Raw genomic sequence first — 72089 nt, 5'->3', positions numbered from 1 at the left:
ACAAATGCAAAGAGGATCTTCTCAAGCTGCGGGTGGTCGGAGAAGCCCACCAGTATGAAATCTCCTGCCAAACTCTCATTAATTGCCGTCATCACCCTGCTCTTGAAAAGGAGAGAGGCACATGTGAAAATATAGAAGTCCAATAGAAACAGTTAAGATCAGAAATACAGTTGGGAGAAACTGATCCTGAAGGTGAGATAAGAGGGGTGTGCCATTTGCGGTAAGAGAGAACCATTTGGCTCTAGGAGGAAATTAAAAGTGTGCAAGAGCTTACAGAAAACTATTAAACATATGATGACATAAAGTGGACCATATAAGAAATGACTACTCATTAATTATTGCTCTGTTCTCCAAAGTGTTTTATTTTTTCTTATAAATCCACCCTCTTATTCCCAATAACATCCTGTCAGCTTGTAAGTTAAAGAAAATGAGATGTTATCCAATCAAAAAACATCTTTGTTGACATTCTATCAGTTGTCAATAGTAAAAAGAGCAATAAGAATATTTTTGAAAGAAATTATTTAATTATTTCCATATCTACAGTAACACATGCAATTCTCAAAGTCAAGCTAAGGGTAATGTGAAAAACCTAACCATCATAGAGCTTTAATTAGTTATTAGATACCATCTATGTAAATAGTTTTCTCTCAATATTTTTTTCATAATGAAAAAAATGGGTAGTCTAGCTTTAATGGTTTACAGAGTCTTCAGAGAGAAGCATTGTTGTAAGTTGCAAGTAAATGTTTAGCTCCTCATTAAAAACATTTTGTTTTTAATCAGATATTTTATTTTTATATTGATTAAAGGACCCAATGCTACTCAAAAATTTCATTTATTTCATAAAACTTTTTGGAATATTGTGAATTTTTCTTTCTATAACTTTGTATTATATAGTAGCAGAATATCAAGTCTGTTTGATTCCTTGGTGATATGTCACTAACTTCATAACACTTTCATTTCATAGTAACTGCTGACTCGCTGCTGAAGAATTTGATGATAAGAGACAAAAACCACCATTTTTGGAAAGGAGATAAAGATGCAGTACATTTTTTAAATGACAGCCTCTTTTGGCAAGTGAAGTAGAGAGCGAATAAGAGCTAACTAGTGGATAAGGAAGGACTATTTTCAGCAGAGGAAGTAGCTTGGTAAGGCTTTAAACTGAAAAAGCATTGAGGAGCTGAGAAATATCTGAGAAATATCGCTGAATAAGGAAAATTATGGGCAAAGTGTCTTATGGTTAGACTGCAAAATAAGCAAACAAAATAATCAAGAGAAATGTTTGAGATTTGTATTTATCGAAAGCACCTTAAAGGTTAGCCTTTGAGGGATTTATAAACAAGTCAAGGGGTAATGAATGTCAGGAGGGAGTCAATAACCGACATGTTGTTTTTGATCATTTGCTAAGTCATGTCCGATTCTTTATGACCTCATGAACTGCAGGATGCCAGGCTTTCCTGTTCATCACTATCTCCTGGAGCTTGCTCAAACTCATGTCCATTGAGTTGGTGATGTCATCCAAGTATCTCATCCTCTGACACCCCCTTCTCCTCTCACCTTCAATCTTTCCCAGCATCAGAGTCTTTTCCAATGAGTTGGCTCTTTGCGTCAGGTGGCCAAAGTATTGGAGCTTCAGCATCAGTCCTTCCAGTGACTATTTGAAGTTGATTTCCTTTAGGACTGACGGGTTTGATCTCCTTGCTGTCCAAGGGACTCTCAAGAGTCTTCTGCAGCACTGCAATTCAAAAGCATCAATTCTTTTGTGCTCATATTGTTTGTGTTTAAAAATAAGCTGGCCTCAGATTGCAGAATGGATTGACAAGCAGTGAATGAACAAGGGAACTGGTTAGGAGGCTGTTGCAATACTTCAGGAAACAGAAGGCTTAGTGGTAGCAGGAAAGATTCATATTTTTAGACAGACTCTACAGACTAAGTCTAGACAAACTTGAGACTCTGGATGTGGAAAGGGAGAAGGAAGTGTCAATAATGGGTCACAGGTTTATTTCTTGAAAAATTGCATGTCATCTACAGAGAAGCATGAAAGCTGAAAAATTTTTGTAGAGAAAATACTAGATATACATATCTCTGTTGATGATTTTTAAAAAGCTGAATGGATAAGAATGTCAAACATGATTCAATTCTACTTTTGATTATTTGTCACATATCTTCTTCTTAAGTCATCCAGCTTGGACATACCTCAGTTCTGTTCAGTTGCTCAGTCATGTCCGACTGTTTGCGATCCCATGGACTGCAACATACCAAGTCTCCCTGTCCATCACCAACTCCCAGAGCTTACTCAAACTCATGTCCATTGTGTCAGTGATGCCATCCAACCATCTCATCCTTGTTGTCCCCTTCTCCTTCTACCTTCAGTCTTCCCCAGCGTCAGGGTCTTTTCAAATGAGTTGATTCTTCACATCAAGTGGCCAGAATATTGGAGTTTCAGCTTCAGCATCAGTCCTTCCAATGAATATACAGGGTTGATTTCCCTAGGATGGACTGGTTGGATCTCCTTGCAGTCCAAAGGACTCCCAAGAGTCTTCTCCAACACCACAGTTCAAAAGCATCAATTCTTTGGTGCTCAGCTTTCTTTATAGTCCAACTCTCACATCCATACATGACTACTGGAAAAACTATACCTTTGACTAGATGGGCCTTTGTTGGTAAAGTAATGCCTCTGCTTTGTAATATGCTGTCTAGGTTGGTCATAACTTTTCTTCCAAAGAGCAAGCATCTTTTAATTTCATGGTACAGTCACCATTTGCAGTGATTTTGGAGCCCCCGCCCCAAAAAAGTCTGTCACTGTCTCCATTTTTTCCCCATCTATTTGCCATGAAGTGACGTGACCAGCTGCCATGATCTTAGTATTTTGAATTTTGACTTTTAAGCCAGCTTTTTCACTCTCCTCTTTAACTTTCATCAAGAGGCTCTTTAGTTCTGCTATAATTGGAAACCTTCAGTAATTTCCCTGACAAAAAATTGTTTACTTTGCAGTATTCTATCAATTGTATTCATCATTTGGATAACATAACTACCCAAATACAAGTTTGAATGTGATGATTACATTCATGCATTTTAACCAATATATTCTTATTTCATTTAATTTTCTAAGAAGACTTTTTAATTCATATCATCAGAGATGGCAACACATTTTCAGTTCAGTTCAGTTCAGTCGCTCAGTCGTGTCTGACTCTTTGCGACCCCATGAATCGCAGCACGCCAGGCCTCCCTGTCCATCACCATCTCCTGGAGTTCACTCAGACTCACGTCCATCGAGTCCGTGATGCCATCCAGCCATCTCATCCTCTGTTGTCCCCTTCTCCTCCTGTCCCCAATCCCTCCCAGCAGCAGAGTCTTTTCCAATTAGTCAACTCTTCACATGAGGTGGCCAAAGTACTGGAGTTTCAGCCTTAGCATCATTCCTTCCAAAGAAATTCCAGGGTTGATCTCCTTCATAATGGACTGGTTGGATCTCCTGGCAGTCCAAGGGACTCTCAAGAGTCTTCTCCAACACCACAGTTCAAAAGCATCAGTTCTTCAGCGCTCAGCCTTCTTTACAGTCAAACTCTCACATCCATACATGACCACTGGATAGCCTTGACTAGATGGACCTTAGTCGGCAAAGTAATGTCCCTGCTTTTGAATATGCTATCTAGGTTGGTCATAACTTTTCTTCCAAGGAGTAAGCGTCTTTTAATATCATGGCTGCAGTCACCATCTGCGGTGATTTTGGAGCCCAAAAAAATAAAGTCTGACACTGTTTCCACTGTTTCCCCATCTATTTGCCATGAAGTGATGGGACCGGATGCCATGATCTTCGTTTTCTGAATGTTGAGCTTTAAGCCAACTTTTTCACCTTCCTCTTTCACTTTCATGAAGAGGCTTTTTAGCTCCTCTTCACTTTCTGCTATCCTGTACATGATTGTCAGAATCATACAACAATGGGATATTTATCAAGATACAACCTCTATTCCTTAGAATGTAAAATTGACTTTAAGGCTCTGTACAATTTCAGTTTCCCTTTCTGCTTTCAGAATTATGTCCCATCATTTAGAACTTTTTCTGGCCAAATCAATCTCTCTGTTTTCATAAAGTTATAATGTACTGAAACTGTTTGCTAACTCCAAGTCTCCTGCTTTGAATGTCTTTCAACCCATGTCTCTCACCCTTGACAAACTCTACTTAACCTGTTAATGTTCATCTCTATATCAACATCTAAGATGCACTTGCATCCTTACTGTACAATATACTTGTCTTCTGAAATCCTGAATTACTTCGTAACACTGTGTCAATATGCTAAGGACCTTTTTCATTAAGCATGCCAAGTGTTATAAAATGGAAAGTAACCTCTTAATGGGCTAAGATATCTATCTTAAATATCTTTTGTATTATCCTTAGCATACAGGTCTTTTTTTAACATAGTCAAAACCAAACAAATATGTTTTGAATAAACTAATAACTTTGCTAATTCTACTAAACCTCTCTTCCCCTGAACTAGCAAAAGACATGTCTAAAACATATATTTAAACATAAATCAATTTAGCTACATATAATAATGTTAATTTAAAAACCAAGTATCTATTTCAAAGGACCCACGTTATTCAACTGCTGCACCAGCTCCCCTATTATTTAGTCAGTGAATTTTAATGTCATCAGCAGCAATATCAGAAGACTCATTTTTAAAAATGTAAAGCTCTGCAGTATACTTCCCAGAAATGTTAAGGGGTTTTCTTAAGATAGATAGGTAGATAGATAAAATCTCCAAGTTTTTCTTCTGATACAGTGATGATGCCCATATATATTTAACTCACTCATTAACCCAATGCCATTCATGCAACTTGTCCCTAGGAAAATAGGATACATGAGCATCACAGTTTACTGCATCCCACATTTTAAACTGCATACATTTAAATATGAATGGAGTTTCTTCAATTCTCTGCCACTCTTGAAAAAGTAAAATGATTCCAAGACTAAGGGGAGGAGAAACACATACATACAAACACAACATAAACATACATATATGTATGAATCCAAATGTATGACTTTATCAGAAGAGTTCGTATCTTCAATATCTTAACAAACTGTATAAGTGGAAATAATTTATGAAAGCTAAGAGTGAGAAGGAAATTCTTCCAAATGTAGAGAAAGCACACTTTCTTTGTTTTCTGTTTTGCAGTTACCCATCCTAAATGTACATTCTTCAAAATTAAAGGATCTGTACAAACAGCTTACTTCAAATTGAGCTCCCTTCTAAAATAGTAAGTTTAAAATGATGTTCAGAAATGAAAACACGTTATAGACAATGGACATGGAAGCTGGGAGAACTATTTATTGGCCAGGGTGGCCTGAGGACGACTGACATGAGTGATTGTAGAAAGTAATTATTATTTTGTCTTTATATAGATAACTTGCAGAATATGTAAATAAGCAAGAGAAAATATGTGGTTCTCATTATTTCCTCACCTCTGAAAAGTTTGTCCTTCACTCTTCTAACTAGTTAAATAAGCCAGGAAAGTGATGCTTATCCATGAGCTTTCCAAACCACAAGATTCTAAATATGTATCTCTAAATCCAAGACCAAGCTGAGGTGGTAGTGTTTATTTCTGGAGCCAGAATAAACTAAAGTTTGTTACTATAGCAGGAATTGATATCAAGTCTAGAATGGAACCCTAGAGACTCTATATTCCTAATAGGACAATTAATACCAAGCCCAATAGTGACCAAGAACAAAGGTCTCATAGGAAAACTATATCGAAAGAACTACTTCTGATCACACAGCTCTTCAGTCTTGAAGACTTATAGACTCCAATGTACATGCTAAAATAAAATCTTAGAAAAGTGAAAATGACGTTCTCACTCTCAGCACACTGTATGTGTCTTCCCAACCGAGGGGTCAAACTCATGTCTCCCACATTGCATGTAGACGCTTTACTGTCTGAGTCACCAGGGAAGCCCAGTGTATGTATAGAGGCATGATTTCCATGCAATTATCACCATTACTTTCATGTTTAAATAATCACTATATAATCATCAAGACCTCAGAAGTGGAATACATGTACATGTGTCACAAATTGAGGCATGCCAATAGGACAGGAGACTTCAATAGAAGACTTGGGAGTAACACATTTACTTTGGCCAGCATTTCCAACACTTTTCAAAAGTTTACCTGGTCAAATAAGTTTGAGAAACTCAGCATATACACTCCTTAGAAATCCACAAAGTACACTGGTATGGTAAAGGCATGCCTGTTTTCATTAGATTTCTTCCAGAATATCCCAAATTATTTCTCCACAAAACATTTTATTGAGTAATGCTGTGAATATCTTGTGTAAAGAGGATAGCAGAACAAGTTTTTAGGGACATTTAAACAACATTTTACAACGAACATGGATTTTATGTAGAGTAATTATAAAATGTGAGAGTTGGACTATAAAGAAAGCTGAGCATCAAAGAATTGATACTTTTGAACTGTGGTGTTGGAGAAGACTCTTGAGAGTCCCTTGGACTGCAAGGAGATCCAACCAGTCCATCCTAAAGGAGATCAGTCCTGAGTGTTCATTGGAAGGACTGATGCTAAAGTTGAAACTCCAATACTTTGGCCACCTCACGCGAAGCGCTGACTCATTGGAAAAGATCCTGATGCTGGGAAAGATTGAGGGCAGGAGGAGAAGGGGATGACAGAAGATGAGATGGTTGGATGGCATCACTGACTCAATGGACATAGATTTGGGTGGACTCCAGGAGTTGGTGATGGACAAGGAGGCCTGGCATGCTGTGGTTCATGAGGTCACAAAGAGTCAGACACGACTGAGAGACTGAACTGAATTGAACTGAATTATAAAGTGTCTGAAGTTAGAGAGAGGAGGATAAAGGAAACTTTTACCTACTTATGACTCTGAGAGGATCCTGAAATTGGCCCCAGTTTATTATGTCTTACAAAAACAAGCTAATAGAAGACATTACATACAAATAGGTGAAATTGATATATATATGTATATAAACTATAATAGATTAAAAATAAGGGTGTTATATGCAGATGAAATTAAGTTAATATTCTTTCTTGAACAGATTAACTGGTAGATACAAAATAGCCAAAATTATAAATTATTTAAAAACTTAGAAGAGTATGAGAGCTAAGAAATGATAAATAAAAACATTTAAACTTTCTAATACATTCTCACAGTTTGTAGAAAATATGTTTAAAAGTGATCAGTACAATTTTTTAAATTTAAATTTATGTATTTAAATTGGAGGCTAATTAGTTTACAATATTGTATTGGTTTTGCCATACATCAACATGAATCTGCCACGGGTGTACATGTGTTCCCAATCCTGAACCCCCGTCCCACCTCCCTCCCCATACCATCCCTCTGGGTCATCCTAGTGCACCAGCCCCAAGCATCCTGTATCCTGCATAGAACCTGGACTGGAGATTCATTTCTTATATGATATTATACATGTTTCAATGCCATTCTCCCAAATCATCCCACCTTCTCCCTCTCCCACAAAGTCCAAAAGACTGTTCTATACATCTGTGTCTATTTTGCTGTCTCACATACAGTTTGAGGGTAAAGGAAAACATGCACAAAGAACATGCATATCAGAAAAATAATGTGTAAACAGAATGTGAAGTCATCAAATTGGTGAAGTAGACATTTTTTTACCCTCTTTCCCCCCAATAACGGTATTTTTGAGAATTTCTTTATGGAACTCCAGGAATCCAGAGATTCTGGGGATGGAGGCATTGACAAAGGTCAAAGAACAGTTTGACTTTACTTGTGTCGCCTCTCCCCCATGGTGGCCCAGTTCATGCCAAGAGAGATATTCTTGGCCTGTGACTTCTCCCATGGGGAAAAGTGAGACAAGGGAGTGAGTGCCCAGCTTGCTGGGCAGTATGGGATGCTGCCAAAGAGACCCACTTCTTTTAGAATACTGAGGGCTGTAGCATGACTAGTGGGTAGGAAAAGGCTGGGAGAACAGCAGCCAGGGCTCTTGGAGTGCATCAGAGAGACAAGGATCCTGCTACTAAGTTCTGGAGCCCCTTAGGAAGCCTGGCCTTGAGTCACTGAGGATGCCTTTCTGAAGATCCCTCAAAGGGTCCATGGGTATTCCAGAGGCTCTGCATGCCTCAGCCACACACTTCTTTCGCCAGTGGCCAGCTTCGTGTAGGCACTGGAGGCAAACCTTAGCAGATGGCTGCAGAGTTTGTGCAGAAAGCTGATCCAACTCTGAGACTGGGAGAAAACACACTAATTTGAGCATTCAGCACTGCCTTCAGTTCAGTTCAGTTCAGTCGCTCTTGCGACCCCATGAATAGCAGCACGTCAGGCCTCCCTGTCCATCACCAACTCCCAGAGTTCACTCAGACTCACCTCCATCGAGTCCGTGATGCCATCCAGCCATCTCATCCTCTGTCGTCCCCTTCTCCTCCTGCCCCCAATCCCTCCCAGCATCAGAATCTTTTCCAATGAGTCTACTCTTTGCATGACATGGCCAAAGTACTGGAGTTTCAGCTTCAGCATCATTCCCTCCAAAGAAATCCCAGGGCTGATCTCCTTCAGAATGGACTCGTTGGATCTCCTTTGCAATCAAAGGGACTCTCAAGAGTCTTCTCCAACACCACAGTTCAAAAACATCAATTCTGTGGTGCTCAGCTTTCTTCACAGTCCACTCTCACATCCATACATGACTACTGGAAAAACCATAGCCTTGACTAGATGGACCTTTGTTGGCAAAGTAATGCCTCTGCTTTTGAATATGCTATCAAGGTTGGTCATAACTTTTCTTCCAAGGAGTAAGCATCTTTTAATTTCATGGCTGCAATCAACATCTTCAGTGATTTTGGAGCCCAGAAAAATAAAATCTGTCACTGTTTCCCCATCTATTTCCCATGAAGTGATGGGACCAGATGCCATGACCTTCGTTTTCTGAATGTTGAGTTTTAAGCCAACTTTTTCACTCTCCACTTTCACTTTCATCAAGAGGCTTTTTAGTTCCTCTTCACTTTCTGCCATAAGGGTGGTGTCATCTGCATATCTGAGGTTATTGATATTTCTCCTGGCAATCTTGATTCCAGCTTGTGTTTCTTCCAGTCCAGCGTTTCTCATGATGTACTCTGCATAGAAGTTAAATAAGCAGGGTGACAATATACAGCCTTGACATACTCCTTTTCCTATTTGGAACCAGTCTGTTGTTCCATGTCCAGTTCTAACTGTTGCTTCCTGACCTGCATATAGGTTTCTCAAGAGGCAGGTCAGGTGGTCTGGTATTCACATCTCTTTCAGAATTTTCCACAGTTTGTTGTGCTCCACACAGTCAAAGGCTTTGGTATAGTCAATAAAGCAGAAATAGATGTTTTTTCTGGAACTCTCTTGCTTTTTGATGATCCAGCGGATGTTGGCAATTTGATATCTGGTTCCTCTGCCTTTTCTAAAACCAGCTTGAACATCAGGAAGTTCAGGGTTCACGTATTGCTGAAGCCTGGCTTGGAGAATTTTGAGCATTACTTTACTAGCGTGTGAGATGAATGCAATTTGGAAAACTCAGCTCTGTCTTAGGGAAAGTAAACAGAAGACTATTGATACCAAGTGAGGCTTTGCACTGTAAAGAGAAGGCATGCAAACTTAAAATTTTGCTCCCCAAAGAAGACACTTGTCCTTACTGTGTGAGCTTGTGTGAGTCAGCCATCATATTGAGTTCCAAGGCAGTAGATGGATTGTTGTTTAGTTGCTGAGTCATGTGCGACTCTTTGTGACCCCATGGACTGTAGCCCACCAGGCTCCTCTCTCTATGGGATTTCCAATGTAAAAACACTAAAGTGAGTTGCCATTTCCTCCTCCAGGGGATCTTTCTGAACCAGGAATAGAACCCATGTCTCTTTTATTGGCAGGTGGATTCTTTACCACTGAGCCCCACCAGGGAAGTCCTTGAGCATCTCACTCTCTTTCTGTAGATAGGATTGAAATTAAACTTTCTTTGTATGTACATAAATCTGACTTCTACCATATGGATCTCAGGGTCTCCAGACAAAGGTCAGCATAGAATAAATCCTGAAAATAGTAGAGGTGTAATGAAAAAAAATAATCAGATATTACCTGGTTTGGCATTATTCTAAGCGACAGGGACAGAAAAGAGAATTTGACTGCAGTTTCTTGTATCCTTACCTCCAGTGAGACCTCTGTATTTATTTCTATATGATTTAGCATTTATTTCTAGACAGAGTATCATTATTTGTCAGTTTAAATATTTAAAAACACTCACAGACTTTAACTACTTCTGATATCTTATTTTCTTAACTGACCCTGAATTTTGTGAACATTTAGGTGACATTTTATGTATGTATGTATTTTTGCTTTTCTCTTTTAATCATGGAAAATGAATAGAAAAACATGAACTGAAGATGAAGATAATAAACAGGTGAGGGCTAATTATGTATCTGGGTGGCTTCCTTGGTGGCTCAGAGGTTAAAACGTATGCCTGCAATGCGGCAGACCTTGGTTCAATCCCTGGGTTGGGAAGATCCCCTGGAGAAGGAAATGGCAACCCACTCCATTATTCTTGCCTGGAGAATCCCATGGATGGAGAAGCCTGGTGGGCTATAGTTCATGGGGTCTCAAAGAGTCGGACATGACTGAGTGACTTCACTTTCACTTTCAATTATGGATCGTGACATCAAATTCTATAAGAGAGAGTGTTGTTGTTACTGTTCAGTCGATCAGTCACGTCCAACTTTTTGTGACCCCATGGACTGCAGCAATGCCAGGCTTCCCTGTCCTTCACCATCCCCCTGAGCTTATTCAAACTCATGTCCATTGAATCAGTGATCCCATCCAACCATCTCATCCTCTGTTGTCCCCTTCTCCTCCTGCCTTCAATCTTTCCCAGCATCAGGGTCTTTTCTAATGAGTCAACTCTTTGCATCAGGTGGCCAAAGTATTGGAGCTTTAACATCAGTCCTTCCAAAGAATATTGAGGATTTATTTCTTTAGAATTGACTGGTTGGATCTCCTTGCAGTCCAAGGGACTCTCAAGAGTTTTCTCCAACACCACAGTTCAAAAGCATCAGTTCTTCAGTGTTCGGCCTTCTCTATGCTCTGATGCTCACATCCATACATGACTACTGGAAAAACCATAGCTTTGACTAGATGGATCTTTGTCGGCAAAATAAGGTCTCTGCTTTTGAATACGCTGTCTAGGTTTGTCATAGCTTTTTTCCAAGAAGCAAGTGTCTGTTAATTTCATGGCTCCAGTCACCATCTGCAGAGATTTTGGAGCCCAAGAAAATAAAGTCTGTCACTGTTTCCACTGTTTCCCCATCTATTTGTCATGAGGTGATGGGACCAAATGCCATAATCTTTGTTTTTTGAATATTGACTTTTAAGCCAACTTTTTCATTCTCCTCTTTCACCCTCATCAGTAGGCTCTTTAGTTCCTCTTCAACTTCTGCCATAAGGGTGGTGTCATCTGCATATCTGGGTTATTGATATTTCTCCTGGCAAACTTGATTCTCAGCTTGTGCTTCATCCATACCAGCATTTTGCATAATTTACTCTGCATATAAGTTAATTAAGCAGGATGACAATATACAGCCTTGACGTACTCCTTTCCCAATTTTGAACTAGTCCACTGTTTCATGCCCGGTTCTAACTGTTCTTCTTGACCTGCATACAGAAAGGTAAGAAGTAAATTTATTATGACAGTGTGACTGTATTATATATAGGTACTGCTGTAGCTAATGCTTATTAAGTACTTTGCAATTTTTCTAAGTGCTTTTAAGGGAATTAATCCGCTTACTCTTCATTGCAACCCAAATAGGGAGGTATTACTATCACATCTTTTTACAAATGGGAAAATTGAGAAACAGAAATTTAAGAGAATTTTAATTTTGAACCTAGTTTAGATGGCTGTACTAGGAGCTGAACCCAGATAGAATATATCCAGAATACCCATTTCTATGCTATTCAGTATGGATTTGAATGTGTGTGGTTCTGTGAGTGTACATGGGTTCATGTATATGCAAAAATACACATTTTATACATACTCTTTGATGAATGCCCCCAGTACCTTTGCTGTTCATAATAATTTGGAGCCTCAAAAAGTGTACTATTGTTTTTTATATTCTAGCATCAAATCTTAATGAAGAATAAACAATAATGTGTTATGAACAAATATATAAGCATAAGCTCAGATGATGCTAATGAACGGATAGACTCCAGAAGAATGGAGGTAAAACCTTTTCATTCTTCTGCCATTTTCATGGAAAAAGTTGTTTAGAATTTTGGTTGATGACATTTCAGAAGAACAAGCTAAGCTGTGGTACATCCACAAAAAGAACAAGGAATATTTTGTCAGGAATTGATCATGATGATCAGATTGAGAGAAAAATAGCCATAACATTTGAGATATTTGAGGAAGAGAGATTTATCCATAATTAACTTCAGAAAACAGAATATGTGCCAATGGGCAGAATATATGGACAGCCAGAGTAAAGCTTAGCATTCATAAAACTCTTCACTCTGTGTCTGTGTCTGAGACTATGCTCAGGAAGACGTGAACAATTAACTGTCCTTGGGGTAGTGTAAGTGTTCAAATAGCAGTTATAGAGTGGTGGAAACACATAGTGGAAGGGGCATGTAAGTGACTATTATGGGGCTAAGGGAGAGGAGTTGTTGGGAAGAAGTTCAAGAGAGGAGATGAAGCTATGCTGGACTTGAACATAGGCTATTTAGTAGATGGACAAATGAGGAGGCAAACGTCAAGCCCCTTATCCCCAGGAAAATAAGCACAAAGAAAAGGAAATACATGCAATACTGGGCATAACAGTGTCATTTTTATTATTATTTTTTAAATGTGATGTCTATTTGAAATAATAAGAATTTAAATTATTTGGGTAATCATATTGCTTATTAGACCTTTGGCTTCCCTAAACCATAAATGAAATAATTTATTTGAACATTACTACAATAATAATTATTGGGATTCCCTGGTGGCTCAGATAGTGAAGAATCTGCCTGCAATGCAGGAGACCTGGGTTCAATCCCTGGTTGGGAAGATCCTCTGGAGAAGGGAAAGGCTACCCACTCCAGTATTCTTTCCTGGAGAATTCCATAGACAGAGGAGCCTGACAGGCTACAGATCATAGGGTTGCAAATTAATACTAACCAAAGTTTGTCTTATGAATAGAGAAATACAGTTTACAGAGATAACACTTAAGTTACCTTATCAATGGCTTCTGACTTCATCGTGTTTTGCTTCTCCAATATGGTTGAATATTTTTTGACCATTCCATTTAACTTTGTGTTATATTCAGCTAGAGTTTCTTATCTTTGTTGAATGATTCCTTAGGATTAGCTTCTGTTAAATATGTTCAAAAGCCACACTTATAAAAGAATCACATGTTGCAAGTCTGCCTACCCAGGCTCTAGAATTAAAGCCAGTAAGAATCTAGATGATCCTGATGAAGAGAAGCAAAAGGCAAAGGAGAAAAGGAAACATAAACTCATCTGAATGTAAGGTTCCAGAGAATAGCAAGGAGAGATAAGAAAGCCTTCCTCAGCAATCAGTGCAAAGAAAGAGAGGAAAATAACAGAATGGGAAAGACTAGAGATCTCTTCAAGAAGAATAGAGATACAACAGAAACACTTTATGCAAAGATGGGCTCAATAAAGAACAGAAATGGTAGGGACCTAACAGAAGCAGAAGATATTAAGAAGAGGTGGCAGGAATACACAGGAGAACAGTACAGAAAGGATCTTCATGACTCAGATGATCACGATGGTGTGATCACTCACCGAGAGCCAGACGTCCTGGAATATGAAGTAAAGTGGGCCTTAGGAAGCACCGCTATGAACAAAGGTAGTGGAGGTGATGGAATTCCAGTTGAGCTATTTCAAATCCTGAAAGATGATGCTGTGAAAGTGCTGCACTTAATATGCCAGCAAATTTGGAAAATTCAGCAGTGGACACAGGATTGGAAAAGGTCCGTTTTTATTCCCGTCCCAAAGAAAGGTAATGCCAAAGAATGCTCAAACTACAGCACAGCTGCACTCATCTCACACGCTAGTAAAGCAGTGCTCAAAATTCTCCAAGCCAGGCTTCAGCAGTATGTGAACTGTGAACTTCCAGATGTTCAAGCTGGTTTTAGAAAAGGCAGAGGAACCAGAGATCAAATTGCCAATATCCTCTGGACCACTGAAAAAGCAAGAGAGTTCCAGAACAACATCTATTTCTGCTTTATTGACTATGCCAAAGCTTTTGACTGTGTGGATCACAATAAACTGGAAAATTCTTCAAGAGATGGGAATACCAGACTACCTGACCTGCCTCTTGAGAAACGGGTATGCAGGTCAAGAAGCAACAGTTAAAACTGGACATGGAACAACAGGCTGGTTCCAAATAGGAAAAGGAATTTGGACATGGAACAACAGACTGGTTCCAAATAGGAAAAGGAGTATGTCAAGGACATATATTGTCACCCTGCTTATTTAACTTCTATGCAGAGTACATCAAGAGAAATGCTGGGCTGGAAGAAGCACAGGCTGGAATCAAGATTGCTAGGAGAAATATTAATAACCTCAGATATGCAGATGACACCACCCTTAAGGCAGAAAGTGAAGAAAAACTAAAGAGCTTCTTGATGAAATGAAAGAGGAGAGTGAAAAAGTTGGCTTAAAGCCCAACATTTAGAAAACTAAGATCATGGCATCCGGTCCCATCACTTCATGGCAAATAGATGGGGAAACAGTGGAAACAGTGACAGATTTTATTTTTCTGGTCTCCAAAATCACTGCAGATGGTGACTGCAGCCATGAAATTAACAGACACTTGCTTCTTGGAAGAAAAGCTATGACAAACCTAGAGAGCATATTAAAAAGCAGAGACATTATTTTGCCAACAAAGTTCCATCTAATCAAACTATTGTTTTCCAGTGATCATGTATGGATGTGAGAGTTGGACTATAAAGAAAGCTGAGCGCAGAAGAACTGATGCTTTTGAACTATGGTGTTGGAGAAGACTCCTGAGATTCCCTTGGACTGCAAGGAGATCCTACCAGTCCATCCTAAAGGAAATCAACCCTGAATATTCACTGGAAGGACTGATGTTGAAGCTAAAACTCTAATAATTTGGCCACCTGATGTGAAGAACTGACTCAGTTCTGTGACGACCCTGATGCTGGGAAAGATTGAATGTGGAAAGAGAAGGGGATGACAGAGGATGAGATGGTTGGATAGCATCACCAACTCAATGGACCTGAGTTTGAGTAAACTCTGGGAGTTGGTGATGGACAGGACTGGCATGCTGCAGTCCATGGAGTTGCAAGGAGACAGACATGACTGAGCAACTGAGCTGAACTGAACTGACTGAAGGATTTTGATAATATTTTATAAATAAATAATCACTGTGAATATATGGTGAAAATCAATATTTTAAAGAATGTTATTGGAACAGATAAAAATGTTATATTCAATATGAGGAAAAACAATTTTGCAAATTCTATAAAATTATATTAGCTATAAAAGTGAATAACATATCAGAGACAAAAGACATTTTTTGTAAAGATATCTCTTTACTTTGTCAAATTAAATATTCACATTTAATGACAATACTTAAAGCTCTATTTGCATATTTACTTAGATTCCAGATAGAAAGCTAAATAATTGATCAAAAGAGATTAAGAGGTATTTTGTGCTGACAAGACATGTATGAAAGAAAAATACTCATCTCATGGCTCATAGCCATTGGAAGCTTTCCCTGTGGGTAGAGGAAATCTGAAAAATCCCAGATGTACTTATTCCCAGATTCCTCTAGTGAATGAACTGAACTCAACAGTCCTCCAAATAAGAAAAATTTTAGGTAATTGTGGCTTTTTCAGTGAACCTTTTCATTTTCATATAAACTGTGCACAGAACACATATGGCCTAGGAACTACTGAGTGTGAGACCTGGAGAGCGATAGGAAGGTCTCAGGTAAACCCCCATTTCTGCAGCTATGATGTGAGCTCTACCACAATGAGGCAGAAGATTTCTTCTGTGATGAGAAAACAGATCTGTCATAACAGTATCATTATCATTAATGAGTACCTGTCACCAGTTAATCACTAGAGCAGTAACTCCAGACTTATGAAAGCATAATACAAATATATACGCACATAATATAAATGTTTATTTATTCATAGAATCTTTACAAAATAGCTGAAAAAAGGAGACAAAACATTTTTGAGAAGAGAATAAGAAGAATTTAGAATTGGTAACTTCAAGATGTCATTGAAAAAAAAGTTCACATCATTTTATTCAGGAGATTTAGCTGTGATCCTCATAAGTGAAAGGAAAAACCAGAAGTAGATGATGTTAAAAGTTCCCAGCATTTGAAGGACTGGATGAGGATGGCTCACATTTCTCTTTAGCTTGAATTTCTTCCCACTAACCTTCTTAGCGCCCACTTAGCTTCTTTGTTTCTCAAGGTGTAGATCAAAGGATTAAGTGAGGGTGTCACTACAGTGTAGAAGAGGGTGAGGAATTTACTGTACTTCTGTGTGTACTTGCTTTTGGGTTGGATGTAGACAGAAATTATTGTCCCAAAAAACAAAACCACAACAATTAGGTGGGACCCACAAGTCCCAAATGCTTTCCTCCTGCCTTCAGTGGATTTTATCCTCAGCACACTCCGAACAATGCAGCCATAGGAGGCCAGAATAAGCCCCAGAGGTATCACCACATAGAGGACAGAAGCTATGCAGAGCTCATTTTCCAGGAAGGTTGTGTTCACACAGGCAATCTTAATCAGGGCAGGCTCTTCACACATGAAGTCATCCACCATGTGATGGCTGCAGAGAGGCAACTGGAAAACAAGGATGGTCTGAACCGTGGACCCCACAAAGCCAGTGATCCAGGCCAGAGCTGCTAGTTGCTGGAGAAGCTTTGGGTGCATGATCACTCCATAGTGGAGGGGTCGACAGATAGCATTGAAGCGGTCATAGGCCATAACAGTCAGCAGGACACACTCCGTGGAGCCCAGCCCCAAAGCAACATACAGCTGGATCACACAACCAGTGTAGCTAATGGTCTTGTCAGGCCCCTTGAGATTCCAAAGCATCTGTGGGACAATACTGGTGGTGAAACAGAGGTCCAGGAAGGAGAAATTGGAGAGGAAGAAATACATGGGTGTGTGGAGTTTGGGGTTAAAGTATGAGAGCAGTATGATCGCTGTGTTCCCCATCAGTGTCAGAATGTATATGATAGAGACAACAAGAAGGAGAAGCATCTCCAGGTGGGGCTGGTCAGAAAAGCCCAGTAGGATGAAACCTGCCAGAGTGCTAGCATTTGCTCTTTTCATGGCTTAATTGTGAGTCACCGTTCTTGGTCATTCTTATTTTCTTCCTGTGGGAAAGAAAGTCAGATATCATAACCAAAAAAATATAACAAACTAAGTAAAATGAGCACTTTGACATTGATTTTTTAATATAGAGAAATGACAGAGTAAACTTATGCAAAATAAATAGTATAATAGGTTGCCTTGTTACAAAGAGACACACAGAGTCGGAAAACACCAAATGCATTGCAAGGAAATATATAAACATAGAATAGACTTTAGAGAATAACCCAGAACAGAAGTGAGAAGAATCCCAAATTCTCTGAAGACAAATTACACAGGCCATCAATGTGCATAGTGTGAAAAACCAAAGAAATGGAAAGTAAGATGATTGTTACACATACACATACATGATAGATCATAGATATAAAAGAAAAATATTGACAAATACACTGAGTGAGCAAGAGTCTTAGAAACAAGGCATATAGAATTTGAAACATAGAACAAAATAGGAATTGTTAGAATTTTCAAAAATGAAGGGTTAGAGAGAATTATCATTAATATTCATTGTTTTTCTCTGAAGCAAATAATTACTGATCTAATAAGTGTGGAGGAAAACTTCTGAAATCTCCCCATTTGAGTCACAGCTCTACTATTTTATGAATATGTTCTCCAGGAAATTCTATTTACAATCCCTAATAAGCAAGCTCTACCCTATATGACATGAATAGTTCATATGCTTTAGTGTAATTATATTACAAGAAGGCGTATTACATATTACATATTCACATATTACAAGAGTATGTGAATGCAGCCACTAATGCAATCCAGTGACCTTCCCTAAAGTCAGTTATGTTGAATTTATCAGTGTCTTTACACTATTAACTTGCAAAGACTAAGAAACACAGTTATGAGAATTTGTACCGCTAAACGGTCAGTTTTGAGGTCTTCAAAACAGGTGCAGTCACTTATCTTGGAGATCGAATCTAAATAAGTTGCTTAAAAACAAACAAATAAACAACAAAATCATCCAATGACAATACTGATCTCCCTTAAGTATCCTAGCAAGAAAATTAAACTTACTTCTAAGAATCCTTCACCTTGATAGAACCTCTCAGGCAATTATTGCACAGTCCAGTTTAGAGAGAATAAGTGGCTTATTTTCTTTGGCATCCGTAGTAATAATCAGTTGCATTTTAAATTTTGGCCAAGACAAAACTCTCATGTGTTTTGCATAGAGAATGATAATTATTTCCAGAATTATAGCAAAAGAAAGAAACTGATCTTGCTGGTCACATTGGTTAGCACTTTTGTATCCACCCATGCATTTTGGTGGTAAAATTAAAACCCTGAGTGTTATGATGCACCAAAATTGACATTGACCTTACCTGCCTAAATTTCCTCTATTATTCAGTAAAGTGTAAAACAACTGTGTTTTTGAGAGATCCAACATCTCCTGGGGAAAAGACAGCACATGAACGGCCTCACTTTGCTTGATGTAACTCTACATTGTCACCATTTTTTCTTGTGTATTTATGTTACAAGAAAACCCAACAATCTCCAGGCAGACACCACACTTAAACTGGTCTCACTCCCTTTCATATTTCTGTTCTTAATCAAAAGAAAGATAAAGGGATTTATATCTGCAAAGAAACAAAGCTGGAAGGCATTCCATAATTTAGAATAAATGTCAGTTTATACATGAAAAACTGCTTTTGTTCACTGCTAAAGACAAGTAGCTCTGGATTTCCTCAATTTTTAAATTTAATTTTCTTTTTTCCCCTAAACAGCACAGTACTACTTTCCAGAAAGAATGACAATCCAGCTGTGGACATTCTTGGGGATTTTGATGAGAAGTTCAATCATGATCACAGATCCTGGACAAGCAGTGGAGGAACCCCATGTGTGCAATTTGTTGGCTCCCTTTTTCCTGTAATCTCATGGCTCAAGTCTCTTCAAATAAATAGCTTGCTTACTCTACACATACTTCTGGAGTTCTTCCTAGTCAACTTCCCATCATTATATTAGCGAGGGAGACAGGTCCCTGGAGAGAGAAGAGCCACGGAGACATGTGCTTCTGTTGCTGCTGGAAGACCGTCAATTGCAAAACAGCTTCTAAACACTCATGTGCAAAATTGTCAGTGTTATTTAGATATTATCTTAAAAGATTTATATTTTAAATTAGTTCATTAAAATTTTTATTAGTTAAACTCAGTTTTGAACATAGTATGGAGACATGCATATATCTGGAAATACATGCTTGAAGTTTATACACAATTAATGAAGATCCAAGAATAGATTTATAGACTTCTGGGTAATAGGAAATGCTGGGGAAGAAGTGGAGTCTAGCATAAAAGGGGAGAGGCTATTGCAAATTCATGAACTTTTCTATGAAGTGGTTAAAAATAAAGTTTTCATATCGGAAAAGATTCATTGCTACGCATATAGCATTGTTATTACTTCCTGAAGAACTGGCATTTTTTTGTAGTTGCTTTTAAAACACATGATGTATATTCTGCTTTGTGTGACATGATCCTCTGGGTGCAGTATTTTTGCAATGGATGTAAGTATATGTATAGAATAATACTTGCATGTAGTATACATGCATAATTATAATACAGTTTGATAATAAAGTTCATATAGTGAAGTTGTCTATCCAAAAATCCAACCTAGTAAATTTGAAGATCTAATTAGTTTTATTGAAAGAGTCATGAATTGGGCAGCATTCCAGTACCAGCTATACAAAACAGGAGGAATTTCTAGGCAGAAGGGGAAAGAGTAGAATGTTTCAGGCTTAAGTCACTTGCATGTGAGGGATGGTCTGGGTCTACATGTCAGATTACCTCACTGGCGCTGACTAGAAAATTGCAGCCTGATTAAAACTACATTCCTCAGAGAGGTTGTATTTAAATTAGGGACTTGGTCTAGTTTTGCTGAAGTGGTCTGAGAACAGCTGCCTCTATTTGGGGTCTTTTGTTTCTTTTTTAACGCCGAGTAAGAGTCTCAGTTCAGTTCAGTCGCTCAGTCATGTCTGACTCTGTGACCCCATGAACCGCAGCATACCAGGCCTCCCTGTCCCATCTCCCATTCCCGGAGTCCACCCAAACTCATGTCCACTGAGTCGGTGATGCCATCCAACCATCTCATCCTCTGTCGTCCCCTTCTCCTCCTGCATTCAATCTTTCCCAACATCAGGGTCTTTTCAAATAAGTCAGCTCTTCTCATCAAGTGGCAAAAATATTAAGACTTTCAGCTTCAACATCAGTCCTTCCAATGAACGCCCAGGACTGATTTCCTTTAGGATGGACTGGTTCGTAGCACCAAATATGATTCTCCATATTCTTACTCTTCTCTTTCACAGTATTCATCTTATGTTCAATCAGTACACACCCAGCAGTTTCCGAATATTTTTTCCTGTCATTAAATTCATGGAAATTACATCGCATCTACTTTTCAAAGTCCAACTTAAATCTCATCTTTCACAAATGTGTTTTTCATGTGCTAATTAATAAAAATATGAGAAAAGAGGATCTTTTAGGAAATTCAAGTACTCTGTTATAAGAGAGTATGTTAGGAAATGACAAGAAATATACTTGGAAGATTTAAAAAAGGACCATATCACAAAGGGATTGATGTATATTATGCTAAGGAGGTAGGACTTCCTACGATCCCAAGGAGAGTATTTCATATTCGATAAGGTCACGGGACTCCAGATTCTGACTAACTTAAGTTCTAATTCCCAGGGCAAGTTATTGAACTTCTAGAAGGTAAAGATTTCTAAACTATAGTGAGTGAAATAACAGTTTCAAGTACCTAGGGTGGAAGGCGATAAGCGAGGTACCACACGTGACATACTTGAGTACCTGGCACCTAGCAAAACCCAGTCCATGTTTACCCACTGATATATTAATGGTGAGGTTACTCATGGGATGTGGTTAAAACACAACAATATTTTTATTCCTTTATTCATCTTACTTGTACCATGTAGCATTCTTTCCTTGGCCTGGTTTATAGCTTCAGAGTGTGCTATAATCTTTTTGGTCATTTACAAATGGTGAAAGTGTCCACTTATAGTAATAAAGTATTTTCACAATAGTAATTAAAATGTGCACTGTCAAGTGACACTTAATTTACACGTAAAGATTCTGTGTTTCCTGAGCTTCAGCCTATTCCCGTCTGAGACCTTGCAGTGAGGATTTGGGTGAGCTGAGTTCCTGCCTTCCATCTTGTGCATCTTCCTCTGTGCCTCTGGGTTGATAAGCACAATTTCCGAACTTGCCAGGGCAAACGTGTGCAGAGGGAAAAGGAGAGGTTATGCAGGAAATTTTAGTTGACTAAATAGATGAAACAAAATTGGCATGATATTGATAATTTTAAAGTGCTTGTTAACATACATGGGTTTATTTTAAATTATTCTATATCCATTTTCCATTATTTGAAAGTTTACAAATTAAGAGCACTAATACTTTGTTCACCGTGTTTCTGATTTCTGGCCTCATTTTAATTTTTTTAGCCAAAATGCTCTTATGCTTTTAAACTTCTGAAATGTATTCATTTATAATTCAATATATGGTCAATGTTTTATAAATGTCCTGTGTGTGCCTGAAAAATTTTTGCATGTCTTTACACCTTCAGTGGTTTCACTATATTTATTTTGTAATTTTTGCTGTGCTCTTTATATTTTCTATATCCTTATTCATTTATGTTTGTATATCTTTTCTACCAATTTTCCATCTAATTCTGGCTGTGAATTTGCCTATTTCCTTTCTTACTCTTAGGTTTTGGTTTATACTTTGAAGTTATTTGATAGAAAGCATATTAACTTAAGATTATTATAGCTTTCAAGTTAACTAAACAGTTTACATTATGCAATGTCTCTCCTTATTCCTAATAATAGTTCTTCCCTTAAAGGCTATCCTTTCTGATACTAGTAAGATCATGCCAGCCTTCTTTTTGGCTAGTATTCACATGATATGTCTTTTTGTATGCTTTACAGTAAATCTTCTTATAGACTTATCTTATTTTTTACTCTACTACATATAAAAAGAATATATGGAAAGTATTAATGTTTTATCCTAATGTGGACATAAGAATATAATTTTCAATAGCTTTAAAAAATTTATTGTATACTTAAAATTATGAGACTTTAAAAAATTTGGGTAATCTTATTGCTTAGTAAGCATTGACCTGTCCTAATCAATCAGTGAAGTTATTTGATTTGAATATAACCAGTTATAGAAAGTTTACTTAGACACCACTTGTTAACCTTATCAATGCCTCTGACTAAATCGTATATTTTCTTCTCCAATATAGTTGCTGTTCTTTACTAATTTATTCAACATCTTAATAGCCAGAAAGAATGTATCTTTGTTAAAATTATCTAGGAATTAATCTCTATTAAAAGAATTAAATTTTTTGGCAGCAGCACACAGCATCTAGGAAATTAGTTCCCCAAACAGAGATCAAACCATGCTTCCTGCTTTGGAAGCATGCAGTCTTAACCACTGGACCACCAGGGAAGTCCCTATTTAAGAAAAAAACAGATTATAGTGATAGCATGTTGCAAGTATATCTAAGCAGGTTCTAGAATTAAAACCAATAAGCTACTGATAATATTTTATAAACAAATAACTATGTGGAAATGCATAAAATAAGGTCAGTATTTTTATACTGAACATATTACCAAAATCTTAAACTACGTTATTGCTGCTGCTGTTAAGTCACTTCAATCCTGTCCAACTCTGTGCGACCCCATGGATGACAGCCCACCAGGCTCCCCCATCCCTGGGATTCTCCGGGCAAGAACACTGGAGTGGATTGCCATTTCCTTCTCCAATTCACGAAAGTGAAAACTGAAAGTGAAGTCGCTCAGTCGTGTCTGATTCCTAGTGACCCCATGGAATGCAGCCTACCAGGCTCCTTCATCCATGGGATTTTCTAGGCAAGAGTACTGGAGTGGGGTGCCATTGCCTTCTCTGAAAGTATCTTATTAGAATAGATAAAACTTTATATTCAATATGAAGAGAATTATTTTCTAAAATTATGATATCCATAAAAATGAATAACACATAGGAGGCCAAACACATGTTTTGGTAAAGAAATCTATATATTGTGACAAATATAGATATTCAGATTAAATGACAATACTTAAAATTCTAATGCATATTTGCTTAGATTCCAGATAGAGAGTTATAGAATTGATCAAAAGAGATTGAGAGCCATTACGTGAGGACAGTTCAGTTCAGTTCAGTCGCTCAAACGTGTCCAACTCTTTGCAACCCCATGAATCACAGCACGCCAGGCCTCCCTGTCCATCACTAACTCCCGGAGTTCACTCAGACTCACGTCCATCGAGTCAGTGATGACATCCAGCCATCTCATCCTCTGTCGTCCCCTTCTCCTCCTACCCTCAATCCCTCCCAGCATCAGAGACTTTTCCAATGAGTCAGCTCTTCGCATGAGGACAAGAGACGTATAAATGGGAAATATTCAGTCTCATGGCTCATATCTCTTGGAAGCTTTCTCTGTGGGTGGGAGAGATCAGAAAACTCCCTGGATGTACTTAGTCCCAGATGCCTCTAGTAAATGAACAAGAATCAATAATCACCTGAAGGAAAAACTGTTAGGTAATTGTTGATTTTCCAGTGGACCTTTATGCTTGTATGTAAACAATGGACACAACAGTTACAGCCTGTGGAAATACTGAATGAGAGATCTGGAGAACAATAGAAAGTTCTCAAGAAAGTTCTATCTCTATGAGGCAGGTGATTTCATCTGTGATGAGAAAATAGATCTGTCATGAACATATCCGCCCTGCCATTAGTTAATCTCTAGAGCAATAACTCCAGGATTTGGAAAATTATAATACCTATATATATGCACTACTATAAATATTTGTTTATTTCTTAATAGGCTCCTTAGAAAACAGCCAAAAGAAAAAGAGACATAACATTTCTGGAAAGCAATATGAGGATTTACAGTAGGCAGCTTCAGGATGTCACTGAAGGAAAACTTCATACCATTTTATTCAGGAGATTTAGCTGCGATCTTTACAAACAAAAGGAAAAACCAAAATTAGATGATGCTAAAAGTCCTTAATATCTGAGGGATTGTATGAGGATATTTCACATTTCTCCCTAACTTGGGTCTCATCCCAGCAACCTTCTTAGCGCCCACTTAGTTTCTTTGTTTCTCAAGGTGTAGATCAAAGGATTAAGTGAGGGTGTCACTACAGTGTAGAAGAGGGTGAGGAATTTACTGTACTTCTGTATGTATTTGCTCTTGGGTTGAATGTAAATGGAAGCTAGAGTCCCGAAAAACAAAACCACAACAATTAGGTGGGACCCGCAAGTCCCAAATGCTTTCCTCCTGCCTCCAGTGGATTTTATCCTCAGCACACTCCGAACAATGCAGCCATAGGAGGCCAGAATAAGCCCCAGAGGTATCACCACATAGAGGACAGAAGCTATGCAGAGCTCATTTTCCAGGAAGGTTGTGTTCACACAGGCAATCTTAATCAGGGCAGGCTCCTCACACATGAAGTCATCCACCATGTGATGGCTGCAGAGAGGCAACTGGAAAACAAGGATGGTCTGAACCATGGACCCCACAAAGCCAGTGATCCAGGCCAGAGCTGCTAGTTGCTGGAGAAGCTTTGGGTGCATGATCACTCCATAGTGGAGGGGTCGACAGATAGCATTGAAGCGGTCATAGGCCATAACAGTCAGCAGGACACACTCCGTGGAGCCCAGCCCCAGAGCAACATACAGCTGGATCACACAACCAGTGTAGCTAATGGTCTTGTCAGGCCCCTTGAGATTCCAAAGCATCTGTGGGACAACACTGGTGGTGAAACAGAGGTCCAGGAAGGAGAGATTGGAGAGGAAGAAATACATGGGTGTGTGGAGTTTGGGGTTAAAGTATGAGAGCAGTATGATCGCTGTGTTCCCCATCAGTGTCAGAATGTATATGATAGAGATGACAAGAAGGAGAAGCATCTCCAGGTGGGGCTGGTCAGAAAAGCCCAGTAGGATAAAACCTGCCGGAGTGCTAGCATTTGCTCCTCTCATTGCTTAATTGTGAGTCACCATTCTTGGTCATTCTTATTTTCTTCCTGTGGGAAAGAAAGTCAGATATCATAACCAAAAAAATACAACAAACTAAGTAAAATGAGCACTTTGACACTGATTTTTTAATATAGAGAAATGACAGAGTAAAATTACACAAAATAAATTGTATAGCAAGTTTTCTTTCTGCGTAAAGAAACACACAGAGTCTGAAAGCACCAAATTCATTGCAAGGATATATAAACATAGAATTGAGTTAGATATACAAGCTGGATTTAGAAAAGGCAGAGAAACCAGAGATCAAATGACCAACGTCTGCTGGATCACTGAAAAAGCAAGAAAACATCTACTTTTCCTCTCTTGACTATGCCAAAGCGTTTGGCTGTGTGGATCACAACAAAGTGTGGAAAATTCTTAAAGAGATGGGAATACCAGCACACATGACCTGCCTCCTGAGAAATCTGTATGCAGGTCAAGAAGCAGGTTAGAAGTGGACATGGAACAACAGACTGGTTCCAAATCGGGAAAGGAGTACATCAAGGCTGTATATTGTCATCCTGCTTATTTAACTTATATGAAGAGTACATCATGCGGAATGCTGGGCTGCATGAAGCACAAGCTGGAATCAAGATTGCTGGCAGCAAATCAATAACCTCAGATATGCAGATGACACCACCCTTAGGGGAGAAAGTGAAGAAGAACAAAAGAGCCCCTGGATGAAGGTGAAAGAGGAGAATGAAAATGTTGGCCAAATTTAACATTCGTAAACTAAGATCGTGGCATCCGGTCCCATCACTTTATGGCAAACAGATGTGGAAACAATGGAAACTGAGAGACTATTTTTCTGGGCTCCAAAATCACTGCAGATGGTGACTGTATCCATGAAATTAAAAGACGCTTGTTCCTTGAAAGAAAAGCTATGACCAACTTAGACAGCATATTAAAAAGCAGAGATATTACTTTACCAACAAAGGCCTGTTTAGTCAAAGCTATGGTTTTTCCAGTAGTCATGTATGGGTGTGAGAGTTGGACTATAAAGACAGTTGAGCCCTAAAGAATTAATGCTTTTGAACTGTGGTGTTGGAGAAGACTCTTGAGAGTCCCTTGGACTGCAAGGAGATCAAACCAGTTAATCCTAAAGGAAATCAGTCCTGAATATTCATTGGAAGGAGTGATGCTGAAGCTGAAACTCCAATACTTTGGCCACTTGATCTGAAGAACTGACTCATTGGAAAAGACCCTGATGCTGGGAAAGATTGAAGGCGTAAGGAAAGGGGATGACAGAAGATGAGATGGTTGGATGGACATGAGTTTGAGCAAGCTCTGGGAGTTGGTAATGGACAGGGAAGCCTGGCATGCTGCAGTTCATGGTGTCACAAAAAATCTGACATGACTGATTGACTGAACTGAATTGAACTGAGAATAGACGTTAAAGCATAACCCAGAACAGATGTGAGAACTTTCTCAAATTCTCTGAAAACGAAATACACGGGCCATCAACTTGCATAGTGTGAAAAACCAAAGAAATGGAATTTATGATGATTGTTACATGTATTCGTACAGGATAGATGATAGATATAAAAGAAAAATATTGACAAATATACTGAGTGAGCAAGAGTGTGAGAAACAAGGCATATAGAATTCAAAACATGGAACAAATAGAAATTGTTAGAACTTTCAAAAATGAAGGGTTAGAGATAATTACATTAATATTCATTGTTTTTCTCTGAAGCAAATAATTACTGATTTAATAAGTGTGGAGGAAAACTTCTGAAATCTCCACATTTGAATCACAGGTCTGCTATTTTATGAATATGCTCTCCAGGAAATTCTATTTACAATCCCCAATAAGCAAGCTCTACCCTATATGACATGAATAGTTCACATGCACTATTAACTTGCAAAGACGAAGAAACACAGTTATGAGAATTTGTACCTCTAAATGGTCAGTTTTGAGGTCTTCAAAACAGGTGCAGTCACTTATCTTGGAGATCGAATCTAAACAAGTTGCTTAAAAACAAATGAATAAACAACAAAACCATCCAAGGACAATTATTGATTTCCCATTAAGTATCCTAGCAAGAAAATTAAACTTGCTTCTAAGAATCTTTCACCTTTATAGCACCTCTCCGGCAATTATTGCACAGTCCAGTTTAGAGAGAATAAGTGGCTTATTTTCTTTGGCATCCGTAGTAATAATCAGTTGCAGTTTAAATTTTGGCCAAGACAAAACTCTCATATGTTTTGCATAGAGGATGATAATTATTTCCAGAATTATAGCAAAAGAAAGAAACTGATCATGGTGGTCACATTGGTTAGTATTTTCCTATCTGTCCACGCATTTTGGTGGTAAAATTAAAACCCTGAGTGTTAGGATGCACCAAAATTGACATGGACCTTACCTGGCTAAATTTCCTGTATTATTCAGTAAAGTGTAAAACAACTGTGCTTTTGAAAGATCCAACATCTCCTGGGGAAAAGACAGCATGTGAGTGGCCTCACTTTGCTTACTGTAACTCTACAGTGTAATAATATTTCCTTGTGTATTTATGTTACAAGAAAAACCAACTATTTCCAAGCAGACATCACACTGAAACTGGTCTTGCTCATATTTCTGTTCTTAATCAAGATGAGGATAAAAGGATTTATATCTGCAAAGAGACGAAGCTAGGAAGTATTCCATAATTAAGAATCTATGTCAGTTTATATAAGAAAAACTGCTTTTGTTCGAAGCTAAAGGCAAGTAGCTCTGGATTTCTTCAACTTTTAAAATGAATTTTCTTTTTCTTCCCTCACCTAAACACCAAAGTACTACTTTCCAGAAAGAATGACAGTCCAGCTGTGGAGATTCTTGGGGATTTTGATGAGAAGTCCAATCATGATCACAGATCTAGGACAAGCAGTGGAGGAACCCCATGTGTGCAATTTGTTGGCTCCCTTTTTCCTGTAAGCTCATGGTTCAAGTCTCTTCAGATGGATGGTGGTTAGCTTGCTTATTCTGCACACACCTCTGGAGTTCTTCCCAGGCAACTTCCTATCATTATATTAGAGAGGGAGACATTCCCTGGAGAGAGAAGAGCCATGGAGACTGTGCTTCCGTTGCTGTTGACAGACAATCAATAGCACACCACCTTCTAAACACACATGTACAAAGCTGTCAATGTTATTTAGATAGTATCTTAAGAGATTTTTTTAATTAGTTCATCAAAATTTTTATTAGTTAAACTCAGTTTTGAACATAGTACGGAGACATGCATATATCTGGAAATACGTGCTTGAAGTTTACACACAATTAATGAAGATCCAAGAATAGATCTATAGACTTCTGGGTAATAGGAAATGTTGGGGAAGAAGTAGAGTCTAGTATCTAGTATAAAAGGGGAGAGACTATTGCAAATTCATGAACTCTTCTTGCTGCTGCTGCTGCTGCTAAGTCGCTTCAGTCATGTCCGACTCTGTGCAACCCCATAGATGGTAGCCTCCATCACTGGGATTCTCCAGGCAAGAATACTGGAGTGGGTTGCCATTTCCTTCTTAGAAGTGGCTAAAAATAAAGCTTTTATATCAGAAAAGATTTATGCTACACACATAGCATTGTTATTACTTCTCCAAGAATTGACATTTTTTTATAGTTCCTTTTAAAACACATTTGAAAAATGGTTCTGATTAACATAGTAAATTTAGCAAAATTCATGTTATTTCTCTTTTTAAAGCCCTAAATGTCTAAGCACAGGAAAAGCCCAAATTCTTACAGTGGCATCTCCTGACCTCATCTCCCAACTCCCTCCTGACTCACTCAGCTCAGCCTGTTGGCCTCCATGTTGTTATTAAAATACACCAGGTAAGGCCTTTGCCATTCTCTGGCTGGGAAGCTTTATACCTGCTTGGCTCGCTTCTGCTCCTTCAAGTATTTAAGTCTCACCTTCTCAAGGAGAGATCTCTTGACTGCTCCGTTTAATTCTACCATCTGTCCATCTCATCTACTGGATGCTCTCTTCCTACTCTATGGTTTCTTTCACCCAGAGCACTTTTCCTCTTCTGAAATACTCTACAGCATAATTTATTAGGCTTATTTGTTATAATCTTCATCCTTCCCCTTAAATTTTAACTTCAAAGAGATAACTGCTGCTGCTGCTGCTGCTGCTGCTGCTGCTGCTGATGCTGCTGCTGCTGCTGCTGCTGCGTCGCTTCAGTCGTTTCCGACTCTGTGCGACCCCATAGACGGCAGCCCACCAGGCTCCCCCGTCCCTGGGATTCTCCAGGCAAGAATACTGGTGTGGGTTGCCATTTCCTTCTCCAATGCATGAAAGTGAAAAGTGAAAGTGAAGTCGCTCAGTCGTGTCGACTCTTGGCGACCCCATGGATTGCAGCCTATCAGGCTCCTCCGTCCATGGGATTTTCCAGGCAAGAGTGCTGGAGTGGGGTGCCATTGCCTTCTCCGACAACAATCTTTGTTATTTGCTGAAGCATTCCAAGTGCATGGAGTGGTATCCTGCACTCTTAAGCAATGAGTGACTATGTTTGAAAATGTTGAAATAATTTAGAAATATTCAAGAAACTGCCAGATAAAAAATCTAGAAGAGCTGAATATACTGTCTTGTCATAACAGAAAATGGAGTTAGAGAGTATATGGAATACTAGCTGCTGCTGTTTGTTTTTTAACTCTGTAGAAATATTTGACTTCATATTATTTACATATATCTTTGAGAAATCATTGAATAAAAAATCAAGTCTTATGAAAAATAAAGAGATGCATATAAAGGGAATTTGGTTAAGGTAAGATGTTGGTTTATTTAATTTCAAGCTTTGAAAGTGAGTGAAAGTGTTAGTCACTCAGTTGTGTCCAACTCTTTGCAACCTTATGGACTGAAGCCCACCAGGCTCCTCTGTCCACGGGATTCTCCAGGCAAGAATACTGGAGGGGATTGCCATTCCCTTCTCCAGGACATCTTGCCAATCCAGGGATGGAACCCAGGTCTCCTGCATTGCAGGCTTTAAGCACATTTTTTTCACAGCTGTCAACATATTCTCTTTATATCCCTCAGGAAACCTCCCATGAAGGACACCATAGTTGTGTAGAGTTGTTTTATCCTTATTATTGTTAAAAGTTTAAAAAATGTGAAAAACCTGTATTTCTTGAAGACAAGAAATACACATAGTAAGACTATTCATGGGGCAAATGAACTCCTTCACTCCTAACTCCATGATTGCACTCTGCTCTTCCTGATATCTTCTGTATACAAACTAGCACACTTAGGGTATGTGCAAGTGTGTTTTTATACATACGTTTATTTATACATGTATGCTGATAGATAAATAAATAGCATCTTGTGTCATCAGTACCCTCCTGTAACTTTTTTTCTCAAATATATATACTTTAGAGACCATTCTAATTCTATAGCCATAGACTTGCCTCGTTAATTTTAAGAAACACATAATATTACTTTGTAAAGACATATTTAACAACTCTAGGGCTGGTAGTCACTTATGATGTTCGTAGCCTTTTGCTAATGCAAACAGTGCTGCAGTAAAGGTCTTTGCACATCTGTCTCTGCATGCCTATGTGAGAATATCTGTCTGGGTGAATTCTAGAAATGGAAATGCTGTGTCAGTAGATGTACATTTTTGCACATAGTATATAGTCTTAAAATACTCTAAAATAAAAGCTAAAGCAAAATGGCTTTTCAATATGATATAAAGTATTTTGCTGTATGCAATTTGATAAGCAAAAATTATTACCCATTTAATATAATTTGCATTTTTGTATGTATAAGAATAAACCACTTTATCATATATTTGAGAGTCAACCAAAAGCCTATGTCCTGTACCTTTGCTGTTGTTTCAGTTGGATCTTTTTTTTTCCATACTGATTTTTTTTTTAATAATTGATGTGTATATGTTGAGTTTAGCCTTCTATAGTCTTTCACATGGGACTTCCCTGGTGGCTCAGACAGTAAAGAATCTGCCTGCAGTGCGGGAGACCTGGATTCATCCCTGGGTTGGGAAGATTCCCTGGAGAAGGCAGTGGCTATGCACTCCAGTGTTCTTGCCTGGAGAATGCTATGGACAGAGAAGATGCTTCACAAATATTTTTGGAAGTTTATTACATTTTCTGTTTCATTTTGTGTATCTTATTCGTCTTTACACAAATATTTATGTAACAAATGCTTCAATCATTTTAAGCTCTGAGTTTTAGTGAATTTTTGAGTGATTGTAGATCTTTTGTATGCTATTATCTTGTTTCCACACTTAAAGTTTTTATTGTTTTGGAGTTAATTTGAAGGTAGGAATTTATGATCTTTTTAAAAAGATTTTAATCAGTTGGCACAATCACATTCTATTAAAAAATTGTCTTGATGACATGAAATCATAATAATATAAAGTTCTACCTTTATTGTAAAATAAACCTTCATGCACATTTGGGTTTATTTCTGAAGCTTAACAGAAATTCCTCTCAAAAAATTAATTTCATATCATAATCTGAAGCCAAGTAAGTCAGGAGTTGAATAACCAGAATTTTTATGATAAAGAAGTACAAAGTCTGGCTTTTGGAGTTATTTGTCCAAAATTACAGATTTAATATTTATAAACAATCACAGCAGCTATATGTCCATTACTTTTCCTACTCCAAATGTATTGTGAAAGAAAAAAAGGAAGGCTAATACAGCAGAGACACTGGATAAAAACATGTTGAATTTTAATTTTGACATTCGAACTGGGGAGTCTGGATTAGTATTACTCAGTAACTTGGAGGAAGAAAACCTAGATCGAATTTAGAGGCACTAGTTTTATTCCTGGTTGAGTCCCTTGGACTTCAAGGAGATCAAACCAGTCAATCCTAAAGGAAATTAGTCCTGAATATTCATTGAAAGGACTAATGCTGAAGCTGAATTTCCACTACTTTGGCCACCTGAGACAAAGAACTGACTCATTGGAAATGATCCAGATGTTGGGAAAGATTGAAGGCAGGAGAAGGAGACGACAGCAGATGGGATAGTTGGATGGCATTACTGGCTTGATGGACATGAGTTTGAGCAAGCTCCAGGAGTCGGTGATGGCCAAGGAAGTCTGGTGTGCTGCAGCCCATGGGGTCACAAAGAGGTGGACATGAATGGGCGACTGAACAGATTCTGATTCTACTTGGCTGTATATTTTGGGCAAGTTATTTTATTTTTCTGAGTTTTAGAATTATCATTAGCTAAACCTAAATTTTGGAGAAGGAAATGGCAACCCACTCCAGTAGTCTTGCCTGGAAAATCCCATGGATGCAGGAGCCTGGTCTGGTGGCCTACAGTCCACAGGGTCGCAAAGAGTTGGACACGACTGAGCGACTTCACTTTCAAACCTAAATAATCAAAATGTATACCCCTAATTTATACAGTGACTATGACTACCAAATAAATAGACATCTTATGTTGATTAAATAGCTTTTATAATAAACACAAATATAGAATGAGAATGAGGAGCCACTATGGTGGTGAAACATGAAAAGAATCATAATTTAGAAAGGTTACTTTTGCAACTATACCTAGTTATCCTATTTTTCTCAGAATAGTAAGCATATGTAAAGTATGGTTTTACCTATTTAATATTGCATATTATTAATGTAGTTATTAATATATTGACATACATTAATGTATTAATATAATATATAATATATAAATTAATCTATAATATATAAAATTATATGTGATGTCTATATACCATATACTCTATCTTAATGTAATTATCAATATGTTTTAATATAATTATTAATATAAAATATCAACAACCACTAAATCTTATTGGAATTAATTTGGTTTCCTCTTAGATGACTCTCCATACTGATATGCCCAATGTTTGGGTATCATTAGAAACATTTCCCTGGTTGTCTTTGCGGTTGTCTCAACTTCTAGTCCCTCTGGTTTTTTCTCCTGGACATGCTGGTGGTATAAATGTTAATTATGATGAATCTCAGAGGTTTAAATGGAAGGATGAGCCAAGATAGGAATAGCATGACAACTCCTGGGAGAGCTTCCTGTGGATCTATGAATTCTATGGATAACCTTAAATTGAACTTAGCTTCTTAAAGTTGACCCTTCAGTAGGTCAGAGAGAGCCTGGCTGAAACTCTGCAGAACTGAGAAGAAATGCAAACAGAAAACCAAGGTCTGGGTATTATGGTATTGTTTCAGCCACAGGTCAGTCTCCCATAACTCCCCCACTCTGTCATGCACTGAACAACTGATGAATTACAGCTCAACATCAAGTAAGTGCAGAAGGAATTTGGGGAGGTAAGGATAGTAAAAAATCAAGTCACCTTGCTCTGTCATTGGTTGCTTTATAAGATGGAGCAAAGGACCATTCAGCAGTAGAATGCTAAGTGATTTTCTTTAAATTTTAAAAGGTTGATTCCACAGATGCATATATTTTTGTTTGAGAGGAGAACAATGAAATTAGGAAAAGTGTACAGACCTAGGATTCAAAATCTTATTTTATTCAAATTTTTGCTTCTGAATTTTCTAGGTTTATATACTTGGGTAAGTCCTGTAACTTCTTGCTGTTCGAGTTTCTTCTCTTCTATCATTAAAAAAAAAATCGTTTTTTTTAATTTAGAAGGTTACTATGATAAGAAAACAAATATACATGTGAGGAAGATTGCTACATGAGTACCAAAGCAAATATATATATATGTGTGTGTGTATATATATATATATATGGTTACATATATATTTATGGGAAATTTGATATATTTTGGTGTTTCTAAATCCTAGGTATACATTATTTTATTATGAGGAAAGCTATGGAAAAATATAAATTTACTATTAGTGTTAGGTACCTTTGGGACTTTATATTTTCATTTAAATATTTTTAGGTGTACTTTTTTTAATCACTTCTCTAGATTAAAACTGCTATTTGTATTACAAAGTTTGTGAACAGCAAGATATTGATTTTGTCTAGATAGCAATTAAGCTCTGAAGGTCCTACTATTCAAACAAATCAAACTGTTTAAATCTATGACAATTTAGAACAAAGGAATCCAGTAGGCAGAGAGCATGGCATTGAGATCACAGCAAAGATCCTCAGATAATATCTGAAATAAATTAGAGGTGAAATGAATTGTTTTATTTTGTCATAACATATTATATTCGAATCCTGCTTATGAAGTTGTTAAAGAGTATATTAGGATGCAAACATCTATAAAAATGGCCAATGTTTCCTTAAGCCATGTTTTAAGATACTTCTTTCTTGCTGCCCTTTCATTCCTTTGCAGGTCCTATTTGTGGAGAAGCACAGATTCTTCTGTCTTCCCAGCTGCATTTTCTCATCCTCTGGGGGGTTCATCAGCATTTCCTTTAACTTCCTATTTAGACAAATTAAGCTCTACTAATCCCATAATTTTCATACACAACCAGAAAGGCAAAAACTCCCCACAGCCCTTTCCAGGCAAATTAACAACTGCTGGATTTGGACTCACCCCTGTAATCTTTGCATTCTATTTTTTTGTTTCTCTCTCCTGTTGCATATTCAGAAGACACATTTAACTGATTATCTGCAATGTGCTGGACAAAACAGTATGCTCTTTCTGTCTATGTATATCTTTTCTCTCTCATTCCCATTTTTCTTTCTTTTTCCTAAATAATTCTATCGATTCCTTTTTTTTTTCTTTCTGTCCTTGCCACATAGCATGAGAGATCTTAGCTCCCTGACCAGGGATCCAACCCATACCCCCTGCAGTGGAAGCACAGAATCTTAACCACTGGACCACCAGGAAACTCCCTCTCTCCCTATTTTCTTTCTTCATTTTCCCCCCTCTTTCCTTATCTGTTGCTATCATTTTATCATCACTTATTTTGTCACTATGTTTCAATATGCCTTCAATGTTTAGGAATGCTGTCATGTATTCTGAAAACCAATGAAACATGCTACATATTTTCCTTTAAAATTTTTTACTCTTCCTGGAGTAAATATGTGATTTGATTTTATTCATAACAGTCCAAGCTTATCTCAGGAACTTAAAGGCATGCTGGATCCATTTAGAGGGATATAAGAGAAAATAATAAAGATTGGGAAAATAGCATAGCAGTAATCTGTGAAAGGTAGGAGAAAATTTTCAGCTTTCTTTAGATTTGAAAATAGTGTCTGAGTGCACGTAACTACAAAATGAGATCCTGAGTCTTTATTTAGCAAGAAAGCAATTCAGAGAGGGTGAATTCTATAATTGTATCTTTTATGATTCTAATTGGAAATACTCATGTGCTCATTGAGGGTCATCCTTCTATAAAGTAACCCTGCAACACGTGAGTGATTTTTCTTTGATCAAAATGGATGAGGCAAAATTTGGTTCAGACATTATGTATCAAGATAAAAATGTTTCTCAATGTTGAATCAGGATCCTATGTTTTATTTCTATAATTCTCTAATCAACTGGCAATGATATCTGTGCCATCTCTTTGCAAATAAAATATAATGCCAAGCATAATCATATTTCCAAGATTCTATTTCTAAAGTCCCACTATCATATGATAAGAAATGGGAGAAGAAAAGACAGTGGATAAGACCAGTTTAAAATGAAGAGTGTTATTCTGTATATAAGGATAGGATTTATAAGGGGGAGTCTCAGAAGATAATCAACTTGACTTTCCATAGAAGTTCACAGGCACTTGAAAATTTCCAGAAACATCTTTATATAATTTTACCATGTAAGTAGTCCTACTAATATTTCACCTACTGCTTATATTTCCCTTAACATTATAGTTTTTTTCTTGATCCAATTATCATGCAGCAGTATGGAGTTTGAAGTGGCAATCAAAATCCATTTATTTTGAAAGTAAAATAAACGTATTTATTGATTGACTAGTTGCATTATTTTGGGAATGAGCAGAAAAGCCTTAAAATATTTGCTTTAAGGGTAAAACAAGGTATATTTAAACTCTGCTTTCGTTTTGTGGTATGAAATGAAAAAGTAAAGCTGTATATTGGTTCTGTTGTGACAAAATAGCAATGAAATGGATTGAGGTCATAAATTCAAGAGTGTTAACATAATTTAACATATAGGAAATCCAAAGGGAATAGGTTCACAGTTGTTGGTTTCAATTGAATTAAAGTTAATTCAGTTCAGTTGCTCAGTCGTGTCCGACTCTTTGTGACCCCATGAATCACAGCACACCAGGCCTCCCTGTCCATTACTAACTCCCAAAGTTTACCCAAATCCATGTTCATTGAGTCATTGATGTCATCCAACCATCTCATCCTCTGTCATCCCCTTCTCCTCCTGCCTTCAATTTTTCCCTGTATCAGGGTCTTTTCAAATCAGTCAGCTCTTCACATGAGGTGGTCAAAGTATTGGTGTTTCAGATTCAACATCAGTCTTTCCAATGAACAACTAGGACCGATCTCTTTTAGGATGGACTAGTTGGATCTCCTTGCAGTCCAAGGGACTCTCAAGAGTTTTCCCCAAACCACAGTTCATAAGCATTAATTCTTCGGCACTCAGTTTTCTGTACAGTCCAACTCTCACGTCCATAAATGACCACTGGAAAAACCATAGCCTTGACTAGACGGACCTTAGTCGGCAAAGCAATGTCTCTGCTTTTGAATATACTATCTAGGTTGGTCATAACTTTTCTTCCAAGGAGTAAGCGTCTTTTAATTTCATGGCTGCAATCACCATCTGTATTGATTTTGGAGCCCCCAAAAATAAAGTCTGCCACTGTTTCCACTGTTTCCCCATCTATTTGCCATGAAGTGATGGGACCAAATGCCATGATCTTCATTTTGTGAATGTTGAGTTTTAAGCCATTATTTTCACTCTCCTCTTTCACTTTCATCAAGAGGCAATTAAAATGTAGTAAACGCTTGTTATGTTTAACATACACTCTTACCTCTATCACATGTTCACTCTTTAAGAGTAGACAATCCATCTGGTCAGGAAAATAGGACAGGTACAGAAACAAAAACAAATTGCATATATATATATATATAATTTTTATAAAATATGGAGTGTACCAAAAGAGAATTACAAGTAAAGTGCTCTAGAGAATTAGAAAAGGAGTGCGTAGTCATCCAGTTGTGTCCAACTCTTTGTGATCCCATGGACTCTAGCCCACCAGGCTCCTCTGTCCACGGGATTTTTCAGGCAAGAAATATTGTAGTGGATTGCCATTTCCTTCTCCAGGAGATCTTCCCAAGTCAGGGACAGAAAAAAAGGAGAGTGGGGAATAATTTGGAACACTTTAGAACTGAAATGGCCCTTACAGGATGGAAAGCAACAACAGTGTCTCATATCAGCATAAACGCCAGTGAGAGAATACAAAGTTTGGATAAAATGGAATGGTTTGAGCCATGATTATAAGAGGCATTGAATCAAGTCTGCATTTTAATAAAAGGTGTTACAATGTGGAGATTCACTGCTGAATTTTGAGCTGAGATGTGTGTGCATGATCAGATTTGAACTAAGGAAAGATTGTTCTACAAACATGTTAAGATGCTTTGAAGATGAGAGAGCCATTGTAAGTGAGGAGATCACTTTGAAAGCTAGAAGCCATGGAACATTTAATTATTTTCACTGTGTCTGTTTTAACTTTTCTGTGTAGATATTAATTTAATGGATAGATGCAAGAGACAATGTTAAAGAATAGTTGGTTCAGTCTGACAACTTGGATGACACATCGGCAATTGTAATTCAAAGATGACAATAAGGATCCCCCCAAAATTGTGATTTTATAACCAGATCAAAGAAATCAGAAGTGTGAGACAGATGGGTAAGAAGCTCTGTTTTAGAGTTAACAATTCTGAGCTTTGGTCTATGAAGCAAGCCCTTCTTCCTATGATTTCTCACTGTCACTCACCCCCCCACACACACTGTCTAATTCCACAGCTCAATGACACCAATGTGAAAAAAAAAAAAAAACCTGACCAACTAAATCCAATAATTCTACCATGTTAAGGACACAAGAAGATTATAATGTAAGGCCAATTAAGAGAATCAGAAAAATAAGTATCAGAGGTTCCAGGGCTATTTTCCTAGTAGTCACATCATATTTATTATCTGTCAGTATTTATTAATTATCTGTTACAAATACCTTTCTACACTGTTTATAGATGCACAAAAATAAGGAAAGTCCAATGTTTTAGGGAATTCATAATTTTGGAAAGAAATCAGTTATTGAATTATTAACATATGAAAATAACTGAGTTTACACTAAATCACTTAGTCCTGTGAGATGCATATACTGCTACTGTTAAGTCACTCCAGTCGTGTCCGACTCTGTGTGACCCCATAGACGGCAGCCCAGCAGGCTTCCCCGTCCCTGGGATTCTCCAGGCAAGAACACTGGAGTGGGTTGTCATTTCCTTCTCCAATGCATGAACGTGAATAGTGAAAGTGAATTCGCTCATTCGTGTCCGACGCCTAGCGACTCCATGGACTGCAGCCCACCAGGCTCCTCCACCCATGGGACTTTCCAGGCAAGAGTACTGGAGTGGGGTGCCATTGCCTTCTCTAAGTAGATGCATATAATTATGCTCATTTTAGAGAAAAGAAGATTGAACTACAAAAGGATTAAATGACATTTCTAAAATCACTCATCTAGTAAAAGGAATCACTGGGATTTGAAGGAAGAAAGAAAATGTCTTTTATAAAGTAACTTATAATGCAAAATTTGCCATAACCAGTGAATCAAACCTAAAGAGATTTTACAGAATAAAAAATTAATCATCAGAATTTCCTTCAGAAATCTATAATAAAGGAATCGTGTGATTTCGATGAGGGAAGAGTGAGATAGTGGCACCTCAAATGGTAGAAATATTATAATTAGTAAGTAAGAAAACAAAATAAAGAAGGAAGGGAGAGGGGGAAGTGTTTAATGTGCTCTTATTTATCTTGAGGAGTTAGAAATTTGTATATAAAAATAAGAGAAGTTTACTTAAAGGAGCCAAGTATTTGAAACTCTTTCAGGTGTTTTCACTCAGGTTAGAAATTGATCAAATTTATTTAGATATCTGTTGAGTAGCATTTCAGAGAAAACAAGTTTCCTATGCTTGATTGTTTTGTATGTTATCTTGTTTGAATTATTTGTTTCTTCCTCCTACTTTCAAGTTTTCTTAATAGGATCAGCACTAATGCTTGGAAGAGGTAAAAGGAGCCCCGATATGCCATATTTTCACTGTGCCAAATCTATGACATGCTCCAGTTCCCATGATGTTTCTGACTAGGATCAGTTTGAGGAAGATGAAGATACCAAAATGCCTTGGCTCCCCCTGGACTGCTGATCCACCTGCCTTCTTCATGCTGTCCTTTGCTCAACCTATATTTGGGAAACTCTGCCTTCTTACAATCTGTTTTCATCTATATTCTGATGTTTTTGTTAAATATTTATGACAAGTAAGGTTGGTGGTAGTTCTATTGAAACTTTTTAGAAGAGAAGATAACAAAATCCAAAGGAATGATAACTAACTAGAAGACACTCATCACATAAGGAAAATTTCCCAATTACTTTGCTGGTTCTTTTTATTCTTTTATTAATAATCTTTCAATATTACACTGATAATGTTGGCTTGATATTTCATCATAATTGGAATATAGATGCAGATTAAGGCAGAAATGAGAGTTTCATCTTAGCATCTCTGGTTTTTAGTTTCCAGTGGCTTCCTTTTATCATTGATTCCCATCCTTAGAGAAGTGGGTGTTTAGAAGTCTCAGCTGGAATTTCTCCCATCAGTGCTAATATGTGGGTCAGTAATCAGAGCTCACTAGATGATTTTATCTTATTGGGATTTTCTGATCGATCTTGGCTGGAAACACCACTCTTTGTAATCTTTCTGGTGGCTTACATCTTTGCCCTGTTTGGGAATATCTCTATTATCCTAGTTTCTCGCCTGGATCCCCAGCTGGACAGTCCCATGTACTTTTTTGTCTCTAATCTATCCCTTCTGGATCTCTGCTATACTACCAGTACTGTCCCACAGATGCTAGTCAATCTTCGGGGACCAGAAAAGACCATTAGCTATGGTGGTTGTGTTGCCCAGCTCTACATTTTCTTGGCCTTGGGTTCCTCAGAATGCATACTTCTAGCCATCATGGCCTTTGACCGTTATGCTGCTATTTGCAAGCCCCTTCGCTACCCAATCATCATGAACCAGAGACGCTGTATCCACATGGCCACTGGGACCTGGATTAGTGGCTTTGCTAACTCCCTTGTTCAGTCCACTCTCACCGTGTTGACCCCAAGATGTGGACAGAGGGTGATGGACCATTTCTTCTGTGAAGTTCCTGCTCTTCTGAAACTAGCTTGTACAGATACCCATGTGAATGAGGCGGAGCTCAGTGTGCTAGGGGCTTTGCTACTTCTGGTGCCCCTCTCCCTCATCCTGGGCATTTATGTGTTCATTGCCCAGGCAGTAATAAGAATCCGCTCTGCTGAAAGTCGCTGGAAGGCCTTTAATACCTGTGCTTCACATTTGCTGGTGGTCTCTCTCTTCTACTTTACAGCCATCACTATGTATGTCCAGCCTCCCTCTAGCTATTCACGGGACAGAGGGAAGATCATGGCGCTCTTCTATGGAATCGTCACACCCACACTCAATCCTTTTATCTATACACTGAGGAACAAGGATGTCAAAGCTGCCCTTAGAAGGGCACTAACTAAGGAATTTTGGGTCAGGACAAGATGATCTTTGAAGAGAAGACCTGAGAAGTAAGGATGACTGCTTCTGCCTTTCAAAGATTTCAGACATGGAAGTGATGAGAGGACAGTGTCATAAAGTTCACAGGTGAAACAGGACAAAGAAAGAAACCATCAACTCTTAATGATCTCCACACAGCCTTTATCTACTTTTGAGACTGTTTTTGCAATATTGGATCTTACCAAGTCATATAAATTTTTTCCTAACCCTTAAGACTAGTTAACTTAGATTCAGTGGAAAAACCTGGTGTAATAGCTAGAGAAAAGATATTTAGAAAGCTTTAAAAGGTATATTTGGCATATACTGTTCCTAAGTGAATCCCAAGTAAACTGGGAATGATCCCATGTTTTTAAAAAGGCCACTACTATCCTGAGTTAACTTTAACCAACATGTATTGACAGCATTTAGTCATCTTCTAACACTCAATGTCCAATTATGTCATCCATCAAAGGCCCCAGAGGCAAGTGAAATCAAGAAACATTTAGGTCAAAACCATATAAGACAGATAGATACAAAGGGAAATACATAAAAATTTTAGACTCAGTGATTCCAAATGTTACTTTTGCCATAAACCTTAGCCAGTCTTACACTCGTATGATAAACAACAATGAGGTCAGGGCAAATATAAATAGAACTTACTGTGGAGGAGGAGAGAAAAAAGCAGAAAGATGCTTTGAACAGTGAACAATGATGAAAACACCTAAGGCCGAAAATACTCTAACTCAAGAAAACTTACTAGTAATTTATGAGTTTAAAGAGACAACTTCCTTTACCACTTGACTGGGTAAGTTGGGCGTAGTTCAATGTAGGAGTTATGAGAAAATCACATTGAGTTTAAAGCCTTGGTTGACTTCTTAGCTTTACTTGAAACAAAGGTCTTATAGCCAACTGCCTTGCAAATGCGTATTAGTTAAACATGCCTAAAGAAAAGAGTGAGTTCAGTAAAAACTCAACATCATTGCCTGGAGTGCAAATCAAATCTTTTTCTTTTTCTTCATTAATGAGTATATTTAGCCCCATAGATAAAGTGATAAACATATGTGTGCCTTTCAGGGAAAACCATTCATTATCTTTGACTATAGTTTTTTGCCACCAAATAGGGACATTAACACTTGCCTTAATTCAAAGGTGCTTGAAATTGCCTTTCTTAGCAAACTTTAAATTTAATATGTAATACTATAGTTCTGTGGCCTATAAAACAAATTTAATTCTAAATTTTAATTCTAAATTCATAGAACTGTACATAATTCTTTTCCCATATGAGTCATTACAGAGTATTATTCTGAGGATCAGTAGAATTTCTGCCAATCTCTCTTTTCTAGTACACATACCCAAACTTTCTTTATAAACTCATCCTTTCCAAAATCATTTAACCATTTTTACTTATTTTAGTCCTCTAGTTATTTCAAAGTAATGAATCACAGTCCCTTTATAAAGTAATCTCTAAGGTCTTAATAAACATGAATTTCTCAAAATCCATCAGTGTTTCATCAGATTCCTTAATTTTGGAGAATAAATACACTGGATGGTATGAATTCTGGAATCTGAATTAAACTGGTATATGACTAAGAACAATAACAATCTATGTGCATTCGACACTGCCAAAAATCATGTAAAATTTTGAATTGCAAATACTGAAGATAGGATGTAATTAAAATATGCAAAAATTCTCCCTCCCAAAGATAAAATATTCCAGTAAATCAAGGTCACCTCTTATAATGGAATATTTCCTATGAATTTCTCTTTTCTCCCCACATAGCAGTAAGAATCTTGGCGTTTTCCTACTCAGTATATTTCACTGCATTTAGAATTTGTTTTTCTGAAATCACTGGTTAACGCCAATCACATGAGGTGTCCTTCTCTCAAATGGGTTCTATTTGAACACTTTATCAACTCATTGCCTTTCAATATAAATACTTCCCAAGCCCGTATAACATTCATATTTGTAATCTCTCAGATTTCTGCAGATTTCTCTTTCGTGCTTTGGACAGGATAAATGTTTAGTAAATGCACACAACATGATTGAATCTAGAACTGTTCCTTTTTCTCTTTTTTTCCACTGCAACCCTCCATTCTCCTCCTAAAAAGAACAGTGCAAAGATCTACTTTGTGTCAGTTAAGTTCAGTGAACACTTCCGCTTTCTGTGGTCCAACTGGGAGACAGATGAAGCCAAAATACAAGGAAATGGATTTTAAAGAAATGAAGGTTCCTAGCTCTATTAGCGGAAAAGGCAATGGCAACCCACTCCAGTACTCTTGCCTGGAAAATCCCATGGACGGAGGAGCCTGTAGGGCTCCATGGGGTCGCAAAGAGTCGGACATGACTGTGAGACTTCACTTTCACTTTTCACTTTGATGCATTGGAGAGGGAAACGGCAACCCACTCCAGTGTTCTTGCCTTGAGAATCCCAAGGAAGAGGGAGCCTGGTGGGCTGCGGTCTATGGGGTCGCACAGAGTCAGACATGACTGAAGCGACTTAGCAGCAGCAGCAGCAGCTATATTAGAGAAAGAAAATCTGTTTCCTCAATTCTAACATAATGTGGAAAAGCATACTAAACTTTAAAAAAATTTGATAAGTGTTTGTCACAATTCATGATCAATTTTTACACAGGACTTCATGTCACTATATTAATAATATAATATCTATGCTAATATTTATATTAAAATGTTTATAATATTAATTTATTCATTCTTGATAAAGCAGAGTATCAGAGCTTGTATGTTGTACTTCTCAGAAGGTATTTGAGCTTATTAAATAAAAATGCTACATCTTCTTGAGTTTATTAGTTTTGCTTGACAGTCTAGATAAAATTTAAATAAATGAACATTGGAACTACTATTTTGTATTGGAACAAACATGGATCTATTATGCTGTGGAAGTTGCATACGTTTTTAAGCAAAAACATGGGACCACAAAAAAAGTTAGTGCTGCTGTCGGAGGTTGCTTCCGATATGCCCTCCCAAATCCTAATGGTATGTTTCGATTTACCTTCAGTATTACCGACATACCACAGTAAAACCTTGAGACTTAAAAAATTCTGAATTTTTGATATTTTTAAATAAATGATATCTGATATTTTAGAATTTTATATATTAAAATACAGTTAAATGAATTACAGTACAGGTACTGTCAAGCAGGTAAATAAATATAGTGCAATGTTGAAAACACAATTAATGAAAAAATTTAAATATATTTACAAGTATTACTAAAACATCAGTAAATTTATTAAATTTTATATTAGTAAATTTTACAAATATCAGTAAGTCATTACACTGAAAAATATTTTGTGATATAGAAAGAGCAGTAGTGAAGCATAGTCAACAAGGTAAAATTATCTACTTCAAAACAAAGTCTAGTGTCTATTTATTAGAGGAGCACTAGAAAATTCCCAACGATGTTAAAAACAAATCAAGTGTTGGATAATGTGGCACTACACAGATTCCTCTTTCCTACCATGTGTGATATATCCCCTTTTTAACATCTACCTTCTAATTCCTTTGGGACCACATAATTCAGGAAAATAAAATGTGAGTCTAACAGATACATGTCTTTTCTGGATTGACAGTTTTAAAAAAAAACAATTTTTTTAAGGAATCTCCACACTGTTTTCCATAGTGGCTGTACTAGTTTGCATTCCCACCAACAGTGTAAGAGGGTTCCCTTTTCTCCACATCCTCTCCAGCATTTATTGCTTGTAGACTTTTGGATCACAGCCATTCTGACTGGTGTGAAATGGTACCTCATTGTGGTCTTGATTTGCATTTCTCTGATAATGAGTGATGTTGAGCATCTTTTCATGTGTTTGTTAGCCATCCGTATGTCTTCTTTGGAGAACTGCCTATTTAGTTCTTTGGCCCATTTTTTGATTGGGTCGTTTATTTTTCTGGAGTTGAGCTGCATAAATTGCTTGTATATTTTTGAGATTAGTTGTTTGTCAGTTGCTTCATTTGCTATTGTTTTCTCCCATTCAGAAGGCTGTCTTTTCACCTTACTTATAGTTTCCTTTGTTGTGCAGAAGCTTTTAATTTTAATTAGATCCCATTTGTTTATTTTTGCTTTTATTTCCAGAATTCTGGGAGGTGGATCATAGAGGATCCTGCTGTGATTTATGTCTGAGAGTGTTTTGCCTATGTTTTCCTCTAGGAGTTTTATAGTTTCTGGTCTTACATTTAGATCTTTAATCCACTGCTGGGCATACACACCAAGGAAACCAGAATTGAAAGAGACACATGTACCCCAATGTTCATCACAGCACTGTTAATAATAGCCAGGACATGGAAACTACCTAGATGTCCATCAGCAGATGAATGGATAAGAAAGCTGTGGTACATATACACAATGGAGTATTACTCAGCCATTAAAAACAATACATTTGAATCAGTTCTAATGAGATGGATGAAACGGGAGCTGATTATACAGAGTGAAGTAAACCAGAAAGAAAAACACCAATACAGTATACTGACACATATATACGGAATTTAGAAAGATGGTAATGATGACCCTGTATGCGAGACAGCAAAAGAGACACAGATGTATAGAACAGACTTTTGGACTCTGAGGGAGAGGAGAGGGTGGGATGATTCGGGAGAATGACATTGAAACATGTATACTATCATGTAAGAAACGAAGTGCCAGTCTATGTTCAATACAGGATACAGGATGCTTGGGGCTGGTGCATGGGGATGACCCAGAGAGATGATATGGGGTGGGAGGTGGGAGGGGCATTCAGGATTGGGAGCTTGTATACACCCATGGTGGACTCATGTCAATGTATGGCAAAACCAATACAGTATTGTAAAGTAAAATAAAGTAAAAATAAAATTTAAAAAATAAAAATAAAAAAACAATTTTTCCTACTTCTTGCATTCTTCGTCTAAGCCATATTTTGAGATGACTGGATCCCAAGATAGATAAAATCTGGATCCCCCAATTATTGGAAAGAAGGAAGCATCAACTTCCCAAGTCAGATTTTATGTGCATAAGAAATACAGTGGTGGTGGTGGTGGTTTAGTCACTATGTCGTGTCCAACTCTTGTGACCCCATGGACTGTAGCCCACCAGGCTCCTCTGTCCATGGGATTTTCCAGGCAAGGATACTGGAGTGGATGGCCATTTCCTTCTCCATGGGATCTTCCTGACCCAGAAATCGAACCCAGGAATCTAACCCATGTCTCCTGCATTGCAAGCAGATTCTTTACCGATTGAGCTACGAGGGAAGCCCAAGTATTTTGTTTAAAATCACTGGGATTTGGAATTGATTTATTACTGCAGCAAAACCTATGTTACTTTGACTAATATAAGTACCATACACATAAAATCCCAAATGTAAGAAATTGTATTACTTAAATATAATTGTAAAAAAAAATGCTTAAAACTGATACCTGCAGTAAATATTGCAGTTAGGTAAAATATCAGCATTCCTATTATGAATCATGTAAAATTACTAGAAATATAAGCCACTTTTGTTCATGCTGCCCCTTACAACAATAGTCCTGTTTATAAACATAAGCCAGCACATGATTGTCTGAGCTAGAATTATAAAATTTAAAATCTCTAAATTTCTTTCTAAATCTACAGCTTGATTGGTGAGAGTGTTATATAAAGAACGCAAACCAGCGAGCAGGTTTAAAGTCATATTTCTTACATTAGTTGAACTTGTACAAAAAGATGGCACGACTACTATAAAGGTATCCAACTGAAACTTTATCACTCTTTTTACCACAAATACTTGGATTTTTCATAAACTAAATTCTGGGGGAAATTTTCAGTTAATAACTACATTGGACCATAGCCTTAGGACCACTCACTTATGGCAATAATTCTACATGAATCAATCTTACTAGTTACTTTAATTTTCTAGATTAAGGAGTAGCAGAAGAAAAAAGAAACATGTTAAACAAGTTCTAGTATTTACAGCACTAGGTTCTAAGTCAGCAAATCCTTGAAACTAAAAGGTGAATGAGATTTCAGGTCTTAAATTCCTCACTTATCTATCTGTGACATGTTCTCAGACCATAATGAAATTAAACTAGAAATCAGCAACAGAAAGATAACAGAATATCCAAGCCTTTGAAACCTAAGTAATATTCCTCTAAGTAATCCATGGATCAAAGAGAAAATCAAAGGAAATTAGATAGTATTGGGAAGTAAGTGAAAATAAAAATGCCACATATCAAAATTTGTAGGATGCAGTGCTTAAAGGGTAATACTTATTATTAAATGTTCATTTTAAAAAAAGAATAAAGATCTTGAGTCAATAATCTAAAATTTTACCTTAAATAAAAAACTAAAAAAGAGAAACAAAATGAACCCACATAAAGTAGAAACAAGGAAATACTAAAGAAAAGTATAGAACTCTGATTTAACCCTCCCTGCAACATTTCCCCTTTGGTAACCACAAATTTGCTTTTGGTACTTATAAGTATGTTTCTGTTTTGTAGATATGTCCATTTATTATCTTTTAAAAATGAAATTCTATCATATGATATCATATGATATTTTTCATTCTCTGAGTTACTTAGTATAAAAATCTCTAGGTCCATCATATTTCTGCAAATAGCATTATTTTGCTTTTTTTAATATGTAGGAGTAGATGCAAGATTAAACATTTAAAAATTTTTATCTTATTGTTTAAAAGGTAGATCTCATCATGTTCAATGTTGGTACCACGATTTTTTTTAAATGCCTTTCCCAGTGTCATAGGATTTGAAAACAGAATACGTTCATTTTTGGATATATTACCCATCTGTGGTAGCCTTTTGTTAAAATGGTGAGTGGATGATCAGGTTCAGAGTTATTTTAGAAAAGATATAGTATTTGAATGAAGCCTAGACTCAGTGACACAGAAGTCGTCTTTTAACTCTAATTTCCTTTGATTCTGTAATTTTGTACGTCTTTATGTAACAATTACTGAACATTCTCTTTTTAAATGAGGTCCACACAAACATGCATGACTTCATGGGTGACCAGTAAAGTTAAAATTGATCATTCTTACTAGAGAAACTGAAGTCTGAACTTATACTATAGAAAATAAATTATATATGTTGTATATTTTTCACTCTCTGGAATGCAGAATCTAAGATTCAGTTCAACCCAGATGATAATTAACTACTTTTCACTGAAGCAGTCCTTGAGGGACAGGTCCATGAAGTCCCATGCTTGAACTCATAGTGTTTACGTGAAACGTCAACCACGCTGAACAAGTTTGTTCCCTAGTGCCAAGGCAGTAGGGACTTCATGGGCTGTCCATAGGCTCATGGGTATCAAGGGCTCAGTGGAAAGTTAAAATGTCTCTGGGTCTATGCTCACTGTTTAATCTTATATGAAAACATCTCAGTCCTGTCCCTACATGAAAATTACAAAGATCAAGCCACCAGCTCAATTCTAGAATAAAGATGTTCAATTTTAGGATTAAAAGAGATTGGTTCCTACTGACGAAGATCAGCTCTGGTGAGTGAAACTTCTCTATATTTTATGAAACATTTTATAGGTGTACTCCAAAATTTTTATATTTCCTTTCACATTTCATTTGTTTTTAAAACCGCATTTTTCATACTTTTGTACCCATTAGTCCTCCCAAATGCTTCTAGCAAATCCACAAATGACCCTCACAATGGTAAATTCAATACTTTTATTGTTATTTTACATTTCCTTTCTTACATTAATGAATCTACTGTACATGGGGGCTTCTCTGGTGGCTCAGTGTTAAAAAAAAATCTGCCTGCAATGCAGGAGGTGCAGGAGATGCGGGTTTGATCCCTGGGTTGGGAAGATCCCCTGGAGAAGGACATGGCAACCCACTCCAGTATTCTTGCCTGGAGAATCCCTTAGACAGAGGAACCTGGTAGACTACAGTCCAAAGGGTCACAAAGAGTCAGACACAACTGAAGCAACTTAGCAAAAATTGTACATTTTTTTTTCTTTTAAAACATCTGTTTTGCATTGGCTCTATGATGTTACTCCTTACAGATGTTCTTCTTCTGTAAATATTCTTTTTCAGTCTGACTCAGTCCTCTTCTCTACATCTATTTAAATTTGATGGTATCTAAAAGTCTATCCTCAGACCTCTTTTCCATCTGTGTTTTAACTCAAAAGTATTCTTGTAAGAGCACTCTTACTGAATTGGCGGTGTTTCAAGCACTGCCATAGTCTACTGAGTTCCAAATCCTCATATCCAACTTTATGGTTGGCACACCTCCAACTGGGCTTCTCCCATCAGAACTCATTTCTTCTCCCAATCATCTCCCTGTCACTGTTATCCGTTTCAAAAAATAGGAAAATTTATCTTTCATCTGCACATTCATCAACCTTCAAGACTTTATCTGCTTATTATCTCTCCAGAAAATTCTCATAACTTTTTTTAACCTATGTAAAGCTGTTGATCACATTTAGAAGTTCAATTTTTGAAAAAGGGCTGAAGATTTTTCTGAATTAAATGTTGCCACATTCCCATGAAGATAAATTTGTCTTGATTTTAGTAGCTCCTTGCTGAGTACACTTAGTTACTTGACTAATAGCTATATCAATATCATACATTCTTTCCTGCTGTTCCTTGGCTTCCTAAACAGAGTCATCCCTGCTACCTTCAGAGTGATCATGGCCAACCTGACCTCAGCGAGTGGATTCCTCCTCGTGGGGTTTTCTGCTGACCGTAAGCTTCAGATTTTACATGCACTGCTGTTTTTGGTGACATACCTGCTGGCCTTGACAGGCAACCTCCTCATTATCACCATAACTACCTTGGACCGTCACCTCCATTCCCCCATGTATTACTTCTTGAAGCACCTCTCTCTTCTGGACCTGTGTTTCATCTCTGTCACAGTCCCCCAGTCCATTGCAAATTCGCTTATGAACAATGGTTACATTTCCCTTGGTCAGTGCATTCTTCAAGTTTTCTTCTTCATAGCTCTGGCCTCGTCAGAAGTGGCCATCCTCACAGTGATGTCTTATGACCAGTATGTAGCCATCTGTCAACCACTGCAATATGAGGCCATCATGGACCCCTGTGCCTGTAGGCATGCAGTGATAGCTGTGTGGGTTGCTGGGGGCCTCTCTGGGCTCATGCACACAGCTGTTAACTTCTCCATACCACTCTGTGGGGAGAGAGTCATTCACCAATTCTTCTGTGATGTTCCTCAGATGCTGAAACTAGCCTGCTCTTATGAATTCATTAATGAGATTGCAGTGGCTGCATTCACAACCTCAACAGCATTTATCTGTTTGACCTCTATTGTGCTTTCCTACATTCGCATCTTCTCTGCAGTGCTGAGAATTCCATCAGCTGAGGGAAGAACCAAAGTCTTCTCTACCTGCCTACCCCACCTATTTGTAGTCACCTTCTTCCTCTCAGCTGCAGGCTTTGAGTTTCTAAGGCCCCCTTCTGATTCCCAGTCAGCTATGGATCTCATGTTCTCCATTTTCTATACTGTGATACCTCCAACGCTCAATCCAGTTATCTATAGTTTACGGAATGAAGCCATGAAGGCAGCTCTGAGGAAGATACTGTCAAAAGAAGAATTTACTCAGAGAAAGATGCATTTAAAAGCCATTTTTAAACTCTAAAGTACCATACAAATAAAAGGTACTGTTATTATGTTTCAGATTGTAGCAGGAAAACATCTGATTTCTTTCTGGAACTCCCTCCTAACTTTTCTGTTCTTTATAGTCTTCTCAAAACATAATTCTTCAGAATTTAAGATGTTATGGTTTTAGGGATATTGGCCTTCTTTCTACAAATTCAATTTTTATTTTTAGGCATCTTATAGGATTTTTTTCTGAAATAAAAGAGAAAAGGTAATTAGTCTGGGACATGGTGAGCACAATTTAAAGCTGGCTTTTATAGATATATGTGTATACCTGAGTCCCTTCGTTGTTCACCTGAAACTATCACGACATTGTTTGTTAATGAGCTCTACCCCAATAAAAAATAGAAAGGCTTGACAAAAATAAAGTTGGCTTTTAACAAATAGATTCCAGACTGCTGCCACATAAGTTGATTGTGTTCATGAGATAGTATATCTGTGGTGTATTATGTGAATTCCAATAGATCTCCAGGTTTCTTATGTGCATTAAGTACCCATATAATTTTCCCTTCCTTTTATGTATTATAATAGCTTTCCCCATACCTATTTATTCAGTCTCTAATAAATGTCAGGTACAGTATACACATTTGTCTTTTAATTTTATCAAGCAACTGTTCTCAGTTCAGTTCAGTCGCTCAGTTGTGTCTGACTCTGCAACCCCAGGAATTGCAGCACGCCAGGCCTCCCTGTCCATCACCAACTCCCTGAGTTCACTCAAACTCTCATCCATCGAGTCGGTGATGCCATCCAGCCATCTCATCCTCTGTCGTCCCCTTTTTGTCCTGCCCCAAGTCCCTCCCAGCATCAGAGTCTTTTCCAATGAGTCAACTCTTCACATGACATGGCCAAAGTACTGGAGTTTCAGCTTTAGCATCATTCCTTCCAAAGAAATCCCAGGGCTGATCTCCTTCAGAATGGACTGGTTGGCTCTCCTTGCAGTCCAAGGGACTCTCAAGAGTCTTCTCCAACACCACAGTTCAAAAGCATCAATTCTTCGGCACTCAGCTTTCTTCACAGTCCAACTCTCACATCCATACATGACCACTGGAAAAACCATAGCCTTGACTAGATGGACCTTTGTTGGCAAAGTAATGTCTCTGCTTTTCAATATGCCATCTAGGTTGGTCATAGCTTTCCTTCCAAGGAGTAAGCGTTTTTTAATTTCATGGCTGCAGTCACCATATGCAGTGATTTTGGAGCCCAAAAAACCAAAGTCTGACATTGTTTCCACTGCTTCTCTATCTATTTATTTCCCATGAAGTGATGGGACCAGATGCCATGATCTTAGTTTTCTGAATGTTAAGCTTTAAGCCAACTTTTTCACTCTCCACCTTCACTTTCATCAAGAGGCTCTTTAGTTCCTCTTCACTTTCTGCCATAAGGGTGGTGTTATTTGCATATCTGAGATTATTGATATTTCTCCCGGCAAACTTGATTCCAGCCTGTGCTTCTTCCAGCCTAGCGTTTCTCATGATGTACTCTGCATAGAAGTTAAATAAGCAGGGTGACAATATACAGCCTTGACGTACTACTTTTCCTATTTGGAACCAGTCTTTTGTTCCATGTCCAGTTCTAATTGTTGCTTCCTGACTGGAGAATGAAATGGCAATCCACTCCAGTGTTCTTGCCTGGAGAATCCCAGGGACAGGGGAGCCTGATGGGCTGCCGTCTATGAGGTCGCACAGAGTCGGACACAACTGAAGTGACTTAGCAGCAGCAGCAGCAGCAGACCTGTTCTACCTATGCCCCATTCTATCAATTAGGACACTAAATTTAGAACAGATTAATTTCTTGAGACTTCTCCAAGAATAGTAAATAGTGATTCAAAGTTATATTTGTCTGATTCCAAGCTCACTTACTTTCCTCGGCTGCTGCTGCTTCTAAGTTGCTTCTGCTGCTGCTAAGTCGCTTCAGTCGTGTCTGACTCTGTGCAACCCCAGAGACAGCAGCCCACCAGGCTCCCCCGTCCCTGGGATTCTCCAGGCAAGAACACTGGAGTGGGTTGCCATTTCCTTCTCCAATGCATGAAAGTGAAAAGTGAAAGTGAAGTCGCTCAGTAGTGTGCGACTCTTCACGACCCCATGGACTGCAGCCCACCAGGCTCCTCCGTCCATGGGATTTTCCAGGCAAGATTACTGGAGTGGGGTGCCATTGCCTTCTCCGTATTTGCCTCTACTCATTGCAAATGATTTGTTTCTCCACGTGTGTGCATGCTAAGTCGTATACGTGTTTTTGTATCATCTGTAAAAATAAGCGTATTCTACTATTATACTCTAATGAGATAGCCTTCAGCAGAATGCTGTGTAGCTTTTAAAACAGTAAATCTATGTCCTTACAGCTTCAGAAGAAGCCTTTGTAATATAAATTGAATAAATTTATAGTCATATGATTATTACTGAAAAATATTAATAATGTATATAAAAGATGGTAAGAGAATTCAGAAATTACAAAACAACATCATGGATTTACATTCATTTTTAAGTATATTTATAAAGTAGTTGCATATATTTAAACAATAAATTTTAATGGACTGAACCTCTTTATGAGATTCTCAGGTACTATTGCTAAATTTGTTTCAAGATCTTTTAGTAGATAGTTTTATGTTTATTAGAGACCACAATGGTTGCCCAAATTAGCTGTTCCAAATCTGAGATGCAATTCATAGACTTCAATTTCTATAAACACTGATTTCTAGTTTCCAAGGATACCTGACATTAAAAATTTCTTTTAATGTTTAAAATTTTGTTTGCCTTTCTGGACTGCATGATTTAGCTATTACAGTGGTTCTCTAAATATGGCATTCAGTCCATCAGCAGCAGCATCAGGCAGTTTGTTAGGCATTCAAATGTATAGAGGTAATATTAAACCTTCTGAATCAGAATTACTACGTGTGAGGTTTAGGTACCTGTTTTATCAAGCTCTCCAGGTGATCCATACCTCTGCTAAAGTTTGCAAACCTTTGAACTAGGAAGATAATCCCCACAGTTTACCAACTCACTCCCCCTCTGTGTGAAAAGTTTCAAGTCCCAGGTGACAGAGAAGGAGAGAAAATGAAATAGTCTCATCATTCAGTTCAGGCTTCCATTACAAAAGATGCGGGGAAAAAAGATCCCAAAAGCAACAGAAACCTTGGGTTCTCAAGGGAAACAACATGTTTTAAAGCATGTCATTATAGATGAGAAAGGCCAAAATTTTTTGATCAACTTTCATAACTACCCACGCACCAATAGTGGCTGTGGTAAGTTTTACAATCTTGAGTGAGGAAAGAGAAAAATGTTTTATGGAAATTGACAGAACGCTATATTCTTCAAACTGAATTTAAAAAAGCAAGACTATTCATTCTAACAAGGAAAATGAGCTGTTAACAAAGGTCATAGATTTACTTCACATGAATATATTATAAAATGAGCAATTTAAGAAAAGTCAATCAATTAAGAAAGGTTAATATTTTATATGTTTATATAAACATTTAGTAAAGTAATTGCACTATACCATGTATAGTACTTATACTGTACTATAACAGGAGAGTAACTCTACTATAGTGATATCATAGTCTCTGATATCACCATGAAAGACAAAGCCTTGAATAGATAAATGTTCAGTGTAATTTTGGCTTTTTTCCCAATGTTTCCGCATGTCTTCCATAAATACTCAGAGATTTTAGATGTAAGACAGTGGTATGAATTGCAGAGGAAAAGGTTTGGTGCTTAGATTCAATTCTGTCACTTAAAAGTATTCTGAATCTTATTTTTTTCTTTTAAAAATAGAGATTAAAATGCTTAGGCCATAGAAGATTAAAAAAATAAAACTTGAGGCATATTTTATGACAAACTCTAGCATGGTGTCTGTCTCATGAAAATGAATGCTCAAAATTTTTCAGTTTATTTCCCAGACTGTTGATAATCACTGGTGGAAATTTGGCAGACTAAAGTACTTAATGTACCAATATCAAAATTAACTATGGATAATGATGTCATTTATTATTTTATTAGTTCAAGGAAAAGAGAGACAAAAAAACAGGCAGCAACTGCTTCTCCAATGCAGAAAGGGAGAAACTGTTGAAAGCGTAGCCTTTACTCTTTAATTCTTTCTGTTTTCTATTAGCTGTGTGAGGCTTTAATAAAAATGGAGTAAGAGGGTGATATTCTAGATTAACTTTGCAATTCACATGCATAGAGAAAGAGAAAGACTTTTAATTTGGCAGCCAAAACAAAAGTTTAAAAATTTAAATTTAATGTAAAATTGTAAATCTAATACTACTGACCCCTGCTGGTATAAGGAGGGGGGCGGATGTTGAGTTCATTCTTCACGGAGGAGATTGATTTCCAAGAACCTAAATTAATGAGACACACACACACACAAAAATTTCTGGTGAGATTTCACATCTCTTAATCATATCTAATTCGTTAATGATATTTAAGAAAATCTTCTTTAGATCATCACCCCACCCCCATTTCTCATCAGTCTGAGAGGCTTTTGTTAGTTCAATAGCCTTTCTCATTTACTTTCTTTTTCTCTTCTCTAATGTCAAACTTTCCTGTTCATAGTTCAGATTTATTCTGTCTCCCTCATGTCTCCTCTGACAACTCTTTCCTTCCTGCCCTCAATTTTGCACATGGTTCAGAATAAAACTCAAAGAGATTGTTTCATTCAGCAGTTTTCCATTCTATTTTTTTTCCCCCAGCTGCTGCCTAGAACTCACAGGCAGAGAAAAAAATTAAGGAATATGAGAGGCTCATGACTAAGTGACTGGTCAGTTCTCATATACTGAGGTATATTTTAATGAATGGAGACCTTTTGTTTATCTCCATCCTGCAAAGCCCAAAACACTACACAATGGCCTAAAACTTGATTTATTTCTTTTCTGAATTGTAGATCACTTTATACCTTTTTAGAGTGTCTTTCTGAAGTTGTATATTGGGTTTTTGAAAGTTTTCATTCCACATTGAAAGCCACCTCAGAGCAATCACTCTTTCTTCCTCTTCTTTGCAAATGCCTTTGCATGTAGTTAATAGTCAATACATACTTAATGACTTTAGCTGAAGACAATGTGAAGAGAAATGAAGTGAAATTTCAGAGAGAAAACTGTTAGGTACCAGAAGAAGCCCTAGACAGATTAAACACTAAATCTGATTGTGAAATGTAAGTAATTCCGTTGTAAAAGCTTTTTTGTTCTTGATTTCAAGATGTGTTTATTAAATAAAATGTTAGCTGGAAAGGCAGTAACACTGCATAATTTGGTTGTTGGCCTCACAATTATAAGAATTTTCTCTTTATTAGAATGGCTTGCCAGGGAAGAACCTTAGATATCATCCCATCCAACCACAATTCCTCTAAAGGGCCCTTCAGAATACTAAAATAGAGCAATATAATCTATCCAATTTTGTGAAACCCCTAATTAAGAACTGGTCACTTAATTTCTGTTCTTGACTTAAAGCAAAGCAACAAGTTTCACTTTGTGGAGATGGAATAGTGTTTTTAGTGGCGGAAATGCAACCATTTTTCTGCGACAGGACCAGTGACTCTGATCACATCTGCACTCAGGTTAACTTTTGTTTTCTGTAAGCTCCCTGCACACAAGATATACATATCTCCGCCTTCGAGTCCCCAACATCTAGGGCACAGCCGATGAATGACAGGTACTCAAAAAGTAATTGTCGAAAGAAGCATTGATGAATAAATGAATATTTTAACATCTTTCTATTGCATTTCCTCCATCCTCTTTATCTTCCAGCTGCCAACACAATTTGTACCTTCAAAATGATTATGGCAAATGTAACCACAATGAGCGGATTCCTCCTCATGGTGTTTTCCAACAACCGTGAGCTGCAGATCTTACACGCGTTGCTTTTCTTGTTAATATACTTATTAACCTTAGCAGAAAACCTCCTGATTATCGCCATCACAACTCTGGACCGACATCTCCAAACCCCAATGTATTACTTTTTGAAACACCTTTCACTCCTGGACCTCGCCTTCATTTCTGTCACGGTCCCCCAGTCCATTGAAAACTCACTGACAGGCAATGGCTATATTGCCCACGGTCAGTGCATGCTTCAGGTTTTCCTCTTCACGTCTTTGGCCTGGGTTGAGGTGGCCATTCTCACAGTGATGTCTTACGATCGCTATGCCGCCATTTGCCTCCCACTGCACTACGAAGTCATTATGGATCCCAGAGCCTGTAAGCGGGCTATGATAGCTGTATGGCTGAGTGGTGGCATCTCTGGAATCTTGTATACAGCTGCCACATTCTCCATCACATTCTGTAGGGCCAAAATAATCCACCAGTTCTTCTGTGATATCCCCCAGTTGCTGAAGCTCTCCTGCTCCAGTGATTACCTAGGCGTGATTGGAGTGGCCGCTTTCATGACTGTGCTGGCGTTCATCTGCTTCGTCTCCATTGTTCTTTCCTATGCGCACATCTTTTCCACGGTTCTAAGAATACCCTCTGCTGAGGGCCGCTCCAAGGCCTTCTCTACCTGCCTACCCCACTTCTTTGTTGTGTCATTTTTTCTTTCCACCGGCATTTTTGAGTTCCTAAAACCAACTTCAGATTCTCCAACTGCTTCTGACATGATCATATCTATCTTTTATACAGTAGTGCCCCCAACGCTGAACCCTATGATCTACAGCTTGAGGAATGAAGCCATGAAGGGAGCTTTAAGAAAGTTACTGTTGGGTGGTGAATTCACCAGGAAAAAAACATTTTTGTCCTGTTGTCAATGGCTGTCCAATATTACACACAAGGAGCATATTTAATAACTGGAATTCATTATAAATGGTAAATATTGCCAAAGAATCAGACACGACTGAGCAACTGAGCATGCATGTAATATGTATATAGTAATGTTGAGGAATAACACTTTTTTTCCTGTTGCTAAGCCAAATACTATAACCATAATCATAATGAAAATGCTTAATTTGACATCTTCACTTTTTTAGACACTGAAATAAGACTTTTTGTTATTCTTTCAAATTAAGAGAAAATAAACAATTATATATAATATTTTAGTGTAGGTCCACTACTTTCCTTTTCCTCCCAATACGTATAGACATGCAGATACAAACACATATCAGGTCATACCAACAAACATAGCGCTTTTGGAAAAATGGCATAGACAAAATAATAGTGAAAAACAGTGACAATTTATCCACAGTTCCACTCACCAATTGTTTAATTCCAAATGTCCATTTAAATTTTTGTCTTTTAAATGCCAAGTTTACATGCTGATACAAACATATACAATTATTATGCATATTTAAGTAGTTTCACTAATATAATTTTCTTGAATACACAGAATTCAATGAAATTCATATCATAATACATTTAATCATTCACCTATTTTATACATATATATTTTTTCCAATTATTCATTCATGCTAGAAATTGAATGTCTACTCTTCACAATTCCATGGAATGAGATTGCTGAGTCAAAGCATGTGAAATGTTAAGCTGCTTTGAGTATGTGACTGTATTGTTTTCTAAAAATGTTAAATCATTTTATGTGGCTATTAGGAATTTGTGGCCATGTCAGTTCTACATGTCTCCCATGATTTATGAATTCATACAGCAAACATGCAGAGAGATTCTATTAGGTGACTGAAATCACAACAGGTGCCTGGAACATAAAAGTATATAAAATATACACATATTGGGTAGTGTAGAGATTTTTAATCTTTATAGCTACAATATTTTAACTTTAATTATTTTTATTGTGATAGATGAAGACATTAAATATATTGCAATTTTTATTTTGCTCTCATATTATTCCTTTTAATTTTAAATATTTTTATTCTTTATCCATTATGTAAAAAGTTTTATAAATCTTAGAATTCTGTGTTTTACAACAGCAAAAACCATTTTTTCAGTCCCTCTTTAACTTTATTATTTTAGTTTTCTTTACTATGCAATCTCATATAATTTCATACAAGTTTCTAAACGTTGTAGCAACAAAGCTTAACCAGTCTAAGTTACCAGGGATAGTCTTGAATGACAAATAATTAAATCTTTTTTGTTAGTTATTAGACTCTTCAATCCATCTGCAATAATGTGTAAGTTATATTTTTATGCTACACACCAACTAAATATGTTAATTTATGAAATATTTCTTTTATTGATGTATTATTTAATGAGCCTACTGAATTATAATGTATGTCCATTTTTATCTCCATTTCTATGCTTTCAAATTTTTATTAATCTATGTTTATGTATTTAAGGTAGTTAAGTAATATTGTTTTTTTTTTTACTGTAGTGATTTAGGTAGAGGACTATTCTTTGATTTACAAAGTATTTTTATTGCCTTGTATTCTTATTTTGAACCTCTTCATTCAGTTCAACAAACACTGCATTTGTTCTTGACAGCATTCATTCATTCAAAATTTACAAATTAACTTGAGATATGTACTCTGTTATATAGTTTCCTTTAACCAAGAAACACTAAAATGTTTTACACTAAATAATATTTTGCTAATTCTCTTTATGAAAGTAGTTCACACTTCTCAATAGCCTTTTTCTATGATTTTACATTTGTGTGGTTACTATAAACCTGATTCAATTTCTATTCGTGTTAAACACTCACTGCAGGTACCAAGCATCTGTGAACAATGCCATAAATTGTAGGAATTCCCACGCTACTCTTACCACTAACTCCCAAGGCAGAAAACAAAAACTCACTTTCTTGGTGTTTATTTCAGCTAGAATGTAGACATAGGACCTTGATTCTGAGATTAGATATTTCAGCCTGAGATTTTAACTAAGAAAACAAAAATGTGAGAAGCAAGAACTATGTGGCATCCATTTCTAAAGAAGTTAGTGGTCCAGGCATTCAGTTTTGGGGAGTGGAAGTAGTAGAGTCTATAACCCTGTCCCCCACATCCATGGTAGGAAATGCAGAGTCTGTCTAGCAGTAATAGCAGGGTACTCCCTTCTAGGACAGTGTCATTGTCCTGAGCTCATATCTTCCAAGCTTGATTATCAGACCTTCCAAGAGACTGTGTGGTATAGCTAAATACAGTTAGGATTGGTTCTGTGTGTTGCTACTAAGAAATTTGAGAACTATAACTGTTAAGAATACTACACTGATTCTTAAATCCTGAACTTAAACCTAGCCACTTTATTAATTTCTAATAACTCTAGCAGTAATTAATTCCTGTGAAGGTTAGACTCTTACTCTCCCAGAGATACTAGGAGATCAGAAAGGTTTCTTCCTTGACAATTATATTTCAAAATGATGGTTCCCATCCCTGAGAAAGATATTCATGGGTTGTAAAACTGACAAGAAAGGATGTTCCCTGGTCGCCTAGTGGCTAAGATTCCAGGCTTTCACTGATGCAGCCCTGGGTTCAATCCCTGGTCAGACAACTGAGAACCTACAAGCTTCACAGTGATGCTGAAAAGGGGGGAAAATGATAGGAAGTTTTAAAAAGATTTTTTTAATGTATTTGAATTTCTATTTATTTATTTTTTATTTTACTTTACAATATTTCATTGGTTTTGCCATACATCAACATGGATCTGCCACAGGTATACACATGTTCCCCATCCTGAACCCCCCTCCCTCCTCCCTCCCCGTACCATCCCTCTGGGTCATCTCAGTGCACCAGATTTATATCTCTTTAAAAGGGGACAGAAAAAGAGTTTACAATTTCAAATTTTCTAAAGACAGGAGCCTAGAGTGAGGAAGAAGCCAGTGGGTCGGTTGATCAGTCATTTGATGGTGATATGGCCTTTGAATTACCGCTGTTAACCCAAAATGCAAAACAACAGTTACTACATGAGCAACTGGGAAATACAGAACTTTGTACCATCTAGAGCAGTGATGCGCAGAGAGGGTGATTTCGTCTGTAGGAACATTTGGCAATGTCTGGAGGTATCTTTAGTTGTCACAGTTGCTTGGGAGGATGCTCCTAACATTTAGTGGGAAGAGGCCAGTGGTGCTGCTAAACATCCTACAATGTCTAAAACTCCAGACATAAAGAATTATCCAGCCCCAAATGTCAATGCAGCTGCCACTGAGAAATCCTGATCTAGATGCACTGTGGCTTAAGGAAGCTACTGCATGACGAGCTAAATATGTTTGAACAATTTTTTTTATCCAAGTAAGTACATTACAGCCAAATATAGAAGTAAGAATAAGTTGATAAGATGATGTCAATCATCCAACATCATACGTGAAGAAATGGAAAAGAGGTCATGGGAAAGACTGCATACTGCATTTATGAACAGTCTTTATATGATAGGCTGTGTCCCTTCATGCTGCGTCCTGTAATCAGGCTTTCACTTCTATTACTACACCAAAACTTCCTGCCTATGGCCAGTAATCACTTCCTTGCAATTAGCAACAGTGTCATGGTTGAATAATATTTCTTGACAATAATTGTATTTGGTGATGCCGACATGAGAGAATTTGTGGAAGATGGCTGAGAATATGAAAAATGCCATTAAATGATGCCGCCTAAGGACTTAACGTTCTTCTGTAAAACAGAAGGTGAGGGCACCACCAATAATGAAGAGAGCATAGATAAGTTAAATAAAAATGGTGAATTTTGAAACAATTCCAGAAGGAAATAGGAAAAATTGGGAACAAAGGACAAATCACTGAAAAGTAAGAGTGAGTTCATTATTTTATAAAGATATCAGAGTACATTATTCTGGAATTTTCTCCAGATTTTCTGAGCAATATGAGTGGAAGAGACTGCTGCTTTGGGGTGTGTGGTGGAAATAAGGAAGGAGCATATATACTCTGGGGAGCTAGAAGTCACAGAAAAAAGCAGAAGTTTTCTACTCTCACTCTTAAGAGATGTGAGTGCCGGCTCTAGAGGGTGTGGTCTGAAACTGAAGTTATTTTTTAAGCCAAAGGCATGAAAAAGAAGTAGTGTAAAACACTACATATTATTTGATTCCACTTTTACAATTGTTTATATGATTACTTTCTGGAAAAGCTGAAACTATAAGCACAGAAACAGATCATGGTCACAGTGGCTGCTTGGGGGAGAGGGTTTACTAGAAAGGGGTGTGGGACAATTTTAGGGGGTGATAGGACTTTTCTAGGGGCTTCCCAGCTGGTGCTAGTGGTAAAGAACCTACCTGTCAATATAGGAGACATAAGAGACAGGGGTTCGATTCCTGGGTCAGGAAGATCCCCTGGAGGAAGGCATGGTAACCCACCTCAGTATTCTTGCCTGGAGAATCCAATGGACAGAGGAGCCTAGCAACCTACAGTCCATGGGGTCTCAGAGTCGTACAGGTTGGAAGCAACTTAGCATATATGCAGGGGATCATTTTATGGCTTGAATATGGCTATGACTACATGACTACAAATGTTTGTTTAAAATCACAAAAATATATAGTCAAAGGGTGATTGTTACTATATGTAAATTATACATTAATAAAAATTTTGGAAAAAGAAAAATAGTGGGAGAAAGAGAGAATAGTAATTATATGAGCTTATTCCAAGATCAAGCATGAAGCCTTGAAACAAAGATAGGATAGTTGGTAGATGTGTGGGTTGTAACATGATGAGATCCTAAAATCCTTTAGTCATCTCCTTTGAAATGTCTTTCTAGGACTCGTCTATGTCTTTGTGACATCTTTTCATGTCAACTATTGCATTTACCACATTATATTCTAAACATCTGAAATCAATGTTTTCATCTTTACATGATGAATTATTTGAGGGTGGAGAATTAAGACTTGACTTTTTAAAAATTTCTATTTTCTGATGTCCAGGGGATATCACATCCCTTATATTAAGTTGGTAATCAACAGTCACTTTGAATAAACAATAAATGAATGAAGTCAAAGAGTTCTGAGATTAATGAGGAGGCGCAATCCCAGGGATTGAACCTGTGTCTCTTATGTCTCCTGTATTAGCAGGAGGATTCTTCACCACTAGCCCCACTTGGGAAGCCCCTACTAATACCAAATTTGTTTATATCTTTAAATGCACACCAGACTAGTGGGGAAACACAAAGGTCAGTTTAGATTTTAAGACTTTGACTTATAATTTTTAAACTAAATCAGGTTAAAATTTAAAAAAAAAACAATGCCCATTTGAATTAGATGATATTAACACCATTTTAAAATGTGCTCTCTGCCACTTTGAATGGGATAAAAGTTTATGTCCTGTGCCAGTTAATAACATGAAAACACCCTTGCATAATGTGCTTCTGCCATGCATTCATTTCTTTAATTATGGATGTAGTTTAGTCATTGTAGTTTAGTCATTTAGTCATTGAGTAATCGCCGGGGTCCAGCCCCGGTGGATCCAGGGTGATTCGAAGGTGGGGACGGAGTCAGCGTCTTTGGAAAAATACATATTTAATCACAGATATAGAGAGATTAGAAATGGATAGCGTAGTAGGAAGATTAGTGGAGAAAAGGAGGCTGAATAACTTGGATTACGTGGAATAGCATCCATGCTCCAGATGGGAATTCAGCCAGAAAAACGGGAGCAAGGAAGAAGCGACATGGGGGAATCAGTCTTTCCGGAAACTGATCCGATTTCTTTATTTTGGAGTTTGCTTATATACCTTTTGTTACACATAGGGATGAATACAGAGTCACGTGGGAGTCAGCAGTCCTGACCTTTATCAAAATCAGGTGCTTCACATAAATGTATAAAAAAGGTACATCATCTTTTGGCCATGAGTGAGACCTGCTGACATTTTATGATCCTTTCTTTCTGATAACCAAAAAACATTTCTTCCAAGGGTGTTTTTTCTTAAACCAGGCACCATCCTCCAAATAAAGTTACATTCCTATAGGGTGGGGGTGTAGTGAGTTACAATCAAGAAAGGAATTTATTTAACCTGAGGTTAACATGATTAGTCTTAAAGGTTAATACTTATTTCTCCTATAGTTATATTCATTATAAGGGTAGGGAACATGGAGATTTAACAGCAAACATCAGCCCAACAAATGAAAATCCTTTCACCAATGTTCCCCTTAAGATCTATTTAGTCTTAAGATAGTGATAAAGTTACATTTTTACATAACAAGGACACAGTGATTTATAACAAAATACAGTGATCTATTACAAAAGAGAAAATCCATTAACTCAAAAAGTCTAGTATTGCTAACATCAAAAACTACTATATTTCCTTTGCTATATTCCAAATACATTGATTAATATATTCCCAGGTGCCTAAGGATATGGAGGCCTGTCGGCAATCATTGACTCAACAAGAAGAAAAAGCCCTGTGCTAATTAAGACTCTCAAAATAATCCAAAACTCTCTGTGCTGTTTATGGTTAAGAGATAGTAAACAATCATGTGGCAGGAGTATGGATAATCCTGTCACACAAGCTAGTCTGTCAGCAGAGAGGTTTGACCTGAGACATCCTTGTCCCACCCAGAGCAGGGAATTAGCAGCAATTATTGACACAACAAATGAAAAAACCCTTCACCAATATAATTCCTAACCAACCCATTATACTAATAATTTCTAACTCCCCAAAATAATTTGCCTTTAGTAAGTCTAAAACAACTCATGCCTCTCAGATTGGGAGGCTGTAAACAATCACATGTGGCCGGACTAACCTATGCAGGTGAGCTAGATAAGCTTCAGAGGAGTCCGTAAGCTGAAACACTCTTGTCACGCCCAAGAATTTTTATTGCCTTGGAGCTGCACGTTTACTCCTTCTCCGAGAGAAACGGTTATGGGGGAGAGCCCCCCGTAAAGTCAGAGGTGTAGGTGAGAGCATAAAACAGACTCTGGTTTTGGGGTTAGATGCTCGGGAACAGGGGGTTTCCTGAGGCTTGATCATGCCTTTGCATATGCCAAGCCTCCTTCCTCATGACCTTTGCCATGGGCGGAGTTCCTCACGCTGGCCCCCGGCAAGTAGTCATTAGACATTTATTTTAGAAAATAAAATATAGGAAAGATGTAAGTTCAGTTCAGTAACTCAAGTCGTGTCCAACTCTTTGTGACCCGTAGACTGCAACACGCCAGGCCTCCTTGTCCATCACCAACTCCCAGAGCTTGTTCAGACTCATGTCCATTGATGCCAACCAACCATCTCATCCTCTGTCATCCCCTTCTCCTCCTGCCTTCAATCTTTCCCAGCCCCAAGGTCTTTTCCAATGAGTCAGTTCTTTGCATCAGGTAGCCAGAATATTGGAGTTTCAGATTCAGCATCAGTCTTTCCAATGAATATTCAAGAATGATTTCTCTTAGAATGGACTGGTTGGATTTCCTTGAAGTCCAAGGGACTCTGAAGAGTCTTCTCCAACACCACAGCTCAAAAGCATCAATTCTTTGGCACTCAGCTTTCTTTATGGTACGACTCTCACATCCATACAAGACTACTGGAAAAACCATAGCTTTGACTAGATGGACCTTTTCAGCAAAGTAATGTTTCTGCTTCTTAATATGCAGTCTAGTTTGGTCATAGCTTTTCTTCCAAGGCCAAAGAAAGATATACAATGAGATATATATCCTTTTTCCACATCCATCCATTTCCTTCAAATAAACACTGTTATTAATTTCTTTTTAATTTTATTTTATTATTTTATTGGATAAAGTTGATTTACAACATTGTGCTAATTTCTAATGTACAGCAAAGTGATTTGTTTTATATCTGTCTATATATCTCCTTAGTTATTAATTTATTTAATGCACATAAAAAACAGAAGACTTGAGGGAAGGGAGTAGCGGTGGTTAATTTAACCATTTCAAATGTAGATATAGTCCTTCCTATATCAAGGAAATTTAATGATGAATTAAAATAAAAAGATGCTATAGCAGTAGGAGATAATTTCCATTATCTCTATCCTATTTTTATCTGAAGTTATTCTTCCTTAGCTCAAAATCTCACTTTTTGTAGGTTCTTAATTGTGATAATACATGTTTCATGAGTTGGAATTACCTAATGAAATACTCCAAATACACAATTTTATTAAATGTATCTATATGTATGTATGTTTGTAATATCTGTATGTAGCATTTTATATATAGATATAAAATGTATATAGCTTTCAAAGCTAGGTAAAAAGAATTTATAGACAATCTAGTAATAAATATCAAACATAAGACTGTAATCATGGGACTTCCCTGGCAGACCAGTGGTTAAGACTCTGCACTTCCACTGCAGAGGTTGTGGGTTTGATCCCTCATCCCGGACCTAAGATCCCTGGCCACAAGGCCAGTCTTAAAAAAAAAAAAAAAAAAAGACTGTAATCCTAACAGTAAATGGTGTTCAAATAGGAAAAAGCTAAGGAGAAGGCAATGGCACCCCACTCCAGTACTCTTGCCTGGAAAATCCCATGGACGGAGGAGCCTGGTAGGCTGCAATCCATGGCGTCGCAAAGAGTCCAATATGACTGAGCGACTTCCCTTTCACTTTTCACTTTCATGCATTGGAGAAGGAAATAGCAACCCACTCCAGTGTTCTTGCCTGGAGAATCCCAGGGATGGGGGAGCCTGGTGGGCTGCCGTCTATGGGGTCGCACAGAGTCAAACATGGCTGAAGTGACTTAGCGGTAGCAGCAGGAAAAATCCATACCATGATTCACAAAGAGTAGTAAAACTGTAGAAAAGCAGGAGATTTTATTATAAACTGGATAAATTTATTTTAAATGCTGCAAATAGAAATATCAAGTGGTAAAAAGCTTCCATGCTACAAGGTGAGACACATTCTTTGCAATTATGTTACCTAAATTATTATTCAACTTGGTTTAATTAGAGCTTTGAATATGGGAAGCTATTATAACAATGATCCAGGATATCAGAATAGCTAATTGAATGAACTGAGTGAATAAATGAATGAATGGTTGCATGAATGTAAAGAGAATTGATATTAACAAAGGTCTAGTTCTCATTCATTCTGGAGTTAGTGGCTCTTAGAGAAAATAAAACACCCTGGAGGTTTCCTAAAGTGTCTTCCTTTTTCTATAGTAATGACTCTACTGCTGACTGGTATTCTGTGCTCAGTTACCCATCTCCTTTTCCTTGGGGAAAGCTTTAAACTTTGAATAAAGTTTGTTTCAATATTCTTTGTTAAGAAGCCTGCCCCCAGAGGCCTCTTCCAGGAGTTAAATTGTGAGATTGTTAAAACCTTGAGGCAAAATTGAGATAGAAGCATCAGCGATTGCCTAACAAAGCTGGGGCCTCTGGAGACAACCTCGTGTGCCCTGATAAATCACCTTGCTCTTCAGGGAAAATGGTTCTGAAGCACTTAAACAATTAGCTACTGACTGACTTGGTGTAAACGTTCATATTTTAATAATACAATTATCTGGAAGTTTTCTAATGAGCCCTCTAGTGGCTGTAGTAGAACAAGACCTTGCTTGACAACAGCCAATTTCCAAGGAGGCAAGTTTTAATTGCTTGGAAACTGCAAAATGATGGCTTTCAGCAGCTGCTGCTTGATCTATGTGAAATGAATGGATTGTTTCTTGGGACAAGGTTTTGTGAGCACATGTCTTTAGTACAGGCTAGCAATCGCCATAATCTCAAGTCTTGGTGAGAAAATAAATACTGTAGGGGCCTTCAAAGTTACTCTAGTTACTTCTCTATATTAGAAGGAATTCAAGCTCCATTATTTCAAATTCTTTTTTGCTTTGTGATTAATTAATTTAGTGAAATATCCCAAACAGACTGATTCAATCCCTCTTTCTTTTTAACTATTTCATGAAAGCAATAAACCATGAGGCTCATTCTCAGTGTAGTATATACAACCAAGTCCAAGTGCAAGTCGCTCAGTCATGTTCGACTCTTTGTGCTGTTGCTGCTACTGCTAAGTCTCGTCAGTCGTGTCCGACTCTGTTCGACCCCATAGACCACAGCCCACCAAGCTCCTCTGTCCCTGGGATTCTTCAGGCAAGAATACTGGAGTGGGTAGATTTTCCCTTCTCCAGGGGATCTTCCAAACCCAGGAATCCAACCAGGGTCTTGTGCATTGCAGGTGGATTTTTTACCAACTGAGCTATCAGGGATGCATCAATTAACAGCACAGTTTTTAGATTGAGATTGCTTGAGTTTAAACAATGGTCCAACAGTTGTTAAGTATGTGACCTTAGGAAAGCTAATTAACAATTTTGTGGTTCAATTGTTTGTAAGAAAAAGGTAGTACTAGTACCTCTCTCATGTGGCTGTTGTGAATATCAAATAAGTTAATATACTTAGTCCTCAGTCTCTCAGTCCTGTCCTACTCTTTTCAACCTCATGAGTTGTAGCCCACCAGGCTCCTCTGTCCATGAGGATTCTCCAGACAAGAATACTGGAGTGGGTTGCTATTTCCTCCTCCAGGGGATCTTCCTGACTCACGGATTGCACCTGCATATCTGGTCTCTTATATTGGCAGATGGATTCTTTACCACTGAGCCACTTGGTTAGCCCTCTAATATATACTAATCACATTAAATAGTGTCACAATCGCGTCACATGCAGTAAGCACACAAGAGATGTTAGCTCTCATTAATCTGCTACCCAAATAACAATATGTTGTTTTCTACAGTTTATTTCAAAAGTTACTTTTGCATTTTTTAAAAGACTATGTTCATTTTAACAGAAAAGAAAATTGAAATTAAAGAATAACAGCCTAGAATAAAATTATACTGGTATTTAACAGTAATGTCCAAATTCAAACACAAGTCTACTGGCTAATCTGGTGTGCTTCCACCACCTCACAGCTATTTCTAGACCCATCAGCAAGTGCTGTTAGAGTCAATCCCTTCCAGTACTGACAGAATTGAAAACAGTATGGACAACTAAAACTGGAAGGAAGAAGTCCTCTGACTATTTTGTTTCACCAGGTATCAGTAAAATTTCCAAAATACAGGTTCTAGTTCCCTTGATGATGACATAAACATGCTCGCTCTGTCTCTTCCATGAAACGGCAGCTGTAAAATCTGAGCAGAAAGCAAGGAGAAGCTATTTGAGCATCCTGAAAAATAAATATTAGCAGGTGGGTTGGGGAAGAATACTGGAATTCAAACTGCCACCAAATTGGCAGTGTTTACCATTTTTTCCATCAGCAACATCTCAGCCTGAGTTTAACACAATCAGAAACAGAAGCAAGAATGGGTAACACCATACCACAGTCACAGAGAGCTCTAGGAGAAACCCACTGAGACTCTCTGGCTCAAGGAGCATGAAGTGAATTCCTAATGCTCAGAATGTGGAGTACCAATATCTGTATATGTCTAGATTCTCTACAGAACAGAAGCAATAGGATGTGGATCTTTAGAGAGATTTAAGAAATTGGCTTATGTGATTATAGAGTTGGTAAATCTGAAATCTGCAGTTATGCTGGCCAGCTGGGGATCCAGGGAGAGCTGCAGCTGGTTCTAGTCACATGAAACTGTAACTCCACAGAATGGAAAATCAGGTTCTGCTCCATCAGAAGTTTGACTCTTATGGGTTCTGCTCTCACTGATGTCACTGACCAGAGAAAGTCTCAAGGAAATTAATATATACTTAAATGTAATCAAAATATAACATATTAAGATTTGTGAAATGCAGCTAAAGGAGCGCTTAAATGTTCCTACTAGAAAATTTAAAAAGTTCTCAAATTAGTGATTTGAATTTCAACCTTAACAAAAGAGAAAAAGAATAGGAAAATAACCCAAATTATGTATATACATTAAAATAATAAAGGATAGTAATCAATGAAATTGAAAATTGCAATGCCTTCCTCCAGGGGGTCTTCCTGATTGAACCAAATTTCTTAAGTCCCTTGCATTGGCAGACAGGTTCTTTACCACTAGCATCACTGTCTGAGGCATGAAAATTTTGTAGGAATGGGCTTCTTAGAGGGATGATAATTTTAAAAGACTGAGAGACACTGATCTATGTAAACTCTCCCTTAATTGGTTTATACTTTCAATGCCTTTCTTATCAAAACTCAGCAATCTTTCCAGTGGAAAATGACAAGCTGACTCCAAAATTTATTTGTAAATCAAAGATACTTAGAATACCCAACACATTTGTGAAAAAAAGACCAATTTGAATATTTAAACAACTTTACCTCAAGGCTTACTATAGACCTAGACCTAGAGTAAACCTGAGAGTGTGGTGTTAGCACTAAATAGGTGAATAGACCACAGAATAAAAACAGTAAAATCTTGTCTAAGAGAGAAAGAGTGGAAGTCAGTTTAGCAGAGTAGCAGCCTTGCCATTATCCGTGATGCAAGGACAGATAAAGCAGCTACGCAGGCTAACAGGGGCACATAAGAGTGCTTTGAATGACTACTGCTTTCTTATCAATACCACTCCCAGGTTTTACTTATATTGATTGTGGCGTGTAGCCATATTTCAATCTGTTCACCATGATGCATAGTATAACCTTCAAAAGCTCAGCACTGGAACTCATAGGTCTTCAAAGAGACCCCTCATATGGTACTAAATCCTGAAGGGCTCAGGCTTAGGTGTGCCAGCTCCCGCATCCTATTGTCAGGCTAATTGTATTCTTAGGTAAAATCAGATATTAGCAAGTCAGAGCAGAGAATACTTGTGTTAGTTCACAAACTCAGGAGTTCTGGGGTGAATAAAAACTGACTCTTCTAAATAGAGGGCAGGGGGAGAGAACATAAATAGAGGACACTCCAGATTGGTAGGTGGCAGCTAATTAAAAAGTAAGCAGGGGACTTACAAGACTTCTTCTGGGTGGCTGCCAGAAGAGTAGATCTTGGCATCCACCCTAAGAATCTTAAAGTTTATATACAGGCCTTACCTGGGTTCAGTCGTGCATACCATCCAGATGTCTCAGCAGTACATTGCTCTCTCAAAGCTGCAACCCTGAAATATGGGTCCCACTGTGGAACGATGGGCAGAACTGACATCCAAGGACAGAGGAGGAGGTGAGGAGGCTCTGATTGCTGAGGTCCAGCTCTCGAGTCAACTGCTAGCTCATCATTTCAATTACCTCCTCCAACACCTTGGCAGAAACTCCTCCTGACTGCAGTCAGTCCTGGGGCCAAGTGTCACTTAGAAGTGCTCATCAGCTCCATCTCCTTAAACAGCCATTTAGAACCAGACACTCCAAGAGGCAGACCAGGCTCAAGTAAGATCAAGTCAGACAAAACCCAGGGCCTTTTTTACAATGATTGCGAGATTGGAGTGTGGGGAGGAGTCTAACTTCACCCCTGGAAAAGAAGGCATGGAAAAGAAGGTATGCCCAGCGACCATGGATGCTGCTGGAAGGCAGCCTGAGGATGAAGTTCCATGGATCAGAGCAGATCCAGGAGAATTACAAATGGGGCCAGAGCCATGATGCAACCATATTGGAAGTTGATCCCCTCTGCCAACTTTCTTTGTTACTTTAAAAAACAGCTGACAATATCAAATTGTACTGTGTGCTTAAAAATTTGTGAAGAGGGTAGATCTCAGGTTAAGTGCTCTTACCACAATTAAAAATTTAAAATAATAATTTTTAAAAGTTTAAAAAAGGCTTATTGAGAGAAATAAAAATAAAAGAGAAAGAAGGAAAGAAAAAGAAGGAAGGGAAAGAGGGAGGGAGATTAAAGAGTTAGACCACACTGAGGTAGAAGATGTCCTTTTCATTAAAAAAAAAAAATGTCCTTTTCATTATAGGGGCCTGGAATGCAAAAGTAGGAAGTCAGGAAACACCTGGAGTAACAGGCAAATTCAGCCTTGGAGTACAGAATGAAGCAGGGCAAGGGCTAATAGAGTTTTGCCAAGAGAACACACTGGTCAAAGCAAACACCCTCTTCCAACAACACAAGAGAAGACTCTACACATGGACATCACCAGATGGCCAACACTGAAATTAGATTGATTATATTCTTTGCAGTCAAAGATGGAGAAACTCTGTACAGTCAGTAAAAATAAGACTGGGAGCTGACTGTGGCTCAGATCATGAACTCCTTATTGCCAAATTCAGACTTAAATTGAAGAAAGTGGGGAAAACCAATAAACTATTTAAGTATGACCTAAATTAAGTCCCTTATGATTATACAGTGAAAGTGAGAAATAGATTTAGGGACTACATCTGATACACAGAGCACTTGATGAACTATGGACAAAGGTTCGTGACACTGTACAGGAGACAGGGATCAAGACGATTCCCAAGAAAAAGAAATCCAAAAAAGCAAAATGGCTGTCTGAGGAGGGCTTACAAATACCTGTGAAAAGAAGAGAAGTGAAAAGCAAAGGAGAAGAGGAAAGACATAGCCATTTGAATGCAGAGTTCCAAAGAATAGCAAGGAGAGATAAGAAAGCCTTCTTCGGTGATCAATGCAAAGAAATAGAGGAAAACAATAGAATTGGAAAGACTACAGATCTCTTCAAGAAAATTAGAGATACCAAGGGAACATTTCAGGCAAAGATGGGCTCGATAAAGGACAGAAATGGTATGGACCTGACAGAAGCAGAAGATATTAAGAAGAGGTGGCAAGAATGCACAGAAGAACTGTACAAAAAAGATCTTCATGACCCAGATGACCTTGATGGTGTGACCGCTCACATAGAGCCAGACATCCTGGAATGTGAAGTCAAGTGGGCCTTAGGA

The 72089-nt window shown here is 37.6% G+C and overlaps 5 protein-coding genes and 1 pseudogene across 5 annotated transcripts in view; 3 read left to right on the top strand and 3 right to left on the bottom strand.

The window, feature by feature from the left end:
* LOC138425167 (olfactory receptor 2G3-like) overlaps nt 1-92 on the bottom strand; it is a 951-nt gene extending 859 nt beyond the window's left edge. Inside the window, exon 1 of the mRNA XM_069562771.1 lies at nt 1-92. This exon is cut by the window's left edge and continues 859 nt beyond it. Within this exon, the coding sequence (XP_069418872.1) occupies nt 1-92 (92 nt within the window).
* Nucleotides 93-16137: 16045 nt separating this feature from the next.
* On the bottom strand, nt 16138-17368 carry LOC138425054 (putative olfactory receptor 2B8). The gene has a single exon (XM_069562640.1). The coding sequence runs from the start codon at nt 17326-17328 to the stop codon at nt 16396-16398; it is 933 nt and encodes a 310-aa protein (XP_069418741.1). The 5' UTR covers nt 17329-17368; the 3' UTR covers nt 16138-16395.
* Nucleotides 17369-24452: 7084 nt separating this feature from the next.
* LOC138425203 (olfactory receptor 2H1-like) lies at nt 24453-25373 on the bottom strand. Its single transcript, XM_069562787.1, has one exon. The coding sequence runs from the start codon at nt 25371-25373 to the stop codon at nt 24453-24455; it is 921 nt and encodes a 306-aa protein (XP_069418888.1).
* Nucleotides 25374-40078: 14705 nt separating this feature from the next.
* LOC138425292 (olfactory receptor 2B2-like) lies at nt 40079-41023 on the top strand. Its single transcript, XM_069562992.1, has one exon. The coding sequence runs from the start codon at nt 40079-40081 to the stop codon at nt 41021-41023; it is 945 nt and encodes a 314-aa protein (XP_069419093.1).
* An 8609-nt stretch (nt 41024-49632) lies between these two features.
* On the top strand, nt 49633-50598 carry LOC138425495 (olfactory receptor 14J1). The gene has a single exon (XM_069563451.1). It carries the CDS (start codon nt 49633-49635, stop codon nt 50596-50598), a length of 966 nt encoding a protein of 321 aa, XP_069419552.1.
* Nucleotides 50599-56378: 5780 nt separating this feature from the next.
* Nucleotides 56379-57396, top strand: LOC138425166 (olfactory receptor 14J1-like; annotated as a pseudogene).
* The last annotated feature ends 14693 nt before the right edge of the window (nt 57397-72089 follow it).

The sequence above is a fragment of the Ovis canadensis genome, chromosome 20 (assembly GCF_042477335.2).
Source record: "Ovis canadensis isolate MfBH-ARS-UI-01 breed Bighorn chromosome 20, ARS-UI_OviCan_v2, whole genome shotgun sequence".
NCBI lineage: Eukaryota > Metazoa > Chordata > Mammalia > Artiodactyla > Bovidae > Ovis > Ovis canadensis.
This window is presented reverse-complemented; position numbering and strand designations above follow the sequence as displayed.

What these genes read in the sequence shown, in the direction of transcription:
- LOC138425292 (XM_069562992.1), top strand. Translation starts at nt 40,079, where the DNA reads ATGTGGGTCAGTAATCAGAGCTCACTAGATGATTTTATCTTATTGGGA.
- LOC138425203 (XM_069562787.1), bottom strand. Translation starts at nt 25,373, where the DNA reads ATGAGAGGAGCAAATGCTAGCACTCCGGCAGGTTTTATCCTACTGGGC.
- LOC138425495 (XM_069563451.1), top strand. Translation starts at nt 49,633, where the DNA reads ATGGCCAACCTGACCTCAGCGAGTGGATTCCTCCTCGTGGGGTTTTCT.
- LOC138425054 (XM_069562640.1), bottom strand. Translation starts at nt 17,328, where the DNA reads ATGAAAAGAGCAAATGCTAGCACTCTGGCAGGTTTCATCCTACTGGGC.